The 63,833-nt window shown below is 36.5% G+C and overlaps 4 protein-coding genes and 1 pseudogene across 6 annotated transcripts; 1 reads left to right on the plus strand and 4 right to left on the minus strand.

Annotated features, from left to right (window-relative positions):
* The first annotated feature begins 7,400 nt into the window (after window positions 1-7,400).
* On the plus strand, window positions 7,401-8,682 carry LOC113362233 (polyadenylate-binding protein 3-like). Its single transcript, XM_026605177.1, has 2 exons — window positions 7,401-7,568; window positions 7,717-8,682. The coding sequence occupies exons 1-2, from the start codon at window positions 7,527-7,529 to the stop codon at window positions 8,392-8,394; spliced, it is 720 nt and encodes a 239-aa protein (XP_026460962.1). The 5' UTR covers window positions 7,401-7,526; the 3' UTR covers window positions 8,395-8,682.
* A 19,179-nt stretch (window positions 8,683-27,861) lies between these two features.
* LOC113358870 lies at window positions 27,862-31,659 on the minus strand. 2 transcript variants are annotated; one of them, XM_026602590.1, is made up of 8 exons: window positions 31,491-31,659; window positions 30,459-30,626; window positions 30,322-30,353; window positions 30,112-30,244; window positions 29,737-30,031; window positions 28,854-28,924; window positions 28,693-28,762; window positions 27,862-28,572 (listed from the first exon to the last, which is right to left on the minus strand). In XM_026602590.1, the coding sequence occupies exons 2-5, from the start codon at window positions 30,595-30,597 to the stop codon at window positions 29,769-29,771; spliced, it is 567 nt and encodes a 188-aa protein (XP_026458375.1). In that variant the 5' UTR covers window positions 30,598-30,626; window positions 31,491-31,659; the 3' UTR covers window positions 27,862-28,572; window positions 28,693-28,762; window positions 28,854-28,924; window positions 29,737-29,768. The 2 variants fall into 2 exon arrangements, with proteins under 2 accessions (XP_026458375.1, XP_026458374.1); XM_026602589.1 differs by having other exon boundaries at window positions 28,854-28,953.
* A 1,263-nt stretch (window positions 31,660-32,922) lies between these two features.
* On the minus strand, window positions 32,923-38,188 carry LOC113358871. 2 transcript variants are annotated; one of them, XM_026602593.1, is made up of 12 exons: window positions 37,694-38,188; window positions 37,073-37,157; window positions 36,598-36,981; window positions 35,346-35,444; window positions 35,137-35,237; window positions 34,967-35,038; window positions 34,723-34,813; window positions 34,433-34,513; window positions 34,228-34,287; window positions 33,985-34,107; window positions 33,864-33,902; window positions 32,923-33,694 (listed from the first exon to the last, which is right to left on the minus strand). In XM_026602593.1, the coding sequence occupies exons 3-12, from the start codon at window positions 36,931-36,933 to the stop codon at window positions 33,566-33,568; spliced, it is 1,131 nt and encodes a 376-aa protein (XP_026458378.1). In that variant the 5' UTR covers window positions 36,934-36,981; window positions 37,073-37,157; window positions 37,694-38,188; the 3' UTR covers window positions 32,923-33,565. The 2 variants fall into 2 exon arrangements, with proteins under 2 accessions (XP_026458378.1, XP_026458377.1); XM_026602592.1 differs by having other exon boundaries at window positions 36,598-37,157.
* Window positions 38,189-47,209: 9,021 nt separating this feature from the next.
* On the minus strand, window positions 47,210-48,779 carry LOC113360801 (annotated as a pseudogene).
* A 676-nt stretch (window positions 48,780-49,455) lies between these two features.
* On the minus strand, window positions 49,456-56,442 carry LOC113358872 (V-type proton ATPase catalytic subunit A). The gene is made up of 20 exons (XM_026602594.1): window positions 56,207-56,442; window positions 55,278-55,404; window positions 54,988-55,043; window positions 54,847-54,903; window positions 54,606-54,717; window positions 54,449-54,486; window positions 54,229-54,330; window positions 53,739-53,795; window positions 53,559-53,630; window positions 53,364-53,465; window positions 53,208-53,270; window positions 52,985-53,117; window positions 52,490-52,596; window positions 52,019-52,213; window positions 51,822-51,908; window positions 51,622-51,726; window positions 51,425-51,522; window positions 51,250-51,328; window positions 50,025-50,113; window positions 49,456-49,917 (listed from the first exon to the last, which is right to left on the minus strand). Exons 1-20 carry the CDS (start codon window positions 56,282-56,284, stop codon window positions 49,803-49,805), a joined length of 1,872 nt encoding a protein of 623 aa, XP_026458379.1. The 5' UTR covers window positions 56,285-56,442; the 3' UTR covers window positions 49,456-49,802.
* Between the last annotated feature and the right edge of the window lie 7,391 nt (window positions 56,443-63,833).

Consider the following 63,833-nt stretch of genomic DNA (forward strand, 5'->3'; position numbering starts at 1 on the left):
TCTTAAGCATGGCATATCAAAAATCCCTAGGACTAAGCATACTCCATAAAATGAAATCACAAGTAATTAATTTAAAATCTTAATTCAATTAAAATTAGTACAAAAAGTAAATAAAAGAATTAATGAAATTACCACATGAATGAAATTCGACCTCCTCCGTCGTCCTAGTGTTGGGTTTAGCTCATCATGATAAAAACACGCTCAAAGTATTTATTTATTACTCAAAGGGTGTTTACAAGGATGAAAATGGAGATGAAATAATAAAACAGTGAATGAACGACACGGAAGAAGTGCTATTGTTACTGTATCTCTAAGACCCACACCTACGACCCACGTATGCGAGTCGTTTCACTGTTGATAAACGACTGCTGGTGCTGGTCCGTTCTTCATGTTCTTCATCTTCATCACGAACAGCAGCAGCAGCAGCAGAGAGAATTCGTGATTCTTCCTCTGCAGCTTCCTCTCTTCTCCTCCCAACTCTCGACCACCTCTCTAGTAGACCCAAAGAGCCTATTTATACCCAACAACAGCTCCAAATCTCGCCAATAACTCCAATATAATTCTTCATTATGCGGGCAGTGAATAACAATATTTTCCGAATATTTTCTTACCAAACATGGAATTTCTTGCGTAAACTTCCTCCCTCCACGCTCCAAATCGATTCTTCACGACCCAAAGTGATGCTCGGACCATTCCACATCATCAGAACACGTCCATAACTCTCCATGACGCGTGATTATCATCCTCCAGTGCATGCTTGCCCTGTTTTGAACTAGAGAATCAAAACACGTATTCCAGCCAAATTTGATCGAAACCACCACCCAAACTTTGTTCCTTATGCAAAATCACATCTTTCTGCCAATTTTCAGCGATTGAATCGCACTCTAACCCATTCATTTTGACAATCAAAATTCTGCCAGTTGAAAACTTCATTTCCCTCCAAAAACACAAATTCAAATTGTTGAAGAAGGTGCCCTTATCCAGAGTGATGGGGTGCGAATATCAATTGGGGTGGAAATAGTAATTTTTCTGGGTTCCTCCGGGACATTTCTGGGACGCTTCCGGTGCATTTCTGGGGTGCCTACGGTACATTTCTCCGGGGTGTAAAACACTACTTTTTGAGTTCATTTCGCCGCAAGGTCTTATTTCTCTAAAATTTCCTACAAGAACACAAAATAACACAATAAGTACTTAATCGAGTCTAACAATACAGAAAATTGAGAACAAAATAGACACATAAATGCGTCTATCAATAGTCAATGAGTATGAAGCACCTCAACAAGGAACATCGCCAAACTGCCTTTTATATATATGTGATGCATTTTACCAAATGAGGGGGTTGGTTTTGGAGATGGTGAGCAAATGAAGTTGAAGATTCAGAAGAGGAAGGTCAAATCAACATGTAAATTGTTGACTGCATCTCCACAAGAAATCAGTTGGAAACTGACAGAAGCAAATCCTAAATGCTAAAGTAGTCTGACAGATACTTCAAATTAATTTGCATCACTACTTGTCCATATATAGTGTCTGATAATCCATTAACTCTGTGTACAAACGTAGTGTCTGATACTTAAAACATAATCTCTGTCATATGAGTTTTATGTTTTGTTTTTTATGACTGAAAAAATAATACGTAATGGAATATACTTAAAACATAATCTCTATCATCTGAGTTTTATTTTTATTTTTATGATTGAAAACCATCAGTACATGTACATATTTTGTTTTCAGTTTTACGTAGAGAACCCGGATAAACTCACAAGAGGACAAGAGAAATGTTATTTTCCAACCAATCCTCTCATAAAAGAAATATGTAATGAAAACCATCAGGACATGTATATATTTTGTTTTGAGTATGGTTTTTAGTATACGCCTGAAAACCATAATAATAATTCACATATTCAATTAAGATTTGTGAAAAATCAGTTTATCTGATATACATTCTTCAACTTCCTTACCTTATAACCAGCTTCCAACAGTATTTTTCGTAAGCTATACGTAAAGCATTAGCACCACCATAGAATATTTTTTTATATCCTCAAATATGTCCTCCCAACCATCTGGAAAAATCACATTTGGAACCTCTTTACCATCTTTCAAATAACTTTTTTCACTCACAACTAAGTCTGCATTGCTGTCAAAATCCATACGCCTAGAACTAGATCCGCCAGCTGAAATAACATCCACCTACAATTAAAAGAAAGGCGATCTCTTTGCAAAATGTAATGCATGACTTTGGAGCGATACATCGGTAAGAACTTGAAAAATCACTTCATTGTTGACCTAGTTAACAACAATAGTCGATGGAGCCAATCAGCTCCACGTATTACAAATAACAAACTTCAAATCTTCTAAATTAGAAGACTCTGTAACCAAATATCCAAAGTCGTATTGCTTGTGGTATATATGAGAGTAGGAAGACATATCTGAATTTTGAGCAACGACAGACATGTTGACCCTGTAAAAAATGATCCAAAAATTTACATATACTGAGTCCATATGTAGTGTGTTAAAAAATACTTACATATCAACTATCAAGTGTGCACTACATACGAATATGTTGTCTGATACATCCTTGAGAATGATACTACATATTGGTTTGTAAGTATTTTTAGTGTACTACATATTGCATATCAATACGTTATTGGCATGTACTGAGTGTCTTAATGGATATGCACTACGTATTGATAAGTATTAACATGTACCGAGTTTCTGAACGGATATGTATGGACATGTTGTATGCAGTACGTATTGTTATGTATTTCAATTAGGTTTATCTTGTATTGGTATTTAATGTAGGATAAACATAGTAATACATATTTGTATGTTGTATGTTCTCTTCTTGTATTGACAGTACTAGTCCTACTAGTTATGTATTCCAAAATGAAGATAAGTTTTTTATAACTATATATTACAGATGAAGATAATTCAGTTTACGACGATTTGCATTGCAAATTACTACGAAGTCCGTCTAAATAAACAACATATCTCAAATCTGAAATAAACCTACTTCGAATCTGAGATAAACCTAACTGGAAGATGTTTGGATGGTAAAAATACTTCTACCTCAAACACGAATTTAATGGTGATTTTGTTGAAGATCGATCTATTGTTTTATTCTCCAACTGAACAGTGTAGGTGGGGCTACCTGCAAAAAACTCTCTGATGCTTAAGTTAGCTTAGGTTTTTCACAGATAATTTTGTGGGGGAAGATTTCATACTGTAAGGACCCTCAAACTCGTTAACGCAATTAGACTAGTCAAGATACGTTTTAGCCGCTAATTACTCGATTAGTGTATCTCGTACGTTAATTATTAGAAAATAATCTAACAACGATCTAGATACAAAATCGTTACCATTGGATATATCTCGAAAATTTATGTGGAATGGACTACTCGAACGTGTCAATAGGATATCGTACGAAGAAGATATCATCGGATAAATTATGAAGGGCAAAACAGTAATTTCGCAACATAACTATGTGGCTGCACTTATTTCCAACAGGTGTCTTGTAATTTTGGGGTGGTCGTGTCAATACCTAGCCGAGAAGATAAGTTCGGTTTCTTTCTTTTCTTTCTTCATTTGTTTTTCTTTTTCTTCGCTCTACTCTTCACGCTCGTGATTCTATGAGAGGATTTGAGTGTTTTCGAGATCGGAAACTTAGGAGAAAGCTTTAAGAATTGATCGTTGGTGATGATGTTGTGGTTTTTTGAGTGCGGGATGAAGAGAATAGAGTTGTTGTTGTAAATCGAAGATGAAGTTTCTGAAGTTAGGGTTTGTGTCAAATTGGGAAGTGAATCGAGATGTTCATGGATGAACAAGAAAAGGGTTGTTGTTAAATCATTGAGGTAAATCTTCTGTAACAACGAATCGAAGAATTAGGTTTTGTGAAGAAAAGTCAGATAAGATGAAATTGAAGGTTTAGAGGATCATTTGGAGGTGGGTTTAACTCGAATTAAGAGTTAAGATTGTAGTATGACTTGAAGTTGGTAGTTAAGGTTTCTTGAAGAATTCAGGATAAATTTAAAAGAAGTGAAGATGGTTTTGAATTCGATTAAGCTCTGAAAGTAGTTAAAAGGTAATTTAATGATTTTGAATCAGGTTTTATTGTTTGATTCTAAATTTGTGTGACTCATATACCTCCAGTTGAAGGAATTAGATGTTCTTGATTTTAATTAAAGTTTTGATGAATTCAAGAGGATATATTGATGTTGAGTTGAAATAGTAACAAAGATATTTATGTGGATTGGATATCTCAGGATTGTTGGTATTGTTTAGTTTGGGTGTATTACAATTGAAGCTAATATGGCTATGATGATGAAGTTTAGGGGATATGAATGAAGTTGGATTCCTGAGGTAGGTGTAGCTGTTGCAGGGGATAATGCGTTATTTGAATTGCAGATACTGGTGGTGCTATAGGAATCAATGGTTCATTTAAAGTTGAATTAAGGGAGATGTATTGGACTATAATGAATTGTATGAATGGTGGCAGTTAATGTAAGTTGTCGATGATGTTGAAAGTTGTGGTGGCATTAGTTTGTGAGTTTCAAGATGGTTGTAAGTGTATCTATTGGAAAAAATTGCAGGTGGTTTAGTGGTGGAAGAACTGAGATGGAATCAATTATGCAATGTGTTAGTATGAATTGGAATGGAGTTAGTGTTGATGCTGCTATAGCGAAGTTTCTATGGTTGTGACTGAAATATGAAAGTATGCAATGCTAGTGATGTTGCAGGGAGTGGTTATGTTTGAGTTTGAGTTGTGATGCTGAAATGGATGTTGGTATGAGTAGTGTAGGGTTATAGTTGATAGTTCAGTAACAACTTAAAGCTGCAGTTGCAGGTAGGATGTATTATCTTTGTAACTCAATTTGAAGTTTATTTGAATAATTCTATTGATGTATTATTAGTTTGAAGTTTCACTTGAGTTAGAGTTATAGAGTTAAGAGTTTTTGGTGTTGCACCATGAGGTGCAGTTCAGCTTTTGGCCTTTGCAAAGGTTTTGGCCTTGAGTTAGTTTAGCTGACTCGGTTTCTGACTGAGTTGAATCAGTTTAACTCAGTTGACCTGACTTGACTCGGTGGATTTTGATTCGTTGACCGTTTAACCCTGGACTTGACCTTGGACGGACGTAGACTGTTAGTTGAACCCTTTGACCGTTAGATTAACCTGAATGGATTGGTCCTTAGGTTAATGGGCTGGTTTAATGGACTGGGACATAAGGTTATTCTTCCTAGTTTGATGGACTGGACTCATAAGGAGTCTGAATTAGTCTTTGGTTCCTTTTATGAAAGTGTGGATGTTTATAAGACTTAGCTATTGGATTATAAAACCTATATAATAGAATTATTAAACCTTATATATACTTCTACGATTCTTGTGTGAGCCATTTTAGCTAGATTCTTAGACTTCTTGTGTGATTAACAGTTAGCAACGATCGATTCAAAGGATGAAACGGTGGATCGTGGATCTCGAGATAGGCGAGGCTTGTCGTCAAAATAGGTGGGAATACTTTAACTCTTTTGTAACCATTGTTGTTGTTTCTTTTACAAAAGTTTATGTTTACAAACTCATGCATTACCCGTTTGTATATTCCATATATTGTTTAGTTTGCATTATGATTTTTCTGTTGATTCTTTGAAACTTTCCACGACTCGGAAAGAACTTGTATTGTTTTGTTGTCAATTCGAATTGTTATGGGAAATAAGAATTTCCACTTGTGGTATATAGGATTAGCTCCTTCGCATTTATACTGATTATATGTTTAATCAGTGTGGAATTGGCATCGATATTACTAACCGATGTGGAAGTGGGCATCAATTTTATAGATTGTTTGAAGAAGGAGTGTGTCCATATACCTGTTTGTTTATTCAGTGACTCGGTCACTTTTTAATGTTTTGAGTCTGTTATTAGTTAACTTCTGCTATGTTATTATGTTGTATATTCTATTTGTAAACCAAATGGTTATTGTATATGTATCATTTGAGAGGAGTTCTTGTATATATATATTTCAGAGGGGCTAGCTTTTGGGTTATAAGTTTATAGCAGATTTCTTAATATGATGTTTAAGTTTATGATTTAGATTATTAGTGTCTCTTTTCTTAGTTAATCTCTTGGATTAGTCAGCTGCTAGCTTAAGGGGCGCTACACATACCTTTTAGGATAGTGATCCCTCGTTTTTATATGTTGCGAATTAAAGTCTATCTCTAATGAAACGTCTTCCATGGCCTGCATGCATCTTAGCATAAATTATTTTTAATTTTCCTTGCATGCCTCCATGCATTAATTCACATTAAATTGCCCTATATGCCTTCTGGAATGTTCCACAATATTCCTTGTATGAATTGACCAACTATCATACAGGGAAGACCACCGGTCTTGGAGAAGATGACCTACTGCTGACCGTCGCTGGAGAAGACCACCGGTCTTGGAGAAGATGAACTGTTCAAGATGACCTCTTGGACGATAACAGTAACGGCCGACTAACGTCATTATAAATGAACGACCATGATTTGCTGGTGGCGAATGACGTTAATGATAATGGAATATTCCTTATTTAACGGAATATTGTGACGACGTTAGCGACGGTAACAGAATTCTGACAGCATCAACATCTACTGACGTCATGCTGACATCGTCGTAGTCCACTGACCTCCTGTTGATGTCATTCTTCGCCGACATCATCTGACATCATTTTTCACTGATGTCATTTCCTTCTGTTCTGTTGACTGAATTCCGTGTTGACGTGTCACGGTTATGTGGCAGTGGTGATGTGGAGCTTTCATGCTACTAGCCTTGGAGTTTTTTCACATGGGCTTGTACATAGAGTGCTTTGCTAGTAAGGCCTAGTTAGTCATACTAGGCTAACAAGAGGAAGCTATGAGGCCCAATAAACCATATTTAGCTAGTGAGGCCTAGTTAGACTTCTTTGGTTAACAAGAGGAGCCTATCAGGCCCAACCAAGCATACTTAGATAATAAGAGGAGTCCTATTAGTCCCAAGAAAGACCATTTTTGTTGGGAAGCAATCATGGTCTCCCACTTTATGGCCCATCTTCAATTAGGTTTCAAACAACTTGCACATGTGTTGGACGAGAGCATAAAATATATGGTCCAAAAACATGATTTTGGACCAGCGGTGAAGTATTTTTGTGTGCTGGACCACACATTGAGATAGGTTGTGGTGAACCGAAAAGATACACTCTAAACGTTGGGCTAAGCCTAAGCCTTCCCCGAGTGTTTGCGCGCAAAAGAAGATGCACTCTAAACACTGTCTAGAGATGATGCTTATGTCGGTTAACAGTTGGGCCTAGATCATAGACGGCCGAAGATGAAGCCCAACAAAGTGTGTATAAGTATACGTATACAGACATGGGAACCCTAAATAAAACCAAGAACGCCTTTCTCAATCCATCGGAAGAAAAAAAAAAAGGAAAACCCCGATCTCTCATCTCTCTGTTTTCGATTATTGTTTAGTCGTGTCGATATCCACCGGCAGTTTTCATCAAGGAAAACAACAAAAGATGTACCATGGAAAAGTGGTTGGTTCTGCTGCTGCAGATATGGATCTTGGTTCGTTTTCTTTCTCTTTCTCTCATATATTAATTAAATTATCTAATTTGTTCTTCTGTAGATCTGAAATTTTGCAGGATTTATTATTAGGGTTATAAATCTTAAATCTTAATTTTGTTATGGTTGATTAATAATCTAAAAACCACAGGTGACGAAACCAAGAACCTCAAGGGACATACCTGCGGCAATTGTGGGATTATTGGTGATCACTGGACAAAAGATTGTCGTTCTGGAATATATGGCAGGCAAAAAAAACTCTATCCGTTTTAGGAACCTCCCCACAGATACCCTCGACAAAGACTTGAAATGGCTGTGCCTTACTTATGGCCCAGTTGTTCGTGTTGCTGGTCCTGAAATTAAGGAGATGGGAGACCGAGCTGTGGTAGCATTTGAGAACAGGAAAGATGCACAAATGGCAATTGACAGTCTCAATGGTTCCACTTTCAAGGGTCGTGTTATCACAGTCGAGTGGTGTTCTGTACCAGGCCTCCAAAAAAATTCATGCAGGCATTGTTCCAAGACTGACTCGAATTTGATTGCTTATAAGACGATGGGCAAGTATGTCCAAAACGCTATCCGTGTTAGAAACTGCGCAGGAAAGACTGACAGGTCGGACATAGAGGGGCTATGTGGTACTATTGGGCCAGTCTTTTGTGTTTTTGAGCCTGGATTGTATTATGAGGGCAAGGGACATCTAGGTTTGCTGGTGTGCTTTGAGAACAAGGAAGATGCAGTGAAGGCAGTTGACACGCTCAACGGTTCCCTTTTTAAGGGTCGCATTCTCAAAGTTGAGTGGCCTTCTACGATATCTCAAGGGTTGGGATAGCTCAGTTGGTAGAGCAGAGGACTGAAAATCTTCGTGTCACCGGTTCAAATCTCGTTCCTGACATTGAGCATTAAGTTGTCTCTGTGTTTTGTAAACCAACTTAAGCCCTACTTATGCCCTTGCGCAGGGTATATCTGGGGTATATCTTTGAGTGCTATCTGTAAATAGTTTATTTATGATATCTGTTAACTATTTATGTTATCTGTTTAACTGGAAATGCACACTTGAGGGAAGTGTCGTATGAGCTTAGCTCATGCTGGATGATGTTTTCTTACAGTTTTTAACTTTAATGCATGTTTGCCTTGTTCGTTCATTTTTTTGCTTAGCGCATGGTTTTAAACCTTGAAACTGATTTAGTGAAGAGACCGCTAAAATGAAAGAAAAGGCATACGGTCTATGTTCGACAAATAAATAATCTCACAAAATGAATAATCGTTTGGTCTTTTCTTGGGCAAAGGAGCTAAATGCAGTAACGAATAAATAGTTTAGCTACATGATTAATGGTTCTCTTGAGTCTGCAGAAACAAAATGATTCTTGTCTCGACATTAAAAATCGGTCGTACTTGATGCGTAGCGCATAAGATTGGAAGGACTAATAGCATAGGCTGTGATGCTGTGTGTTCGTAAGTGTGATGCCCACACATGTGGTGAGTAAAGAGAATCCAGTGTATAGAGTTTATAAATATCTATGGTCACTAGGGGAGATCCTCAAAGAATTAGGGGCGACTATTTTATTCTCAACCCCTAGACAAGATCATGGGATATCTTAATTTTCGGAGATTACCTAATTGCCCTTATACAATCGGTAGCAAGTATATGGATATTAACTACCGATTGTTAACGTATAAAACCCGAAATGTAACTTGTGGTCGTGAGCAATCGGTAGATAGGCGAAGTTCATAAATAACTTCATAAACTACCGATTATTGTAGTTCCCAAATTCGAAAAACTAGAGATTTTGACAAAATCAAAATTTGGGACAACTTCACAATCGGAAATTAAGTTAAATTATTAACCTACCGATTATTGTAGTTCTAAAATTCGAAAGAATAGAGATTTTGGAAAGAAAAAAAAATTGGGACAACTTCAAAATCGGAAGTTAGGTGAAATTATTCACTAACTGATTGTTCTACTTCCCAAATTCGAAAAAATAGAGATTTTGGCAAAAACAAAATTTGAGACAACTTCATAGTCGGAAGTCAGGTGAAATTATTCACCTACCGACTGTTCTAGTTCCCAAATTCGAAAAAATAGAGATTTTGGCAAAAACAAAATTTGGGACAACTTCATAATCGGAAGTTCGGTGAACTTATTCACCTACCGATTATGGTTGTCGGCCATCTACCAGATAGTGTCGTTGGTACTTTAAACTACATAAGGATGATATCCTTTCACCCTATATGCAACACAAATACATTCAAACTCTCTCCAACATCATCATCTTCTACATAATGGCCCAACCATTCATTAATCCTACTGAGTTCACGATAGAAGAAGATTTATCTTTATGTAGGTGTTATGTTGAATTCTATCCTAGACGAAGAGATGAGCGTAGCAAGGAGGCGTAATGAGTATGAGTTATTTGGGGGGAGAATTCACGAAAAAAACTGCACCGACATCGGTAACCCAAAACCGTCACTCCGCTGATCTTTTCTGCCGAGTTGGTTCAGTACACAAATACGTCGAAGAATTCGTCCATTTAACTTATCTAGTAAATCAATATCGACTGAAGGGTGAAATCAATGATGAGGTTATAACACGATCTCTCGGGGAATGGCGGAGATGGAAAACATCAAGCTTCCGTTATGAAGCTCATTTCAGAATCCTTAAGGCGATGGAGAGATTTAACCCATCTAGGGCTCGTCCAAAACATCAATGGCGCTAATCACAAGTCATTGTAATAGAATTATGGAAGTTCAATCAATAGTTATGATTGTAAAATTAAAATTATTATGATTTGCAGGTTATTTCGTTACGATTTTCAAACTATTTATAACAATCGGAAGTTTTTATTCTTTATCTAAACCACCGATTATACTCCAACGGCTATTTCGTTCAAAATAAACTAGTTGTGCCTCTAAAATCACACACAATGGGTAAATAGTACACATTAATAATCCTCCGATTATAGGTGTTGAATGAAAGTGAGAACTCCGTTGACAAAACACAAAATTGGTTAAAAAGACCAAAATCAACAATTCCTGGGTGAAAATGACATTTAGATTTTGATACTGTTTAAATGGAAAAAAATGTAAAAATAGCCAGGATGTAAACAGTTTCATCCTGCCCATTTTCAAATACTTTTTCTTTTCTTTTTTTTTACATCAGGATGCATCCAGTTTCATCCTTGTTATTTTTGAAGTTTAAGTCAGGATGAATCCAGTTTCATCCTTGCTATTTTTTTGTGTCCATTGCATCCATACTAATTTTTACTCGTCCATTTGAACCATATTTTAAAAATATTTGGACAAATGACCCATTTTCCGTTGAAAAAAATGCAACTAATAGGTAAGACATAATAATATAGAACGTCTGATTATGCACAATCGGTAGTAGGAGTTCAATCCTTGACTACCGATTGTATGTAATCATTGTACGTGATTATAGTACACTCTTGTAAAAGTACGCTTCAATGGCCATATTTTCAAAAATAATGAGACTTTGGGATTCTCATCTATGTAAGGAGGGTAAACTTTTCTTATTTATGCACCAAACAACACACCTATAGCGTCGTGTGTTCTACAAATAGATTTTTCATCGTCTACTCTTGTGAATTTATTCTATATCTCAACTTACAAGCATGGCAAAGTTTGACGCAGCTGAAGATTTGGTCATTCTCAAAACATCTGTAGTACAACACAGAATGGGTTTTTGAGCTTGTACGGACTGATAACATTTTGAGAGACAAACACTAAATCTGACCATCCCAGTCTCATCCCAGCTGAAGACATCCAACGGATATAAAATTTATAACTTCTTACATTATGGATATGCATTGATGATACTCTTTCATAATTGGGAACATAGAAGAAAAATTAAATGCCAATATAAATAAATTGAGATCATTATTTATGTCTTTTCACTTACAAATATAGATCATTGTTTTAATAAATTAACCATCTTCCATCAAATTATTTGTTTCCCTTGTACGTGCACAAGATCATTAACAACTTAACAAATTGTGATGTAAGATTTGTTACCTCCTTTAGTTTTGGATACATGCATTGATAACCATCATCGATTAAACAAATTAATGTGCCAACAAAATATATATACAGTAAAAACTCCATATATTAATAATTTGGGACTTCACGAAATTATTAACATATGGAGTTTATTAATATAGAGAATCAAAAAAAAATATGTAAATAATCATGGATGGATGCCTTCCTTAATCATTTAAATGAGCAACAAGTCGTATATACACTTTAATCGAAGAAAGATGGAATTAGACAAGAAAAGGGAGATAATCCCAATGATGATAATTCAAATATACCTAATGTTTCATGCCAAGATGCTTTAAACATGCTCGACAAAAATGTGTTCATAGTAATAGGATCTTACGCATCCGTAAATCAAAAGATGCGATAAGGATCCAACAAGTTACATCCTTTTCTCAAATAACCATACATAAGTATTTTGTTTCATCTTAATAACATGAACTATAAGTTTCAAATAATTACGATTATATTAATATTTGAAGGTGAATTCCTTATGATGGGACTAGAAAAAACTATTAATATTAAAATGTGGAGGTTAATACTATTTATAACTGGCTCAAATTGGGGTTCTGATTTTTTTATTAATATATAGATTTTATTAATACATGGAGTATCAATATATGGAATTTTTACTGTACCAATTAAATACCACAACTTTGTAAAACCCATATTTTTACACTCATATTTATTAATTTTTTTTGACTCATATCTTTTTAAATCAAATTATATCCCCACCTTCATCAACCTACAAAGCACAAATAACACTAAAACATTTACGTCTATAACATGTAAAACCCTGATTTCTGCATTAAAATAAATTAACCGTCCTTCATCAACCTGCAAATAACAATCGAGATATAAAAACAAATACATACAATTGAGGTCTATCCAAATAATGAATCACCAAAACTTTTCACCTCAATCATAGGACTAACTTTAATTTTAGTGAAATAGAAAATACTATCTTAAAGCTTATAATTGACCTAGAACATGTAGACTTGCAAGCTTGCATTCTTTGGCTTCGTTACAAATAATACAACAATCTAGCTTGGAAGATTGCTTTCCTTTTCAAAGCCGCACTGACAATGAAACCTGAATCTTTTCATAAACCTCCATGACTTATTGGGTGGTCTCTTATATACTTCCTCTGCATCTACCAATTTTTTTCCTTAATCCTGATTGTCTTTTCCGCCATAACAACACAATTGAGCATCGTCATTTAAACCTTCAACTACTGACCCGTTACTATCACCAAATTCTTCTTTACTATCATGATTCACCTCCAGCTTCTAAACTCATATTTTGGTTGCAAATATCGAATGTAGAAATGCGCAAAGTGGTATTATATTTTCATTTGGAAGTGGTCAAACATCGATGAATATTCAGTATAATGGTTTGATTATAAAACACTATCAAAGACCACCAATATGGGGATCGACCAAAAAATATTATTATTTTAAATAAATATAATACCACAAACTATTCAACATAGTTTAAATAAATAAATTTTAGGGAAAAAAATAATAATTTATCTGACACTTTTATCAGAAACTATTATTTTAATCAATTACAAGTGTGACTGAATTTATCATTATTTGGATGATAAATATCTAATTTTCTCATAACTACAAATTCTCATGGGTCAAAACAAGTCTTATCATAGTTTATAGTATTTTTTAAATCATTATAACTAAAAATTATTCTATCTCATGTCGTCCCGTTATGGCACGGGTTATTTCTAGTTCTATAACGAAACAAGACGTGAGGATGTCATAGCCGGAAGGATTGCACCCGAAATATTTTTGGGGAGGGTATATAACCAATTTATGCGAGAGTATGGAAATCCAAAGAAAATATCACTCCAACAAGTTCATGATCGTTTCCGGCTTGTCCAAAAAGGAGTAAATAATTACATAACGATACAAAAGAGGATCTTTAACACTAGTCACTTAAGCTTATCGATCCAATAATTTTTAAGTATTTGTGTACTTCTTTTACATAACACCGGGTGGTTACACTATACGAACTTAGTATTCTTTTGTATTGGTTGTTTTATGTAGGAAACACTCGCAAAAATGGATAACAATTCATATATAATGGAAGTTATGAATTCTTGAAGTCCGTGGTCACAGTTTAGCGAAAAATAGTTATAATTGGAAGTTATTATATAATGTGTTCTACCGATTCTGAGAAAATTTTCCAATTATAATCTCAGAGTTTGGTTACAATCGGAAGTTAGTTTTGATGTATGTACCGATTCTGGGAAAATTTTCCAATTACAATCTCAGAGTTTGGTTATAATCGGAAGTTCTTATATAAACTAATCTACCGATTCTGGGAATATCTCAAAAAAGTGGAATTTATTTTGAAAAGTACAATCGGTAGTTATATCATATGATATAACTGCTGATTATAGCTTACATCTTTAGTTTTCTGCAACATATATCTTCGCACTTTCTTATAAAAAACATGTACAAAAAGGGTGGTTCAAAATACATCTTCCAAACATAATGATCATTCATCATCATCATCCGAAGGGATCATTTTGAGTAGCCTTACGGATTATTATTCATGACACTATCCCAACCCAACATGTTGGTCTCATATTGTTTCACCCAATCCTTACAATGATTCATTGGGAAGTAATCCGTACATTTACTCACCGGAGGCAATGCACAATCTTTCTTTACCTTTAAACCGATAAAATGCATCTCATTAACAAATGCCATAAAAAAAATTCTATCTTTAACCGATTCATCGCAAACCATCCTTGTAGGTGCACACGTCATACTATGTCCATGAAACGGAGAAACAAATAAATGCACCACGCAATTCAAAATGTCCGCTAGGAGATATTTGCATCTAGGTATTGTCATCCAATACTTGGATCCAATTGTTTTCAATCCCTTTAGGCACTTTACACGCGCACATAAGTCTTTGAACTCTTGTTCTTTGTTGTGTCTATCTCCGGCCCTCATCATATTCATATAGAAATCCTTGTCCTTTATTAGTTGCACCGCCATATTATTTCTTAAATATTGGCATTGGGTGACATTTTAGATAACCTCCTTGTCAAAGTGACCAATTTGTTCCGTAGCGACGTGAAACCCATAATTTTCATCCCCATTAACCTCGTAGGTGGACAAAACCAATAGAACAATGAGTGGATGGAGTTGTTCCAAATACTCTTCTATAATCGTATACGTTGATCGAATTGGTCTTCCATGGAGATCCCTAGGACAACAAAGAGTACCATACCTCTCTTCTATAGTCACCATCTCCATTTTTTGGGTTTGTTGCGAGTCGCTCATTTGATCAAAAACTCCTGAGCTAGTTTGGGACTCCACAAACACAACTTATTCCACAACCTCGCCTTTATTTACTTGAGACGGCTCCGTAAAGACCTTTTATTTCACGTTTTGAGTGGTTGGTACACCTTAATACTTTATTGGAAGACCTCTTTTCTTAGGTTCCGGCACACCGCTTTTCTTAGGTTCCGTCTCACCTTCAAGTTAGTCTTGGACATGCTCGTGCCTAGACCAATATCTTTTTGTTGACAAATGTTCCTTTAGTTCTTTTGTTTGGTTGGTCCTCGATACTTCGATATTCGGCCTACCCGCCGCCTTTTTTTAATAGGTTCATCAACCTCCTTTAAACAAGGGTGAAGGGCTTCCTCCAAATGGTGCATCAATATTTGATTTTTGGTTCCATTTGATGTAGCGCAACGCTCGGCTATTCGTGCGCACAATCCCAACTCCAAGAATGACGGACCTTCAACTCTCGGGGTGCTTGGAGTTAAATTTAATTCCTTCCAAAATGGATGAATGTCATTAATGTGAATCACTTTAACATACCTACCTAACATATGACGACACGGGATTCCAATACCTATCATATCCTTGCAAACACAATCCGTATTCTCGTCATCATAATCTTTATAAAGCTTCAATTGTTTCATCATGTGGTCTATTTCCCATTTTGAAACTTTGTGAACAACGCCCCTTAGAAGCATTCTTTCCTCTTTATGTTCCAAAGGGAATTTATGTGCACTAAATTGCATACAAGACCTAATCTTAGTGATATATCGATTGGTATATTCATGGATTCCTTCTTGGATCGACACAACTCCATTTTGACTACCGAGTAATATTTTCTTTAGTAGGCCATGAGGCCCCTCGGCGATGCTTGTCGCCTCGTTTTTGAAATTACGATATTCATATGTCCACGCAAACACAAACCTCTCCTTATGCGGTGTCAACCATTGTTTTGAATACGCAACAAGTTTTGGATAGTCCGTGCCCCATTCATCCTCAAATTTCTTCAAATTAACCTCATAAATTTCCTCGGTTATCGACCAACCATCTAGTCCCATGCTTTCATAAATAATTTCCACTTTATTCCTTCTTATTTCCACTTTTCTTCAAATAACCTCTTCTCTTCCACGGTTAATTTGATGAGACATTCATCCTCTTCCTTCGACCTCTTGGTACCTTTCCTTGGTTTTTTAGATTGGATATGAGGCTTTCAATTGGATAGGAGGTTGCATTGAATGTTCCATGTATATTGCAAGTTTTGGGCTTCCGGAAACACTACCGCTATTGCATTCATTAGAGATTGATCGTTATCCATTACAATAACCCTTGAAAAATCGTCGCCGTTATAAATGGATCTCAATGTCTCCAACATCCAAACAAAACTTATGTCATTCTCGTGATCCATTAAACCCCATGCAACCGTAAACGTGTTTTTGTCGGAAGTGTGGCAAGCAATGTTCAACAACGGAATGTTATACTTGTTTGTCTTATAAGTTGCAGTTATCAACAAAATTTGATTAAAGCATTGTGCCAATTGGATCATCAAAGGATGTGCCAAGAAAATACGTACCACTTTACCATCCTTCTTCCTTTCGCAATGTGTAATCGTGTAACTCCGCTAACCACTCTGATTGTTGCATAACCGTTCTACCATCCCATTATGTCCTTTTGATCGTAGATAGGGTCGCCTTGATCGTAGACAAAGAAGAAAGGTTGTCGGGGCCGTCCGCCTTTATCTTACTTAAGATTGCACTCGCTTATTGAATCCACATAGACTTCACCTTATCCATTTCATGCGGTTTTAACTTGGCAACCATTACATGTCCAACAAGAGTATCCGGATCATCGTGGTTGTGATAACCATTATCAACTTTAGACATTTTCAACTCTTTACCATCCCTACCATCAGGCTTATAAAAGACGATATTAAATGGGCATCCAATCTTATTTGTATGTGTTCGGTATTTCTTCCTCTCCGTCTTCCTTACATATTTATTATTCTTTCCCTCGTGACTCTTTTTCTCACCACCTTGCTCACATACCATTTCAAAACGACTATTCCTCACACAACCGTTTTGAACTACCACGCACATATTCTCTTTAGCCTTGTTGTTTAGCCATTCATTTTCCTCCTACTAACTTCCAAATGTCTAAATGTGCATATACACAACAAACATCATAAGCATGAGCATTTAACAGATATCATTTAAAGAAAAGAAAAGAGTAGTCATGAGAATACCAAAACGTTTGCATAGTGGTGAGAAGTATCAGGCCTCAAATAAAATTCATCATCCACCGCTAGAATAGCCTACAAACAACAACAACAACAAGTTAGGCCATTATAATCGGACGCACGGATAGAAATTTTCTACCGATTGTAACGAAATCGGAGGAAAAAATGAACCTTCTGATTAAATAATTTGAAAAAACAGTGACTTCTGTCTGAATTAACTTGAATAATCGGTAGATTTCGTATTTGTCACACGCCCGATTATAACAAAATTGGTAGACAAACTAATTTAAACTATCGATTATGATATCTGAAGAATTCCAAAATTTTCAGTATTGGAGGAATTTGACTTTGGGGCGACAATATAATCGGAGGTCTGAAATTTTTCATATTCTACCGATTGTAAAATATGAAACAAACCAATAATTGAACTTTTTAAAAAAAATTTGTATTTGGGGCGACTTTGACTAGTTATGTAAATTTGCAAAACACCCGATTATTCAAAATTGAAAATTTCAATTTTGGGTTTTTCTAAATCAGTAGAAATATAAGTTCCCTAATCTACCGATTGATGATATATTATTAAACAGGACTTAGTAATTGGTAGATATATAGCCATATTATCTACCGATTATGGGTAATTCATGGCATTCAATGCATGCAAAAATCGAATTTTTTCGTTTAAAACGCATACAAAGCGGGTTATGAGTTTCTTAACACAATACATGTGAGTTAGATGTATCGTTAGCTTCGATCTTGGGTGATTCTACGCTTTCTTCCATGAAAGTGTCGTCTAGGGTTTCATCTCCACAAAAGGTTGGATCATTCAAAAAATACCCCAAATCGTCTTCTTTAAGCGGTAGTGAAGCTTCAACATTATGTTCTTCACCTTCTTCTTCATACCCATCCATGTTTTTTGTTGATTTTAAGAAAAATCGTAAAATCCCACTTCTTCTTCTTTCTCTTTTTGTTCTCTATCTCTCTCTCCCGTTAAAAACTAAAACCAAATAATGGGAAAAAGTTCTTTAAAACCAGCTATATACGCATTAACTACCGATTATATACACCGAAACTACAGATTATTAAAAAATCTTCCGATTGTGCATGCCGACACTATTGATTATGATAATAGCTACCGGTTATAGGGTTCGTAGGAAAAAAAATAAACCAAATAAACTACCGATTGTAGTTTAATCTACCGATTATGGAGGGAATTTTTGTCATTACGAAAATTCGGAGATAAGAGATGGCTTGAATTTAGGTATGGGTGACCCTATTTTGTATTTTTGGTCACCCCTAGTGACGCCAGGTATAAATAGTCGAGTCATGTAAACAAATTATATTTATCTTCTTTTAATCAATACGATTACAAACCGTAAGCAATGTAGACATCAGATTTCTCTTTGTTACTATGGTATCAGACTCATAAATTAGTTTCTGAGGGTACCGATCCTAGCCTGTGTTTCTTCACCATCACCACCATTAACTCATCTTCAACAATCTCCATTAACATTAACTCATCATCTTCTGCCGCTTCTACTGTATGAAGAAAACTGAAGGCTGATTTCATGAATTCATCTCAGATTTGGGTTTAATTTGACTCAATGGTGCGTTTTTATCTACATCTACATCAAACAATTGGTAATTTTTTTCATCCACTTCCATTAATGGTGTTTCTTGTAGGAATTAGGTTTTCGATTTGGTATGATACATATGCTACATCGCATGTATTTTATATCTAAAATTCAGTTTTAGGGTTTGAGCTCTTGGCTTTTTCGATTTCCTGTTTGGTTTTTCGATTGAAATCTCTTACCTTATCAACTAAAATTGAGTCTCTGATGTTAATATCCAATTTCATGTTTAGATTACTTTATATTTGATCTCAAGTGTTCAGTTTCTACATCGCTTGTTCAATTACATCCATTTTCATCTTCAACAGCCTTATACATCATAATTAGCACAAGTTTTGTATCTAATTTCTTAATCAAGATATGTTGTTCTTGATTCCTGATGCCATGAGAGTCTGAGCGTGTTCTATCTCACTACACCATGGTCTAGTTAAGGTAAAAACTTAAATTGGATTCAGCAGAAGATTGAGAAGTTGTTGGTCTCAATTCTTACTTCAAGGCAGTCCTCACTGAGGTGTTAAAGTATCTTGCGGTTCTAATGGACTTCGAATTGGATTAGGTGAGTTACATTAAGTACAGATTGGAGTTCTCTTTGTTGAGCTTGTATACACTCTGTATGGTGTTCAGCTTGCATATGTGTTCAATTTGCAACTTGTTGTTCTTCTACTTTTCAAGCTCTTTAAATAATACAGTTAAATTTCATCTTCAACAGTGATGTTTACTCCTCTAATAAGTGATTCATGGTGCTTACCTGATTTTTTTTATCTTTTACTTTCATGTTTGTTATTTTAAATGAATAAGACAAGGTCTTGCTGAGATTATGCTATGACTACATCAATGAAATAATTTGAAAGATTGAATAACTAACAATCTTATTTGATAAGTAGAAGTACTTCATATTCCAAGTTTTCTATTTTACCTAGCCAAGCTACTTTCAAGTTACCTTTGCGCTTCTTTTATACTTCTTTTTGCTGGCAATGGTACCTGATTGCATAACTTGTACATCCATTTCTTGTTAATTCTCAATTTTCTCACCAGGTTGTTGTTAGTACTTCACCACACCTTCCTTACTGATTATGTGAGTTCTTTGTGGACTTATTTTTGGGTTCTCTGCTCTATTGTGGAGATATAGACTTATTGTCTGCAGTGTTTGAAGTACACATATGGTATGCAAGTTCTAGTATGTAGCAATCTGGGTGGTACAATATTATTATATGTAGCTGGTACAAGATTAATGTGATTACAGGTATTATGACCTAAAATGTTGAATCTGTGCTGCCTACTTCTATTGTGTCTATTGCTACAAAGTTTAGCTGCAATCAGGTTATTCTTGAATTTCTGCTCCAAGTACGTCTACTGCCATTCTCTTACATCATCCACTACTTCGGATACATCTCCAGCAGCTATTATTTGTCTACAACTTTGATATTGGTGTTTGGAAATTCATACATACAATATTTGTTGCAGATTTTGGTTGTTGTTATATTGCTTATGTGACGGGAACTAGTCCATTGCAGTCAGCCTTGGTTTGCAGTTTCACTTTTGTCTATATGTGTTTCCACTGCAATAACTCATCATGGTTTTATTACACTGCAAGGTATATTTTTCAGTCACTACTATATTGAAACTTGGTGTTTTATCCCACATCGACACTTGCACCCATAATTACTTCTCCCATGTCACTATTATTCTTTTTTTTATGACTATCAACGACACCTACTCCCTGTTACGCACCAACAACTGTGACTATATCTACTTATTATTGTTAGTGACTATTTGGTGTTGCATATGAGCTACAAATTCAGTTTTTTTTCCCTTGGAGAGATTATTTGCTGATGTTATAATTGTTAATGCTCTTCCACAAGTTATCATATGATGCGATGTTGTGTGTTTATAAATGTCAAGTTCAAGGTGTTTTCTACCACCTTGAACTTGAGGGAGGGTAATAGCATAGGCTGTGATGTTTTATGTTTGTAAGTGTGTTGTGCACACGTGTGTGATGAGTAAAGATAATTGAGTGCAGAGAGTTTATAAATAGTCGAGTCATGTAAACAAATATCTATATTCTTTTAATCAATACGATTACAAACTGTAAGCAATGTAGACATCATATTTCTCTGTGTTACTAAGAACTACCTCATAGCATTTATGTCTTTTCGTTGTAGGTGATTTTCCTTCATTTGTTTTTAATTTCATTTTTAGTTCTACCATCTACCATATGAGTCTATTATATTTTAGTTTCTCCCACCGTTGCTAAATATGGGATATCGGTGATATCTTTTTGTAATCAAACATATGTAAGTATACCAACTGCATTTGCCCTTATTTGCTGCTAAGAAAAAATCAAAATGGTATTTGTGACGGTGGATCAAAACTCTTGGGTACTTGTTTATTTATTGTACTTCATGTTCTCGTAAATCATTTTCATGCAAACAAAATACTAACAAAGAAAAAGAGTTAGAAAAACTTATCGAATTGGTTGATCGAGGTACTATGAACAAGAGTGTTATCTGTCATGATCCCTCTAGTTTACATCCTTGTTTCCTGATATTTATATTCATAATATTTCAGAACAATTAGAGGCATACAGTGGTTATTGTTTTTATACTCCTGTTGTTCGTTCATATTTTTACTTTGCGCGTGGTTTTAAACCTTGAAATCGATTTAGGGAAGAGAGTGACAAAAAGGCATACAATCTAAGTTTTTTCTTTGGGCATGGTTCTAAACCTTGAAACTGATTTTAGTGAAGTGAATAAATGGATTTTTGAATAATTTTATCGGTGTTGAACGGATGAAAGGCTCAGAGAGTGAACATCTCAGTTAGTACCACGTGTATGGTTTGAATGCGTCAGATCTGAACGGAAAAGTCGTGTTTCGAAGAGTTGAAAAACAGTCTCACATAACATTGTTATAACTAATATGCCATTTCAAATAGAACAACAGATACTTATCATTATGTACCCATAATATACATGATTAGGATTAGTACTAATTTAGTTTAAAGGAATACAAATCATGTTTTTTTGTTAAACCAACATAGACACTAACAACATCAACTAAGGGAATCAAGTGTGTAGATTCCTATTGGGATTCAGAGGCGTAAGGAACGCGATTGTACCTTGATCAACGTGATATTAGTTATGGCTCAACTACAATCCAGTTCGAAGTTAATACTGTAGTAGGCTAGTGTCGGTAGCGGCTTAATACAATATGGTGTTCAAATCTGGACTACGTCCCGGGGTTTTCTGCATTTGAGGTTTCCTCGTTAACAAAATTTATGGTGTCTGTGTTATTTCTTTTCCGCATTATATTTGTCTATATAATTGAAATATCACATGTTGTGCGTAGATCAATCAATTGGTAAATCCAACCTTTGGTTGTTGATTGAAATTGATTGACACTTGAACATTGGTCTTTGGTACCGTTCATGTTATTTCTCATATTAATTCGGCTCAAATATTTTTATCTGTTCGATTGCATATTGGTTTGATAAATAGAGATATAACTCTTGGATACTTTTATGTGATTTAGTATAACTATCTAGTTGACTCTCTTGCTATTTTACTGGAATTGTACTGAAGTTGCCCAAAAACTTCCTTTATATTCTAATAATGTAGAAAGAAGTCAATCATATAGACAAATAAAAGCGCATGGGTTGAAAAAAAATTACAACGTTATGCTAGGAGAATTGAATAGTTGATTTTCTCCCTGACCATTATAAGGAGCTCGAACGTCTGTTTGTATTTTTGACACTAAGCCAATGTCTGTTTCCAAATGCTAGCTCAGTGGTGTTATTGATTTTCTCGAAGCATTAGAAGATTTCGAGTTAGCAACAACATGTGATTGGGGGTCTCAAATTTTATCATAGCTTTACATATCCCTCGGTAATTGCTCGATATGTGTGAAAGATAGTTTGAATGCTTTTTGGGGAGTGTTTGAGGTAAGAACCAATATTTTTCACACTATTTATTTGTTATTTTTGACATGAAAAAATTACTAACCAATAATATTATTATTCTCAGTAATGGTGGTATACATATTTTCATTTTTTGGAACCTTCTCTTAAGAATCACACCGATGTTTTTCTGGTCATACTGAAGTACGATTCCAAGAATTGGAAAACAGAACAGGTTGAAGATGGTAAACATACTGTCGTTGTTCATAGGATTCGATAGTTGTGTAGAATAAGCCTTAACCTTGTCACCCATCTGAATGAAGCAATACCTAAGTTCGAAAAAGAACAAGCTCAGAGATAGGTACAGCTAAACCTTATAAGGATCGTGTTACACAGCCCTATTTCTGAAAAGGATGTTTGCTACTATGGTGAAAGACTAGTTGCAGAGAAGAACAATGATAGCCGTCAACCCATATCCAAGTGAAGAGGTTTCTAAAGAAGACTTCTTGAAATTGATAAGGGAAGGTCATAACTGGAAAAAAACTGATGAATTGATCCAGGAGCGGATAGACAGAACTGACGACCTATATTGGTTTAACACTATTTGCAATCCCAATATTTCTATGCAACCATAAAGTTTGGATCGGATGGCTTTCCCAGCTTTAGGTAGGATGCCACTTGGCGATGAATTTCTTCCTTCCCAACCTCCACCAGAGACGGGCTATACGCATTTTCATATCTTTCTCAAGCGGGTTTATCGTCGACTATGCCACCATTTTCTTGGGATGTACAGACTGTATCCACCACATCCGGAGAGATTGTTACTTATCTAGCTTACAATGCACTTGACCGGACTTATCCATACTGGGGGAGTCAATGATACACCTGGACGGTATCAAAACGATTATCATGCTCTAATACATGGATTTCAGAGATTCCACTTGGGTGAGATGCAAAAACTGAGAGAAAGCATGATGTTTGACATGGTCAAGCATTTTCCGGTCATGATGGTACATGTATTATTAGAGGAACAAGTCCCAGTGTTAGAGGAATGAGTTCCAGTGTTATAAGAATAAGTCCCAGTGGTACAGGAATGACTCATTTGAGTCCCAGTGGTAGAGCCATGAGTCTCAGTCGATCAAGTCAGCGAAGTCGTGAAAATGAAAGAAGTTTGAAACTTCTTTCTATGCAGGAGGTACCAGAAAGTTCTACTCCAAATGGAGTATTAGATACTCAAGTAGTACGTGAATATGATGAAAACCTTGGATTGGATACAACTCATGCACATCTGTTTAGGAAAATTCCAACTGATATAATGACTCCTAGTGGTGGGGTGAACGTGGAAGCAATTGGGAAATCGACTCTGTATACCCCAATTTCCTCAACCTCATCGGCATTCCAACAACCGTTTCAGCAAGCTTCTTCGACATATCAACAACATGCATTTTAAGATTCGTATCATGATCCCCTGCGCCCTGAACCCATGATTTATCAAGGTTATGGTTCTTTTTATGAGACTCAACTGCCAAGTGAGTCTCAAACCGGTACGCAAACTGATATGTCGAACAACACTCTTGATCCAGAAAACGCGGGCAACTGGGTCTTTGGTCAAGAAGGAAATCGCCAAGGAAATGAATAGTGTATGAGTAGTTTATGGACGTAATTTAGTTTAAATATTTCAAATGTAATCTTTTTATTTTAATTAATGGGAACTGTGTTTTAGATTAATAATCAAATAGAAACTAGTTTTACATTTCATTAAAAGCTAACCTTAATTGCATAACACAATACTTAAAAGTTGAATCCCCGCACGTGAACCTTATAGAGTTCATAACGTTCGTCGTGAATAAACCATCTTCTGTTGCCTTCGGCAATTTTGGTATAATCTCTAAGTTTTAGTTCTTCAGTTGACAACCTAGGATTATCCCCTTTTATCAACCACATAATTTGCTGATACTTTCTCACATCGTTATTGATGAAACAATAACGATTTTGAAAACACTCATTCGTTCTTCCTGAATTTACGTGACTGAACAAAACACAGTGTCACATAAGTTAAAAGTCTATAAATTGAAATCTCTATCACTTGCTACTAAAACCCAACATTGAATTAGAGAAACATCTTCTTCTCAAGTGAAATTCACTTCGGTTATGCGAGAACTAGGTATGTTTGAGATGGTGTGAGTTGAAATGGGTATTTATAGGGGAGGAACAGTAACCGTTGGATGGGGAACTGATGAGCGATGTTCAAGTCCGCAACGTAATGACTAGCGCTGGCACTGGACTGACCAGCAGGAGATAATTAGACCATCTAGCGATTGAAAATTTATCGCTCGTTGGAAAATCGGTCGTGTATGCCTACATGTTACAGTTGACATATAGCCATATATGTTTGACACTTTGGCATACCCATAATGGGTACATATATTGAAAAACCTGATGTTTGCAATCTGGGTAGGAATACGTCTAAGAATGAGCAAATCACACATACACGATCAATTCCAGACCCACGGACAATCGGAATAGATTAGCTTCAATTAGATATTGATGAGTTAACATCATATCAACTAGGGTTGTACATGGGACGGGACGGTACGGGTTTTTTCCTAGCTCAATACCTGTACCTCCCTATGGCCGGTACCTGTACCTTGTACTTGTACCTGTACCCGTGTAGTACGGGACGGGACGGGACTTGTACCTGTTTAACTCGGTACGGGACCGGTTTTTTAGTTGTACCATATGTTAAAAAAATCCATTTTTTCCTAATAAGCTAGAAATTGAATGCATTGCAAGAATTTGAATTCACATTTTACCTCAAAAACATTGGAAAGCTTGCGAAGAAATAAATTGCGTAAGACAAGCATCCCACTTTGTACATTGACGCCCGCTCGAAAAACTCATAGTACAGGAACTGCACATATTTTGAAAAAGAAACACTAAAATTAGTTAGCTGGAGACAACGAAGGCATTGCAAAGCTACATTAACGAAATACTAATATTCACAAGAAACAAAGTAACAACGGTAAAAGGATACTTAAGCAACCACGTACACTGGCGATGGCTACAGTCTCGAGATATGCTATGAAATAAGAAAGAGCCAGAATCCAAACAGGCTCAGTAACCCGTCGAATTGAGTCTGGTAGGTCAGTAATAGAATGTCGTAGTCGGCGAAGCGTCATAATTGACACCACATGGTAAAACAGGAAGCAAACGTGAGTGAGGAGGAAAATTGTGTGTGTTACCTGAGACATGATCTTGAATACCAATCAATAAAAAAAAGTTTAATTAACCAGAAGACATGCATATATACTAAACCAAAGTTCATGCAGAAGGATCATAATTTGTAGCCTGCGTTGTTCATCTTCCACGAAGGAAAGGTATATGAAGCTCCCAAAACAGTCCAAAAGTAGTGTTGCACGTAAAAGAAGTATGAATAAAAATCCTCGGTACTACGGGACGGGACGGGAATAGCCTAGAATCGTTACTTGTACCTACTCTAGGCACGGTACCAGTTTTTGGTACTTGTACCTGTCCCATCTGACCGCGGTTCCGGGACGGTACCGGTACGGTTCCATGGGACGGGACGGGACGGTTCCTGTGCAGCCCTAATATCAACTATTTTCAATTTATACTTGAACCATTACATACATACACTTACAAGTAACCCCCCCCCCCCTAATATCAACTGTGTTTTAGATTAATAATCAAATAGAAACTAGTTTTACATTTCATTAAAAGCTAACCTTAATTGCATAACACAATACTTAAAAGTTGAATCCCCGCACGTGAACCTTATAGAGTTCATAACGTTCGTCGTGAATAAACCATCTTCTGTTGCCTTCGGCAATTTTGGTATAATCTCTAAGTTTTAGTTAGCTGGAGACAACGAAGGCATTGCAAAGCTACATTAACGAAATACTAATATTCACAAGAAACAAAGTAACAACGGTAAAAGGATACTTAAACAACCACGTACACTGGCGATGGCTACAGTCTTGAGATATGCTATGAAATAAGAAAGAGCCAGAATCCAAACAGGCTCAGTAACCCGTCGAATTGAGTCTGGTAGGTCAGCAATAGAATGTCATAGTCGGCGAAGCGTCATAATTAACACCACATGGTAAAACAGGAAGCAAACGTGAGTGAAGAGGAAAGTTGTATGCGTTACCTGAGACATGATCTTGAATATCAATCAGTAAAAAAAAGTTTAATTAACCAGAAGACATGCATATATACTACACCAAAGTTCATGCAGAAGGATCATAATTTGTAGCCTGCGTTGTTCATCTTCCACGAAGGAAAGGTATATGAAGCTCCCAAAACAGTCCAAAAGTAGTGTTGCACGTAAAAGAAGTATGAATAAAAATCCTCGGTACTAGGGGACGGGACGAGAATAGCCTAGAAACGTTACTTGTACCTACTCTAGGCACGGTACCAGTTTTTGGTACTTGTACCTGTCCCATCTGACCGCGGTTCCGGGACGGTACGGTTCCATGCGACGGGACGGTTCCTGTGCGGCCCTAATATCAACTATTTTCAATTTATACTTGAACCTTTACATACATACACTTACAAGTAACCCCCCCACCCCCCACCCCCACACCCACACACACACATCTTATTGGCACAAGAAGAAAATTTACGGCTACCGATCCAGAAATTACAATGGGATAATCTTTTCTACATATTCTTCTTCAGTCTTCCTCCTGCACAATTTCTAATTATTTCCCTTCAAATTCATTGTCAAACACCACCTTATAAACCTGATGGTTACCGGTGAAATTAGTGTTTCAAGGTCAGCCTCTCTGAGGCACAACTGAACTACTCGTGTAATTCCAGTCCACAGATGGATCATTTTTTTTATTTTTTTTTTGAAGCATCACAGATGGATCAGGAACACCCCATTAAGGATTGAAGAGTCAATTTACTGGTTGAAGTCTAAAGATGAACGTCAAACAAGAACGAGATTAGGACAGTTAGCAATGCAACATGTGTATTATATTTAACCAAGGCTACAAAAATTTTCACATTTCCGGGATCAGAAGCTTAAGTGGCTTGGGGGGGGAGTCAAAATTGCTCAAATAATAAAATTGCAAATCGCTTCTGATGTAAATCTGGAAATACACGAGAACATCTAGTTAAAGTCTTGCATACCAGAATTAAACTAAGGTACGAATGTACTATAAACATATTTTTAATTCGTATGTGCAAAAGAAAAAGACAGAAAATCACTGATGTCGCCACCTCCACAAAATTTTAAGGCCCTAAGAGCAACTGCAATGGTGCGATCAAAACCATAGACCCAAAAAAAAAAACGATCAAATTTAAGTTTAGTCCGTGGTGTTACACTAGGGTGGAAGAGTAAATTTGGTCACTTAAAAAAAAGTATACACTAGGATCGAATTATATGCCCGCCCCATCACCAGGACCACATTATATGCACGCCCCATCAGCCATCAGGCGAACTTTATATGCCCGCCTCACTCCGGATCACATTATATGCCCGCCCATCACCGAGATCACATTATATGCCCGCCCCATCAACAAGATCACATTATATACACACCCGGTGACAAACGAACATTATACGTCCGCTCGACTATATATAGTTTTGGTCTTGGTCCCCGACCAAATATAGTCTGGAATTTGGTCTTGGTCCGGATTTTAGTCTTTACTCCGTCCCGCTGTGTCTCGTCTCTGGACCATAATTATAGGTTTGATCGTCCACTGTGGTTGCTCTAAGAGAATAATTGCCTTCATACCATAAACATATTTTCAATTCGTATATGTGCAAAAGAAAAGGACAGAAAATCACTGATACCGCCACTGCAACAGCTGTCGCCACCTCCACAAAATTTTAAGGCCAATAATCGCCTTCATGTCATATAGTCTGGAATTAGAGAAAACAAAAAATGACCAGATTACCTTATTAACACTGGAATCGGAAATATATAACTCAAGGAATTTCCTTGTTCTCTTTTAAAAAAAGAAGAAAAAAAAGGGGACTAACCTGCTGTGCAAGCTTCAAACATCTCCGGAGCTAAAAGCTCCTTTAACCTTTCTTCCTCCCAATATATCCACTGAAGAAGTTGAACACATTTTATATTTATATAAATAATTTTTTTTAACAGAAGTAAATTACAAAAAAGAGATACAGCTTATTTATCTTACCGAGAAACCCCTTTGCGGGAACCTCCATATTTCCGATTGTAAACCCGCTCGTTCCAAGCGAAATATGATAACAGCGTACAATCATTATCTTAGTATGTTACTGCATATGCGTACAATAAAACAGTACACAGCGGATTCAATTACCAAGAGTTAAGAAAAAATCTACAGATTCAGAGAATTCAAGAGTTAAGATACTTTTATCACCACAACACAAGAACGGTTAATATGTACACTCCATCAAGATCACAATTATACAGTTAAGATACTTCAAAAATATTGGACAAGAATACAGGACTCATGTTACTCTTTTGACTAGGAAATCATAAACTAAAATTGTCCAGGATATGACAACACAATCAAAAGGATTCCTAACAAAATCAGAGAAGACACGAGTTGTTCTTACAAGTGCCGACTTATAAAAATATATATGTGAACAAGAATACCATAACTAAGGGTTAAAATACTACATTCACATATGGGTGTAGTCCTAAACTGTACTACATTCAAAAGGCATCACATACACCATGTTGAACGAAAAAAAAGAGCATGTAACCACTGGTCAATAAGAACAAAGACCTAATCATCTGTTATAACCTAAAAACCTCACATACATTACATGAATCAAACTAGCTGAATAATGAATAATTGGTTTTTATAAACAGTTCTTGGACAGACAGTTTAGGACCTCACATACATTATAACCTAAGAACCTCACATACATTACATGAATAATTGTGGATTTACCATTTCCCACAGAAAAACATGATTGTTACGCGTGTAGGTTAAATAAATTAAGTCATTCTTTTCAGCCTTACACAAGTAAATAGGTTCATCTCAAAATATGTAAAAAGTTAATTAAATAAAGTGCAAGGTTAAATATTACCAGTCAAGTCTCCACCGACATAGCGCTCTCTCTTACAAACTTCGTAAAGGGCCATAAGAGCCAATGCCTGGAATCCGATCCGGGTTCTGAACCAAATATGAATGGAGAGAACTAGCGAGATCAAGTACATTCACTGGCAAACCGACATATACCATGGAGAGTGCTGTGTTCCTTAAAGTAGCTAACACGTTTTCATTCCCAGCTTGTATTCCAGCATGAAAGAGAGTAAAATGAGGCTCAATATCGTACTTAATGGTGGTTTTCTCAAAGACTGGACTGTTGAAAACTCCATCAGCTGAAAACAACCGAAACAATTGTAAAAAAGAAACAAGTTGTAGATAAGCAAAAACTATACATGTAATTTTCATTACTCACCAACAGTTTCCTTGACAATTTGAACATCTAGCATATCGGTAATGTCCTGTTGGTAAGACCTGCCATCACAGCCTGCTACAGCTGTTTTATTATCGCGCAAGATGCCAACCAGTAATGTACCACCACCAAAACCCTGAATCGGAACAACAATTGCAATCAACATCTCCTCAATGGTTAAACCTAATGCTTCAAATATCTTTCGAATAATACCTCAAGAACAAAAAGCTCTTCAGGACCATCATCTGACCCAGCAAATTCAATACATACAACCCAAAATAATTAGTTTTGAATGCTGCAATCATAACAAAATAAGAACGTTAAAGTTTATTAAGTTTTGAATGTTGTACCCTGGTCATTAACTTTTAAACCAGCATCACTTGAGCTTAGATTCTTATTTTCAGCTACAACAGGATCTTCTATTTCTGAAGCTTGAAGAACACTTGCTGCTTCTACTTGCAAATGTGATGCCACCAGAACTTGGTGCATTGTTTGAGGAACCAGCGCATGCTCTCTGACTGTGTGACATTATTGCCGTAATTTGAACAAAACAAATAACAGTTGAATCAGAATCTTGCACAAGAGAAACATTAATAACAACTTCATAAGATCAAATAACAACTTCATAAGATGATTCCATGAAAATTAAGACAACAGTAAAAGTCAGAGTAAATCAGTGTGAACTTCACATTCATTCCATCAAAATGAAAAACATTAATTTCGATTTCCTAATGTTCACATACTTTCAAGACTTGTAGACCGGAAAAGTAAATGCACCACGTCTACCTTCTAGACAATTAATAATTCCCCAAGGTCCAAATAGGCTCCGTATAGGGTGAGAACACAGAAATGTACACGACTAAATGGACAGTAGTGTCTGTACCTGTATCTGAATTAGACAAATAAAGTATAAACTGGTCATGCTTTTTCAGTTGATGATCGATTAAGGTTTTCACACATTCCAGGCTTCCAGCAAACAATAATCGGATTTATAATTATAGAAATGCACACAAACATAGACAACTTGAAAATACAGGCTCAGTATGTCATGCATTAGAGGGACCGTACTGCAGGTAAATGGCTAAGCCAAATCCACAGATCAACAGACCTTTTGGCTAAGAATGGCTAAGAACCCGGTATCAATTATAACATTCCATGTAACAACATCTCATACAGAACTTTCATCAAACATCATTCGAGCACTTACAAAAAAAAACAGAGTTGGCATACATTTGAATCTAGTTCTAATTCATCTATTTGTTTGCAGTTGTTTCTCAAGAGAGAATGGGTTTGAACCATTGTAGAAAATCAACCAAAAAAAACAAATCAAGTAACAGAAAAAAAAAAAAAAAAAAAACTTTAATTACAAACCCTAACTGTACCTGAGAAGTTTTTCAATCAAACCCTAAGGAACCGAGAGATATGGAAGGTTTGTGGTAGTAAGGTTGAGACGAGTTTAGGTTTTGAAGGTAAACTTCTGATTCATATGTAGAGTAACTGATAGATGGCGTTTTTAGTTTTCTCTGAAGAGAGAGGCGAAGCAATGTGAAGAATGAGATGAAGAGAGAGGAAGAGCGTAATCAACTAATCATATATCCAGTTTTACATCTCTGAAATAAGATGATCTTCATCTTGACCGTCCATAATAGGTATTCAGCGTTCTTGGGCTCTCGTATATCCAGAAAGAATATAAAAGCCCACGGACCGCTGAATCTACTGTACAACCCATGTATGACAAGATGAATTTTTTTTTTTTTGGCTTATAAACAACGGACCCCAAAAAGGCTAATGGTCACCTTCCACGATTGGAAGTAGCCGGAAAAATAAACATGCCTTTAAACTAGAAGAAAAGTATTCAATATCCTTAAAAATTGCAATCGTCCTAGAATCGCCATAAAACACGCCAGCTGAAAATTGATTGATGAGATTCTAAGCATCACTTTCAATGATGAAATGAGTAAGCTTCAGCTACACCGCTTTCTTCAAGTCTGCCCAAACAGCTTTGGCTTCAGCTTCTTCAACAGACTTTACTCCAAAAACAATGAAAGCACAAAAAGCCCTCATCACATGTCATGCACAATTATTTTCAGAGATAGGATCATAAGATCCATCAGCATTGCATTTAATCCAACCAGTAGGCGGGGGCAACCACTTGTCACAATAACCAAAAGCGACCATATTGTAAATGATGACACAAGGTTTTCTAGTTAAATGCATAACTCTGGCTCGGATTAAAATTACGTAATGGTTTTCCTTGATATTTTGGAAAAAGAGATCATTTCTGCTCTGTCAATAGAGACCATAGAATAGCAACAAAGAGACGATGATATCTGTCAGGAAGTTATGAAATAAGATCGAGAATGTAAGACAGTTCTAGCTGGCAAAGCATTTCTAGCAACTTTCCAAGTAAAAACTTGAGCTCTATAAGGAACATTGATTTTCCCATCTGGTAATCGAGAAAGCGTAGATCTTGCGGCTTCTAGGTTAGCCAGTCCTTCGATATCAGTTGGGGATCTTGGAATGCACTTCCAAAGAGCACTACAAGGGAAAGGTCTAAGGATTCGAAGTACCAAGTAAGCAGATTTAGAGGTAAATCTGTCATTTTTGAAATCTCCCAATCCCTCCTATCAGGAGTTCAAAGCTGGCTCAAAAAAATTGTGATAATCTTCTCAACAGAAGCATCATCAAAGTGGGTGTTTAATCTAGTAACATCCCAAGATCTAATAACAAAATTAATAAAATACAAACGTTTTACATCAAGTTCTGGAGGGACCAAAGGTTTAGGAGAGGCAGATCCCAAATGAAAGAACCCACTTATCACACCAAGGATCATGAATTGACCATTAATGAATGGACCATCTCCAACACAGACAAGATGAGCTTAGATACATACAAAGAAAAAAACATTACAGAGAGAAAAGAAACAAAATGTGGGACTTAAAATTGAAACTTTGACATTTTTCTTGCTTTACAAAAATCATAAATCACAAAATGGACTTGGATTAACAAAAAGAAAAATCAAAATTTTCTGTTCCAAAATCAGAGAATCACATTAATTGCAAAAGGAAAAAAGGGCAAAAGAGATGAACAGATATCTATAGTCCCTTTATAAGAGGAAGCAGCAACACAGATTAGCTAAGAAAATTGGGGAGGTGAAGTGCTGATATATCCTTCCTCACAAGTTGTTGTAGTCAAGAAGAATCACTAGTTTTGCTCTGCAATGAGAAAAAATCACCTTTTTTTTATCTACTCTGAGAACCAACAACAACCTGGTCTCTTCAGTAAGGGCAAACTTTTTTTTTTTTTTGCAGAGCCAAAAATCTATCAAATCTGGCTATCAGGTAGTGTTCTAATATTTTCTACAAAGAAGCCGAGGTGGTGAAGTGAGAGGGTCGAATGCTGTTCGGCCAACCAAAGAATTAATAATCAACGGTAGGATGATGACACTACCAGAAACTCAAATTGTTGTGTAGTTGGAGAAAATATGCAACAGATTTTCCAGGGTTTCCGGGTAGAATTTCCTAGCAAATAAATAACACGGCCGCTTCATCCCATTCCACAAGCAATCTTTCTCCATCACTAACTTCTGCAAGAAATAAAGTAAAAATGAATTAGCACAAGTTCTGACATTCGGCATGAGCAATGGAATACTTTCACTGAACACAAGGGGTAAAGAAAATCAAAACCACAAGCTACAAAACACACTAAAGAAAGAATTTGGATCAATGAGATGATATTGGATTAGATATACGTACCCTTTCATCACTAGTAACATGAAAACTCTGATCAATAGACTGTTTCAAAAAGGACAAAAGAGCATTAGAGACAGATTCAACATGTTCGCCAGACTAAATACAATCTTTAAGCAGCTCGTACCGTAATGTTCTTCAGGAGCTCATAGGTAGCATCCTGAGCTCGATAAGCTTTCGGATGCCACTTCCCTTCAGACCAATCGACGTGTGTCACTGACCAATTCGCTATGCCTCCAGGATCCATCATCTAAAAAACACCCAAACAAAAAGGAAAAGGAAGAAAAAAAATCATTTTTGCACGAAATCTTACACTTACGATTTTATCAAGAAAACAGTAGGTTTTAGGTTAAGATTATTATGCACTAACATAGAAGAATGTCGGCAAGTAATGCTCGTCAGAGTAGCAATTCTTCCCCTCCATACCTGGCTGTAAGAAATCAGCATATAGTAACCATCAGTAGAGCAAATAAAAAAAATTATAGCACTCTGTTAATATCAGTTGTTGCTGTTGTAAATCAACAATGCCAGAGGAGAAGAATTTATTCAACGTCTTTCATAAGTAAATAAATCACCTTGCAGTAAAGCTTGAACTTGGTGTAGTAAAGACTATCTGCTAAGACTATCATGGCATGCTGCCGCTTCATTGTGAACCACTGCAATAAATTTATGATTAAATACTACTACAACAGAACTGTGAGGATATATATTTCATGTACAATATGTTTCCTGTATTAGAAGCTAGTATGTGGCATGATAATATGATCTTTCCCAAAGCATTAATTTGATAACCAACGAATTTTTGCTGAATGCATATTTGAGAACCTCTTCACATCGATAAGTTACTAATAATTTGGTCAATTACCTGAGCACCTTTCATGAAGTCCTTATAGTCAACTTCAGGTAACATATGCTCTGAATACCTGCCGGATCCATGAGGTCCGGGATCTTCAAAGCTGAAGATGGAAAAACACAAAAATAGAACTCTCATTAGTACAAATATCAGAAGAGGGAAAAAAAGGTTAAGACCTACTTTCAACCTCAGTAGTATATGCTCAAGAAGTCTATTGGATTGTAAAAAATCTAATAAATTTCTAAAGCTAGCTTACCGATCAATAAAGCTAACATTTGTATCCATCAAATAGTTATAGACATAATCGAAATTATGAAGTGGAACACAACTGCAAAGCAGGAAGAAGAAGTATTAGAAACATTATATTGACAGAACAGAAGGGCTTATGAAATCAAGATGCCCGTAAGTGATTTAAAAGACAATCACCTGTCTGAGAGAAGTACAAAATGCTGATTATCAGGGTCTTGGAAAGCCAATCCCAGAAGTCTCTTCTCCGCATCAACCATAGAAATTTTCCCCCATACCACCTGCAAATGATTTTATTTTATAATGACTGAGAATTCAGGATTTATTCCATAGCATGAATGAGCGCTGACAGAACCTAAATGCACTTAATAGCAGTGTGTTTCAAGTACCTTCTCACTGTGAATGTCTCTGTTGACGAAGTAACGGCTCAAATGTACCGGTCTTTCCCTAGATGCATGTACATAGACAGAGAATCTGCCTTCGTGCCCCTACCAAAATAGACAATACCGAATTTTGAGCTGAACTTGTAAACCAAACAACACCAATTATTAAACAACTAATGCTCGGTGAACTCAATAAAATTCATAAGATAGAGATAAAGCGAGATTCACAGTGTGCAACAATTATAAAGGTATAATGGTCATATGTGAGAAACATATTAAGCCTGCTCTCTCAAGCAACTTAAGTTTTCTTTTTATCTACATAAATAAGATAGCTACCCCAATCAACTGCAAATTTGGCTGCTCAATTGTCAAAACTACTACAAGTTGCCAGCTATGTGTGTCATATATCTGTTAGTTTATCGCTAGGTCCATAGTCTCATCTTGATCACTCCAATTTAGCAACAAGCTATGCTAGGGGATCTGAAGCAACCCCTTCCTTCCTCTTGGGAACTATCTGCACCATTCCGTCATCCAAAACCACCCTTGGGATTAGCAGTCATATTTTCTCGAATATCAAGGTAGTGCTCAATGAATTTACTCCTTTTGTCAACTTAAAGAGTGTAGGGGACCAAAAAATTATTAGATAATTTAATAGCTGAATGCGGTGTTTCTCATTCTGAGACATCATGGTTGTTGCTATAGATTAACGCTCAATCAGCCGATGGCGATTTTGGGAATTGTAATGTGTACATTTAAGTCAGCATGTTGCATAAACTATACTATGTGGATATCATCAAATGTCAGACCTAGCGTTCAAGTCGGCAAGTATAGTAGAATCCATAGGATGCTATGCCTTACTGGCTGCTGATTGAGTAAGCAATCAACTGCATTACTTAATTCTCCTTCACTATTGTTCAACTGTAAGTGTTCTTTCAACAGTTAAACACATCTAGCAAAAAGGAGTCCGAATGTCCCATAATGATACTACTTTGTTTACTGGGATCTACTAATTTGTTTATTTTTCTTTTTTGGTTTAAGATATCTGACCAAATTGAAATCATAATTCCTGGAACAGAAGCTATATTCAAGTAAATACTTCTACTGCGCCCTAAAGATCAAATCATAAAACCAAAGACCAATAACTACTTATTCAAATCTAGTGTGGCGCAAAATTTTCCTATCTCTAGCAGGATCTAGTAAGTCATGCACAGAACAAGTGTTTGGATCCAGATATGGGGGACGGAAAGAAGAGACTTACATCGAAGAACTTATCCCATAGCTTTTCAAAAGGTAATGTGCCGGGAGTCAAGAACATGAAGGCGATTTTAGGTGACTTTGTTTGAATAGGAGGTGTCAGCAAGATATCTCTAATGACACCACGAGCTGCGATCTCAGCATCACTGTATTCCCTGGTAGGAGTAGGTGGTAGCCACTCGGAGATAGATTTACAGCCGACTCCAGAGAATACATAACAAGATGAATACACTCTTGGTGGATAGATATAAGCACCAATTAGCAAGACGCTAATCAAAGAAATCAATGCAAGGATCCAAACTGGCCCCTTTATAGGCGGTCTGTGGCGCGGCGCTGGCATAATGTGTTGTAGATTCGAAATGCCTAAACGCTGCCACGCCTGTGATGTCTTCATATATTGTTTATAACAATGTCATCAGAGTAGTATATAGTATTATGTTTTCCTTTGTCTACGATTTTGTGCCCATACAAAAACTTACAATATGACAAGTCAGATGCAATCACCAATCCTCTTATCAACTAGGCTTCTTCAGCAACGACACCCCCCTGAATACCGCCCCCACTCTGTTAAAAAATCCACATTCAAAATGCCACAGTCAGTAACCAGATACAAGAAAACACAGATGGATCTTGAGAGTATTTATTTAATAATAAAAAAATACTGCACTTGAAAGATCTAATGCAAAACACCATGATTACCCAGATTCAAAGTATCAATTCCTCATAATTGCAACCATTAAACCAAATCAAACTCACAAATTCAAATTAAAATCAATCCAAATGCGAAATCAAATTGGAACTTTATTATCCGCATTTTCCTCATCATGTCCAATCAAATTGGAATCCTCCCTAATCCAAATTCCAAAATACATTCCTCATCATATTGTTTCATCCAGCTAAGATTGATACAAATTCTGAATTTGTCATTAAAACCCCAATAAAAAATCAAATAACTCAGAGATTTTACTGTAACAATGACGAAATCGATCAAACAAAAGCAAAACAACACCAAAAACCATAAACTAAACTATTATTTCATTATACAAATATATGTATGTATAGTGAAATTAAACAAAAAAAAAAAGGAAAGAAGTAGTAACCTGGAAAGATGGAGGAGCTAAAGAGAAAAAAAGATCTATGTTCCGTCTTCAAACAAACAAACAGTTGAATGAATCTCGGAGAGATCCAATCCAGAGATTGGTTGGGGAATTAAGGTTATGATTGATTGACTGATTTGATTTGATTTGATTATTAAAAAAAAGAGTATAAGGGAGTAGAGATTTGGGGTAGTCGAGATCTAGGGCAAAACTAAAACTAACAACAGACAACTCCGAGAAAAGAGAAGAGAAAGACAAAGATGATGATTAAATCTATAAAAACAGAAAGAGAATGGTGGAGCACAAAAGCAAGGGGTTTTTACGATTTCCTTTCTTCTTCTTCTTCTTCTTTGGGAGGAGGATAATAATAATAATCTATTACTCAGAGACTTGAACTCAACTTTCTCTCACTGGTTTGTGTTTTCTGTAAAAATGGAAGAGGAGGAGTCGAAGAGTTTTGTTGCTGCTTTTTCTGAAGCTGCAAAGAACATTTCAGCCGGCGACTATTATTATTTTGTTTTTTTTTATTATTATTATCTTTCTTTATTACCGTATAATTATACGTATTTTTCTTTTTAATTTCTCTGCATGGTCACTACATGGCTAGGAACCTACCAAGGCACCCTTTCTTTTTTGCCTCTTTTGGCTATATTTTTGGAACCCATACTTACTTTGAGATTTGATTCTAGCAGTTGTTTGGGTGTGGGAAGATTGGATTCCACCAAGTCTCATTAGGGGAAAACATTGAAAAAGAATAATAAAGTAGGGTTTAGCTAAAATTAAAAAGGTAGGGTTTTAGTCTACTTTTAAGAAAGGTTTGTAAAAGGATTACTGGATTATATTGTGTGTGTTTTTTCCTAATTAATTTGAATTATCTCCTCTAGAGATTCAAACTCCTATCGTTAATTTTTTTTTCATTCACTTTCCAGTTATAAATGTGTTACGTGTGGAAATTTTGAATTGATATTTCTCGAACCATCCAAAAAAACACCATTTTGCGAAGATTTTAGACATTTGGATGATCAACAATGCAACAATCTGATAATCGGAGGTATTCCTTTGCTGAAAACAACCTACATCGGTGTTCGACAACACTATAAGAAAAACAGAACTGAAATTTTGTTTTCCATATGTATATATTTATATACTAATATATGTTACCTCATTGAATGATGAGTCCAAATTTGTGCACCTCTTTAGAATCGGGATATGCACATTTTGGACGCTCCTATTGGAGTTTCTTTTTGTTAGAAAACCGGTTTTGGTACTCCAATTCATTAAAAGATTAAAACTCTAAAAATTTAACAAATAATAATTTTCTCTTTTTTTCTTTATTTCTGAGTTTGTTTTCATCATGTGTTGTTGAGATTATATGAATAATATATATATATATCCAGTAACAAAAAAGAATAACAAGATTATATATGAGGAGATCAAAGATTGTGATGAAGGACACATAAACCATGTTATTTCATCTCTCTCGTTGTTCAGTTTGTTTATGTTTTCACCGCAAACGCAAATCAATTTTTCTTCTTAAGATCACAGATCCACAATCGGGGAGGAAAAAAAATATATAACAGAATTGTTCGTATAAGGAAACAAAATTGAATAAAAGTTGAGTACGCCTCTTTATATCTACCATGACAGGACTCCCTTAAAAGAGTCAGAAATTCTTGAAACAAACAACAAAAATATATGAATTGACATGATGAACATCCTCTTTTCTACTTCTAACTTAGAGAAAGAAACTCTCAGAACATATACCATTCTTTACCTTACTTTTTCCTTGATCCAATTAATAATATTCTTGTGGAAATCTAATTCTACCACTAACATTGGAAATCCAGAGATTTTATAAATAATCTTTTTTATGGGAGAACATGCAAGAAATATTAGGAATGGATGAGTATCTTATCATTTGGTTTTTGATTCGAGAGTGTGATATCGTACAATTATCCCAATCAAAAGGTTGTTGAGAGTGTGATATCGTACGTATTTATACCCAAATGCCTTGCAATGTGAGGGAGATATGAATTAAGGAGAACATTATTTAACTATTCAGAGACTTACTTCTTTAGTTTCTTATGATTTGGTTTTTGCTTCTGATGTTTAGTTCCTTTTGTAAAACAGTTTTTATTAATGGATTACTAAACCTATGGTTTTAAGGAAGAAAATTATTGAGTTTGGATCAACATTTAAGTTATGTTTCTTCAGGTTTACCTGCTGATACCAACATGAGATTATGGTATTTTGCAGAGAAGATAAGAATACTTAAGACCAAGCGGCGTGCAATGTTTCTTTTCTTTTTTATAATTTCCAAAAATAAAAATAAGAAAAATAAATAAGTGACGTAAAACTTTGGAAGCAATTTTGTCAACCAATAAGGTAAAGTGAAATATGGTGAAGTTACTAACATTAACACTACATGTAGAAACTGAAGATGATGAACAATCTATTGTTTTGCACCGGAGAAATCACTAGAACGGATCGTAAACGAGGGAGATGAAGATCCATAGTTCTCCATTAAGCAGAAAATGCAGACGAATACAAAAAATGAATGTTGAACAGTTAATATTTGGGCCATATCCGACCATTGTTTTATACTATTAGTTTCTCGTGTTTAAAAATAGTTTTAATCCCACCAAGCGCATTCTAAGCATATGTCACCTAAGTGAGAGATGGATGCTAAAATTAACGACAAAGGGTTTCGTTTATTTAGGATTTATGTGGGAAGTAATTCAAGTTACCATTCTTCATGGGTTAGGAAAACAATTGTCAAGTAAAAATTTCATTTTTATGGCATATTTGGGTCCAATTCGGCACCCCTTCAAGGTAATTGAATGAATTATAATGGGACAACTGGGGAATCTTATTAAAGTAATCCGATTTAAAATATCACTGGAGCAATCTATCGTACTTCACAACTATGTTAAAGTTTCCCATGTTGACCATTTTTATCCCTATACAAGAAAATATATTAAAACCCTTAAATTATTATTTTCCATTTCGCTCATGTTCTTCCCCAATTGAAGAATCCTAAATTCGTAATACCCGAGTTTGACATCCAGAAATCCTAGAAATTAAAATAAAAGCATTAGTTTAAATTGGAAGAATCTCAAACCAACAATTGCAATATAAATCAAGAAGAAACGAATTATGTCCTTATTCTAACACATGCTACAGTGTGCATACAACAATAATCCTTGATTTCAATATAATCATTGACTTTTCTGTGTGGTATTCATTCTCGTTCGGCTCTTGGAAATACATTTAGCAGTGGTTGGAAAAACTCGCAAAACTCGACGACTTCACCTACTTCATTACCCCTAACCGTTCGCGTACCTCTATTGAAACATAATGGTTTTATGTTCCTTCATCGATTGGAAGTCATTTTTTCTCTTCTTGATAAATTTTTTTCTTGTTCTTGATTTTATCCCTTGAAGTTTCTTCGATCTCTTCAAAACATACCTAAAACTCTTGTTCAGTCGTAAGAAAACCTTAATCATCCAGGATAAAAACAAAATTCATCTCACGTACAAGCCTAGCCAAATGTTTACTTCTTTTTTTTGTTTCAAGAACAAACCCTAACCGAAAATTGAAAATCGAAAAATTAATGAATCCTAAGAGTTGAAATCCTAACACTTTAATTATTAACTTTTGTGTTATACCCTATATTTTTAATTTTACATCACCGAACCCTTGTTTTTATCATTAATAGAGATATCTAGTGATACCTTGAACTTTTAGACTATAAAAAACTCATTTGAAATCCTATTTAGATTAAGTACGACTTCAATTCCTGAAATCAAACCTTAAAATAACAATTGGAATTATACAAATCAAACCAAGAAAACCACTAAATTCAAAAAATCAAACATATAATCAAATCCTGTAGAAGTCACCGTAGTATAACGGTAAATTTGTTGGCTGGTGATAATAGCTAGCGACTTGAGTTTGAAACTCATTAGCATTGATGGGATAAAAAAATATTTCTTTCCTAATCCAACTACATGGGATTGTTGCAGGTAATAGGTTCTTCTTGTAAATGAGGTTTTTTGTTCTTATTTTATTAATTTTAAAAAGAGAATAATTCTAATTCAAAACCTAACAGTGAATGCGATAAGATCCTCTATACCGTAACAGAGAATGAGATATCTTCTTTCAAGAAATTCGCCATTATCAACATTAATGTCCTTTGTTGCGGCATCATACACTAGTAAAATTCTTCGCCTTCTCTGTCTTCATATAAATGCTAATAACACCCATGACTGAAACAAAATAAAGAATTAATGATAATATAATAAGGATTGCTCTTTAAAGAGATTAAAAAAGAAGTACCGTTTTATACTCTGATTTTTTTATTAGGTACGTAATTAGATTCATGTTTTCTTAGGATGAGCTGACCAGTAACCGTAATATTGACTATGAAATTTGGGCCTAGAAAAAGTTATTAATGTCACAGACACTTTCACAAAGTTGAAAAAACAGATACAGATTACTCTAATGGTATTTCGAATGCGGATACTTTTATAAAATATTCTACTATAAAATACACGTATAACAAGTGGATGTCTTAAATTGCTTCTTTCCGTGATCGGGGTCTTTTAATAGTTTCTCTTGAGCATTTCCAACAAAGGTCGATGTGTTAAATTGTTTCTAAATATAAATATGATACGTATGATAAATATTAAAAAAAATTAAGTTACTTTTATAGCAAACTACTAATATTTGAAATATTTATATGAATCCGGGAATTTTATCAAGTAAAAAAAAGGTCTGAAGAACTGTGTTAATTAGAATTTTGCTTGATTTATATTTTTTAAATTATTCTTAATTAAGTCCTTGTTTTTTATTTAGTGAATTTTGGTTTCAGAAAAACTATGTTTAGTAAATATTGATATGTGGCATCTAGTTATGGATGATGTTAAGACTTTTAACCTTTTATCAGTGATGCTAACATCTACTCGCTCAACCAATGTTTTAAAACTCAGGTCAGCCCGGTTGGTCCGACTGCAAAACCCGTAACCAGTCATAAAAATGGATTAGATTGATATTTATCCTCTAGTTACAAAACCGGCTGCTATTGATATTATTTATTATTGTATATAAAATTCCCAATTGTTACACATAATGTGGTCAGATTTTGTTACCTATTAATTTAACCATCAAACCAATTGTCTCATTGATTGAACTAGTAGCTTTTCCAGTTCGATCCCAGGTCAGGTTCCCAGAGCGTTGGTTCCATTGTTATGCATTTGTTTTGTTTATTTATCTTCGGGTCTGAAAATACGGGGTACCAAAATACACCACCAACTTTTTCTTAGGCAACCTGTATGGATTAAATTCAAATAAAGTTTTGAGAGTTATAACTTAATGACCTCAATCAAAAATTATATGAAGAGCCTATATCTCTTTCTCTCACAATCAGAATGTAAACAGAGACAAGTCTGTGAACCTGATTATTATGTGAGTGTACTTGAACGATTCCAAAGATCAATATCGAAGATCAATCAAGTCGTATCCAACAGTTGCGATGGACTTATCTACTTGAATTGATTTTACGTACAACCTATGATATTTCAATTATAAAGATAAACAATATAATGTGGAAAAAGAAATAGCACAGACACCAGATATTTTGTTAACAAGTAAACCGCAAATGTGGAATTGGATTATGTGAATGCTCACATAAACCGATTATATAGCCTTTGATTTCTTAATTGTTAAGCCCATAATCAGTTCATTAAATGTCCACATAAACCAATTCTTTTAGTGGAGTGTTAGGAATTAGTCTATGTGTGTGAATCGTGCTTACCGATCTTACAATCAGTTTCTGTAGTGAGGAATATGTATAGGTTCTGGGTATTCAGCAGTGAGTGATATGCATTGATTATGGGTATCCTTCGTGAATTAAAATATCAACCCAGAATCGGTCTATGAGTGCATCAACATCCACCGATTCTTGGTTGATGTTATCCCCAAAAAAATAAAGAAAAAATATCCCATTTTGATAATGAATCAATATTTATTAATTTCTAAATTAACAAAATTAAATACCAATTAATCAAAAATAAATCAGTTATTAAAAATAATTGGATAGAATGTTTTCCATTTTACTTGAAATGTCTTTGTTTATATCTTCTACTAGTGATAAGCTTCGCATAATTTTCATTGACCCCAACCTAACCAAGTTTAACACCATAAAGGTGCACCACTAGGACATGTGACTATGCGAGGCCGGACACATGGTCAAATCACTAATTATTAAGCCAATTGAAAGCAAATTTCAAATTAACCTTTATTAAGGGAGAGTGCGCACAAATGGATTTGCTATCTCTATCGGTAAAGCCTTTTAATTTCCAATCTTATCCCTGCAGTTCCAAAAACATTGGCGCACTTTCCATCCAAGTGATACTTGACACATGTTTTCTAAAATTATGTTGCTAAATTTATTTTTAACTTTTTACTCATAAAAATTGAAAATTAACTTTTTCAAGCTTTATATAGACACCTCCTTTCAAGAATATCTTCATAGTATTGAAATGTTCTTTTTCCTTTCAAGTACACTAAGCCGTCCAACAGAAAAGTACGCACTCAACTGGATTTAAATGAAATAACCTAAGGATTCGACTCGATATATTGTTTGTTGAGCCAAATATGACTCAACTGACTCAAAAATATGCGGAATCAATGACTTATTTGTACATGTTGTGGGCATTTGATCACCGATTCGAATTCCGATTTATGAATTAAGTTTGAATCATATAGCGAGTCAGATCCGGCTAAAACTGAAAACCAGACGATGTGACATCTAACTCACGTCAAGTTAGGGGCCCAATCATCGGATCTTGATTAACCATAGGTCATTTAGTAAAAACTGTCAACCGTTTTTGATAGTCAATTTGATACTCATAATCATTGAGATGTACCTTGTTCTTAATTTGAACGGCTCGGATCTTGAAACTGACTGCAGCTTTGGGGGTTACTTCTGTCAAGTTGGAATACAAATACGAAAATACCCATTGTCTCCATCTCTAGGACATTTATTACACAGGAGTGTACGTGTCAGAAAGTTCTTTTGCCAAAATGATGGGAGCGCATAGCACAGGTATATGATCCAGGAAAGAATTTCAGAAAAGTAAATGCCCCTGAATCCCAATGTAAAAAAGTTACCAGAGTATAATTTTACTCCAATGTAAAAATTCGGGAGTATAATCCAAAGTTATTTTAAGAAAACAAGAGTCCTCCAACTTACAGTGACATAGTTAACCAAGAACATATCCCCTTTATTTTATTTTGCCATCATAAAATGGCTAGATATGTGGACCTCAACTACGAGAGTTAATTCTGATTAAATTAGTCTGGCACAACACATCACGTAAAATCATCGTATTGATTATTCTGGAACAACACAACACACAAACCTATCATGTTGTGTAGTGTTATGCCTAGTCCCTGTTATGCTCAAATCTTAAAGGTACGTCACAGCACACTTTACACTTCTATGGCTCTGTATCCATATATATACATCTCCTTTTAAAAATATAACACCACATGCATGTCCATATATGGTGGAGGGTGTAACCATTTCTTGCGAATCTAAAATTCTCATGTTTGTTTACGGATCCAATGGGGAGAAAAACAACAACTTGGAGACATAAGAAACTTAACATATGACGTATATAATTAGCAGAACGTAGGCTCTTGCACATGTATTTGATATTAGTATTGCAGTTAACAGTCTTGTTAATGTCAATATATATATGAATATAGATGAGAGCTGTCAAATTATCCAGGTTCATTTTCTCACCCACACTCCCCATATGGACAATAATTGCGTGGGTTCTTGAATAGAATTAGCAAAGAAAAATGAAAATTCATGGAAATGAGAGATTGATCGTCTTCTTGTGTAGTTTAATTTTATTTAAAGAAAATATTCCAACTCGGGTGAGGTTTTTACTAGTTGTATTCCTTCTTATAATGTTTTAGTATCAACCTTTATTTTTTTTATTTTTCTTGTTAAAATTTTAGAGCCCGAGAGTTTTCTTGCTTGCAACTAACTAGCTTGCAAGCCGGGAAACTTTTTTACCATCGGAAGAGGCACCTATGCTAGCTTATTTGCTGCTCGGACTGCTGGCTTATAAGTAGCTTGAATGATGGTGCAATTCATTCCCAAGTTAATTTAAACTATTAACATTAACAAACACTGTTAACTGACTACACCAACAAAATCAGCAAAAATCTGCATCGGCAACAAAATAACGGCATGAAAAACAGTTTTACATGTTTTGAAGTATTTTTGTAGGACCTTGATATGATTATTGAAATCCGTGTAATCTGAGTTTAATTTCTTTTTACTCCAAAATAAAGGTTCGAGTCTAGAAAGACTTTTGAACCAGAGTTTAAGTAATAACAAAAATAAACACAGTTAAATCGCCAAACAACAATAGCAGATACTAGTAGTAAGTAGTAGGAACAGACATGAAATTCATTTGGCTGTGATTAAACAGCTCTAATTTTGTATTTGTTGCATTGATTGGTCATGTATTTCCAAAGTTGACAAATTGAAGTCACATGTAGTAACCTCTGATCAAATCTTAATAATGCATTTGAATAATCCATAAAAGAAAAGTCTTAATGATGTCAAAAGGTTGACTTGTCAAAGAGCATTATATGTGGATAAGCTTTTTCTGCTTCTTATACTACTAGCAACTAGCAAGCAAGACTTGAACAAGTAAAATATTCAAACTCATTCAAAATTTGAACTAAATCTGCGTTGTGCTTAATAGTTGTTTAGATACGTTCTTACCCACGTCTGTTTGCTCTTTCTTTGGATGAGCCTACACTGCCCACCTCTCTTGAATCAGCATATACACAAAGATGCACGGACTTGGTTTGTATGACCAAGTCTAGTGGTCATCTTAAGATATGGAATTCCATAATATTTCGAAAAAAAAGGCAACTGCATTTATCACAAAATGGTGAGCTTTGGAATCCATCTGAAATGAGTAGTGACTAGCTACTACCCCATGAGGGATAAGTGGACATAGCACACAGGTCCCTCTAGCAGATGGAAAAGTGGACATGGAAATTATGAAGGACCTTGTTTAGCAAAAACAATTTTTTTTTTTTTTTATTATTGTTAGTTTTCCATATTATAATCACGATACGTACTTTACAAAAATGAGGACCAAAGGAGTGAGACCACTTGGACCAGTATAACTTAAAACATTCTTTGGAGTACATCCATACGCCATCCTCTCAACCAATCTACTCTAGAATCAGAAGTAGTTTTCAGTCACTCCGGACGGCCGGGAGGTTAAAATTAGATTCAAATGCTTACTTTTATTTTGATTGGCAAATATTATCAACAAGTATGCTTAAAGAGTACAGTCATCCAAAAGACAGAACAAACCCTAAGTGTATATTGAAGGCATGGGAGATTTTAAGGATGACTAACATGCAGTAAGTAACTTAAATATGGTATCTAATCTAATGAAGGGTGAAACTGTTCACCACCTAAAGAGATTCTATGACGAAGTTCACCACCACCTCAACTAACTCACCCTGATGGTTGTCGAAAACGTGATCAGCACCTTCCACAATGTGCAGTTTGTGGTTATGTATGATTTTGGGAAACTCGAAAGCATCTTCCACAGGTACAAGGTCATCCTCAGAACCATGAATAGTGAAGACCCTGTATATTATACGTAAATCCAGCAGAGATTAAATTGTAGTCAAAGCATAACTGAAGCTCCAAAACCGTTTTAATTAGACATGTATTAGACATGCTAGAAAGACAAACCTGCAGTCCTTGGCAATTGAAAGGCATACTGCACGCAAATCAATAGCGAGGCGTTCCAGTAAACTCTCTCTTGTTAGGCGGAACTTGATTTTTCCTACATGCATGTCCACAAAAACTCCATCAAACGTGACAGTTACTAACTTACTATTATGTTAAACCCAAAGAGTCTTTGTTAGGACACTATAGATGAAAGTGAGTTCATTCAAGAATTCAGACGGTTAATGGACACCAAATTCGCGATGCACCAAATGATATCCTAAGTTACAGTAGTGCAGCACTTGTGTGCTAGCTATATAAAGAACTCAAATGAAACGCTATAAGAGAGAGAAAGTAAAATCACCTTCTTTGTCCTTGACATCTATAAATCCGTTTTCCTTGATTCTTTCCATAAAAATCTTTACCCAAGTGTTGTTCAGTTACTTTCTTCATGTCGTAGCATCCAGAAACATTTATAACAATAGGTACATCATGATATTTGGATGCATATATGAGCACCGTATTTCCTCCTGAGAGGAAACTTTTTCAGGAATACAGTAAATAAAAGCAATCGGCGATCTAACATAAGAAAATGAAGAATGCAAATCGTAAATAAAATAAACAGTATATATACCTTTACTATGGCCAAGGATTCCACCTATAACCCGTTTCATCCATGAGAAATATCGGACTACAGAATGCAAATCATCAGCCTCTTTATTGCAGTTTCCGAACTGAGATGTACCTTCACTTTCGCTTTAGGAATTAGACAACAATGTGAAATAAAATTAGCTAAATTCAATGTACTAAAGTACATAAATACAAACAATCACAAACAAGAAAAAATTTCTTCGGGTTGCGGTTGAAGCCCCATGCATAGAAGTGGGACTTAAAACAAGTATAAGGTTCATGAGCCATTAAATCAAAGCGAAATACGCTAATTCGCTTTGATTTTTCAGGCATAAGATTATAACTTGGGTTGACCCTGTTTCGTGTAAGACACCAACAAGATTTTCACCACACTTGTTTTTTATGATAATTCTTTGTGGTTCAATCACTGAGCATACATGAAAACAAGAAACCATATATTGGAAATAAATTAAAAAGGCCCTTTAATTTCTTTTGATTCAATCACACATTCCACTAGTTGGTGATGCTATAGACTGCATATAGATTATAGAAGAAAAAAAACATTTATTGCATGGTTACTAATTTAATTAACTGTATTAAAGTTTTTTTTAAGGAATTTTCTGAGTCCCTGGAGTGAAAAATGATACCTGAGTTTTGGGGCTTCATCGATAGAGCCATTGTAATTTGGTCCGGTGGATTTCAGGGAGTGAAGTAGAGAAAGAGTTCGGAGCAGGCGGGGGTGTTTGATTTAGATAGTTGATTTGGTAATTATGAATAAGTTAATATTACTTTCCTTTAACATAACTAAAAACCCACCATCCATACTATATAAACCACATATTCAAAAACTTTAACCATACCCTCTCTTTCTTAGTATATCATATTCAAGTTTCAACACCAAACTATATGTGTAATAACTACAAAATAGGGTTGCGAGATGTGCTAGCTGGCCAAGGCCTTGACCAAATACCATACTCACCAAGTCCACTACTTCTATCTCTAACTCCACTCACTGGTTTCCATTGTCAGTCCATTGTCACACTCACCAAGTGCACTATTTCTATCTCTAACTGCACTCGCTTCAGATAAGTGTTTATCCTGGCCAACTCTGATCTAATTTAACCGTTTGAGAAATAACAACACTGGTAAAATTTGCAAAGCCAGCAAAAAATTACAACTGTAGAAAGCTGCTAGAAGTTATTCTCAAGAAACAGAACACCTCAGGATATACAAAAGTAAGATGCTCAATCGAGATAATGTTGTTCACCCTGATTACCAATTAGGATCAATAATAAAACAAATAATCTACTGTGAATCTTGATATACTAACAAACAGACAAGTGCTAAACCAACAAGAAGAAAAAACTGAATCCAGATCTTATTACTATTAATACAATAAAATAAGTTATACCTGGTTTTGTATCTTTTCTCTTATTTGACAAAGAACTTGAGGAAGGAAGATATATAATCAAAACAATCGAAATAAACAAATGAGATAAATAAATGTTCAAACTAAAACAACAGCCTAACTAAGCACCACAAAGTCTTCACGACATGAAGAACCCGCCAGCACAAGGGTTTGCTCGAAAAATACAATAGATAGATCGATAGACAGAGTGAAACTAAGATGATACTTAGAACCCGTTGAGAGAATAAATAGTCGTTATGACTGGGGATTTTACAAATATTTCTCTCCCAAGTCTATCGAGTTTCATCTTCTAGGTTTCTGAAACCGCTGGTCAGATCCTCGTGAAGTTTAGTGAATTTTGCCACCAAAGCAGCCTCTCCTTCAGCTGGATCCTCGAATTTCTGAGACCTGTTACGTAAAAGGTAACCATATTTTAAATAACATTATTATCAGGAAAGAAACAAACCACCTAATAATTTTTTCATATTTTAATACAGGACTGTTGTTTCACTTACACCAAACGGTAGAAGAGATCACCCAACCGCTGCTTGATAACACTGTATGTTATCTTGTGGCCGTCCATTCCAGCTCCTCGCTCTACAGCCTGCAAATTAACCCCAATATATGTGTTAGGAGGGCAAGATAGAAGTACCATATTTTATGGAAGAGAGGTAGGCACACCAATAAATGCCTAAGCCACTAAGGTTATAGTTCAACTTGGGCCTTCGTTCACACAGATCCTCAAAGACATAATGTTCCCAAGTCCTGACTTTAGGAGAATAAGAATCATTTCTACATGAAAGGCATCCCTTACAGGACTAAACTTTGAGTATCTAGCATTGACACAATAGCTAGCAAGACACCCTTTTTATGCAGGTTACTACTTGACAACCGACACCCAATACCCCGGGAAAAAATTTGCTCGCGCGCTGCTCGAGCATTTTTTGATCTAGTAGCATCACAACCAACCATTGGGAAATATGAATGGTATCAAATAAGTCCAAATAATTTAGACAAGTTTTTTAAATATCAAGTGTTTTAAAAAAGTATCATAACAATCATCCATATGTCCAATGATTGGTTGTGACGCTGCTAGATCAAAAATGCTTGAACAGTGCGTGAGCATTTTTTTTCCAAAAACCCCTGATAAGTTATGAACTCGAACTGATTCACCGGGGTAACCAAATCACCCCTAATAAGTTGTGACCTCAAGCTGGCTCACAACATTAACCAAATACTACCCCTGATTTCATCTCTGACACACAATTCAGTTTAATGCCTCTGCGACATAGGATGCAATCTCCAAAGTTTAGTCCATTTTTCCCCACCCACATGGTATCAATTCATTGGTTATCAAATTAACCCCTTAGGGGAAATCCTGGCGGGACCCTTTTAACCTTTGATAGCCAATAAAATTGTGCCAGGTGGACTAAAGAAACGCGGAACTGCTACACATCCCATTGGTTGAATCCCGCGGGTCATACCGACAGACACAGTGGGGTGGGCCAACCCGGTGGTTTAGCAGGGGTGGGTTTAGTGTGGGTGCCACCCACTGTGTGTGTCGGTAGGAACCTCGAGATTCAACCCGCGGGATATAAATCATTTTCCAAAGGAAAGGTTGGATAAGATCTTTGGGCCTGTCATTTCTCATATTAAGTGAGATTTCAGATTATAACGAAAGTAATCGAAAATTTAATCTACCTGGGAGATCTGGGTAAGTACTAGATATCGGAAAGTTACCTGGTTGGCCAAATTGTAGAAATGGATAATGTTGCGCATCATCCAAACGGACTTGTAGAAGGGACAAAATTTATCGTATCTGCAAAGCATATGCAAAGGGAGTCAGGAAAGACAGAAGCTATGATTCAAATGAATGGCCAAAGTTGAACAGAGGTGTTATAAGATTAGTACTTACGGGGTAAATGCATTCTGGGCAAGGTAGTCCTCTCTTAGAAGCTTGGCAGTTTCCAAGATGATCTTGTCAGTTTCTGCCAAAGCATCTTTACCGACAAGCTACAGTAACAAAACATTGGTGTAAGGTCATCATTAATGGATAATTAGTATGGGTGGGATGAAGATTTGACCTAGACGATAACTAAAATTGCAACATACCTGGACAATTTCATTCAGATCATCTTCTCTCTGGAGCACCTCACGAGCTTTTGTCCTGATGTCGATAAAGTCTGAATCAAACTTATCATAGAAAGATTCCAAGGCCTGTAGATGCAAGAGATAGTAGGTTTAGAAATAATGTAATTTAGCGAAGAGGAAATCGTTATATAGTAGGATTGAAGGATAATAGGATATGATACCGTTGAATACTTCGAGTAGGAAATAAGCCAGTTCACAGAAGGGAAATGCTTTCTCTGAGCAAGTTTCTTGTCAAGACCCCAAAAGACCTACAAAACACAATTATTACCAAGAAGTCATGGAGATGATATAGGAACTGACCAACTTTTTCTGACTACACAAGATAATCATTACCAAGAACGTTGGGTTTCACTCTTACCTGGACAATACTGAGGGTTGCAGAAGTAACAGGATCAGAGAAATCTCCTCCAGGAGGAGAAACAGCACCAACAATGGTGACACTACCGGTACGGTCTGGGCCACCAAGACATTTCACTTTACCAGCACGCTCGTAGAAAGAGGCTAAACGTGCTGCCAGATATGCAGGATAACCACTGTCAGCAGGCATCTCAGCCTGCATAAAACAAATTGTTCAACAGTAAGTACACTGTTTAATGCTCTAGGGCACCATGTAAATTTGAACCAAAATAAAATCGGATATTAGCAGTTACGAGAACCAATATCACATTGAACGAACAGAAAACAAAAAACACGGAAGCAGAGTTTTGGATATCAAATTCAAAAGCATGTAAACTGAAGTACGATAATTATAGGATAGACGAAGAACCAAAATAATAGGATTAGCAATATGTTGCAAGTTGTGACACATATTAACAATAGATGTAATTACCAGACGTCCTGAAATTTCTCGCAAAGCCTCTGCCCATCGAGATGTAGAATCAGCCATCATACTAACATTGTAACCCATATCTCTGAAGTATTCAGCAATTGTGATTCCTGGAATGGCCATAATTTAAGAATAATTTGTTAATATAGAAGCAAAATACTTGCACATTTATGACAAATGTCATTTGTAGCTATGATCAGAACAGAAAATACAAATAGAAACATTACAAAGGTTGCAATTCAGCTACCACACTATCTTTGAGACTGATTGCAGAGTTTGCACTTCGTGCAATTTAAGAGAGCACAATGTGAAAAGTGCTCTATTTATGCACTTCTTGTTAAACTACACAAGCTCTATAAGTTCTTTACTCAAAACAATTAACAAATCAAGACAAAAATAATGCAGACGAAGTTTGAGATGGATCGGGTAAAGAAGTTCACATACTTCATGCATCATCTGACGATGGGAAAAACTTAATGAGCAGAGCCAAGAAATTACCTGTATAGATAGAGGCCTCTCGAGCAGCCACAGGCATGTTAGATGTGTTAGCTACAAGAGTAGTACGTTTCATGACAGACTCTTCACGGCCATCAGGCAATGTCATGGTCAATTGAGGGAAATCCATAAGAACCTGCATTATTCAATAACAAAAATATTACATCAGAACTGAAAGTCAAAAATAGCAAACCTGAGATTTTTTTAAACTACAGAGTTTACAAACCTCAGCCATCTCATTTCCTCTTTCTCCACAACCAACGTAAACCACGGTGTCAGAGTTAGAGTACTGCATATAGATAGAGTCAGAGTTATAACAATGAATCGCATAAGACCTTCCAACATCTACAGAACCTAAATCGAGTGTAAACAACATATCCACCTTAGAAAGAGCTTGACTAATGACTGTCTTTCCACAACCAAAAGCTCCAGGAATGGCACAAGTACCTCCAAGAACTGAGGGGAAAAGAGCATCAAGAACACGCTACATATAGAACAAAGGAATTTGTTAGAAACAACCAAATCGGTCAAGATATAATTCATTGAGCTGGACTCTGCAAAAGATGATGCAAGTCACCTGCCCAGTTAGAAGAGGTGTATCAGCGGCAAGTTTTGATGCAACAGGTCTTGGAGTACGGACAGGCCACGTCTGCATAACAAGGAAGAACAAAATAATATCGTAAGTCCTGAAGCCACAGTAAATGTATCAGCTGAAAACGTAATTCAAAAATAACTCCAGAGTTTCAAAGATATTAACCTGAAGCATGGTAAATGATTTTTTAACACCTTGAAACTCAAGCTCTAGCACAGTATCCTGCATATATTTGAAAAGAGTCAAGAGTGAAGTGGTGAAAAAGAATCCTTATCCAATTTATAAAGATTACAGCAAATTAAATAAAATAATAATTTCCAATTTGTGTAACTACAGTAAACAAGCGATTGGAAAAGAGAGCCAGTTATAACATCTTTGTCTTTGTCTGGTCAATAACAAGAAAGCTAAAGGATCGCAAAATTACTATTGGAGCACAATATATATTACAGCTAACTACTGAAGGATGTCTTTTACCCTACGAGTGCAAGGATTTATGATTTCGCGTCGCCCCCCTCATGTTGATGCAACACTACCGCCAAACTCTAGAAAGGAAAGCATGATTTCCTAAATGCAGTTTTTGACCACCAAACTCCAAATATGACACCACTGCTGTGCTTGCCAGAGTAAAGAAGAAAGAAAAGGCAAAGATACATACACTCAGTGAGTATTGACCAGCTGGGGCAACGTAGGTGATCTTTCCCATAGCATCAGGTGGAAGTGCAATGTGATGTTGCATCAAACTGTTCTCAAAGACGGTCTGCATCACATATTACCGTCCAATGGTTTAGACACATAAATATTAGACGATGGAAAATCATAGAGTACTATGACATGTGCCATCTTTGTACAGAGTAATTACAGACTGTAAAACTTACAGCATACAAGTCTCCACCAGTTAAATTATCTCCCTCGCCTGTAAACAGAATCAATAGAGTCTATGTGATTAGAAGACAAACTAGTGACACATCTCAGATGATGAACACTTGACATATGCTCATTAAGAAACTCGTCATAAAATTTAAGAAAAATTACCTAATTTCTTAGGTTGGAACTCCCACAATATATCCTTGTCAAGAGCAGGGACAGCAACACCACGGGGGATGTAGACATCACCAGATAGTCTGGCAATGGTTTTCAATGGTCTCTGTTATTAACCAAGAAAGAAATTAAATATCAGTGAACCTCCTTGTGATATCTTGTAATACTTTTAAAGTACATTTGAAAGATAAAAAACTTAAATGATGCATCATGTTGCTCGATGCTTTAAACGAACCTGAATTCCGTCAAAAATGTTTCCTAAAATTCCAGGTCCCAACTCCACTGAAAGAGGCTGCAATAAAATTCAAAATTTATAAGTCGAATACAACGTACACTCAATCTCCTTATACAGGTAAAATCAAGTATCCAAAAGTACCTTGTGGGTTCGTAAAACAGGGTCATTCACTGTCAAACCAGCTGTTTCTTCGTATACTGAAATATACAAAAGACAAAAAAGAGTTATTAGTAACGAAATTGCCCCACCCGAAGAACAACTCGAAAAAGTAAGGGAAGTTAACTACATAAAAATCAGTCGGTCAAAAAACCAAAAATGGTTATTAAGGGAGGAAAAGGATTTGAGAGTACTTATGGAAGATAACGGAAGGATGTGAAAGAAAATAATGACATGATGAAACATTCAACGCAGCTCATTATATTTGTATATACCTTGAATGGTAGCAGAATCTCCTTCTAATCGAATAATTTCCCCAATAAGACTGTCATGACCAACACGTACAAGTTCGTACATAGCAGCTCCTGCCATTCCATCGGCAACCACGACTGGACCTGATACCTGTTCAACAATAAATAAGCTAAAGTTTACAACAATCCAGATAATAAAATGTTCTCTGTTCAATGTCAAGAATCAGCACAGCATGAAAATTTAGTTTGCAAGTCCAGCTATTTGTCAAACATAACCAAATCTGCTCATTTTAAAACACCATAGAGCTACATTCAACACAGTGAGAACTTGTATCTAGATATTCATCAGAATTTTCAAAACTATCAACAACTGACCACAAGATCTCAAATTCACTAATGTAGAGACTTAGTCTTCAGCTTGGATCATACTTCCGTAGCTTCTGATCTATCTAAACTGAGGTCTACCAGCACGATTTAAGCCAATGAAGAGTCATATCTTATAAGCCAACAAAACTGCATCTTACTTACAGAAATTCAGCTTTCTGATTACGTCATTAGAAAAGGATAGTTCGAAGATCAGAAAAGTAATACACCTTTCTCTGTTGGATTTAGCTTTTTATTTTTTATATTTTTGATTCAAACAAGTCAAGATGCTAAATCAGCAAACAGAATCCCTTAATTCTTGTAATTGAAAAAAAAGAATGAAAAATGGATCGGTCATCATCTGTCACTAAAAACTAAAAAATCATATCAAATTTCGGTCAATCAAGTTTAATAAACAAAATCCAAGTTTCTGAATCTCTTAAGAACATCTAATCGCAGTTATCGATCAAATTTACTCAAAAAAAACCTGACCAAATTCAACTTCAATTCAATACTGACTTCAGAAAAACCTAACTCAACTGATAATCGAATTCGGAGATTAATTCAAGGATAATAGTTGAATTATATACCTTACGAACGTATCCGTATTCGCTTTCTTTCTCTTCATCTTCGAATGTTGTTAATCTAGCTCCATATACAGATGGCATTTTCGATCAAACTAGATCAGATCCAACTATTTCGATATTGAATTTAGATCTGATGTGAAAATCTAGGGTTTGAAATTGGGAATTTGGCACCTCGACAAGGAGCGAAGAACCAAAACAGAGAGATGAGGGAGAGATCTTAATCAGAGACGGACCATATAATTCAGATTTTTATTCACAGTTTTCTTATTATGAGTAAATGATTTGGTACAACACAGTGGTATCAACCAATGATGGTAAAGCAAGATGCCGTACGACGCGTGTACAAAGGAACTAAACTGTTTTAAAAACATATCGGTGCAGATACCAAGATTAGTCGGAATACTTGTCGGGTGTTTCACGGAATGGTCGCTCTCTCCTAATTTGTGTCATGAATTCATCACACCAGTAAGGTGTTTTACAGAATAGTCACTCTTCCTTGGTTTATCTTATAAAATAATCACACCTTAATTAGTGTTAATAAAAGAATTGTTTTTCCTCCGAGTTAACTGTTTTGAAAAAAAAGGTCTTTTTCTGGTTCTAATCCTTTCACAATTGTTGAAGGTGATCGTTATGAAATGGTGACAGTGGTATAGTTGCATCTTTTCTGATGACTATACCCATGTAAATCTAAAGGTTATAAACTACTCAAACATTTAAGATTCAAGATGAACAAGATGTAAAGAACATGAAAAGTAAAGATTGACACAAGCATATAACGTGGTTCGGCCTTGAAGACCTACGTCCACGGGAAAGAAGATGTTTTCTTTATTGATTATAAGGTCTTACCCTTGAAAGAACTACAAATGTCACTTAGACTTCTTATTCTCTCTCTTTCTAGATCTCTCTCGGGAATTCTCTGTAGAAAGACCATCTAAAATGTTATATAAGTTGTCCATCTCCTTCTACATGGACTGGTATTTATAGACAGAATAAGACTCGTGAAGGTCTGGCCTCGCCGAGTATATGGAGTCTGTCGTCTATCTCCTCAGGGACTCGAACGAGCTTCTATACTATCCCTCGTGATGGTATGTTGGGTTCCTCTCCAAGTTATCTCGCCCTGTACACCATCGTGCTGCTCTTCTCAGGTAACCTCGTGTAGCATCATTCTCGGACTATAGTATAGGTCACACGAGCTCTCTGGGTGTTGTAGACTCGCTCACGCTTCTTCTGATCCTTCATTAAATGCGGTCCTCCTTTTTAGACTTGACCGTATGAGTTGATTAGACCACTCCTTACACGCGTCATTCATGTAACGTAGTAGCAGGTGTCTCGATTCAGACAAAACTACTTTATGGATTATGATCTGATGCTTCTCCCTTATCGTCTCATCATGAGATCATCTCTTGAGATGATGACACGTGGCGATCGGGTATTTTACCCTCATATTTTTCTCCTTTTCTTTGCAACTTGCCAAGGGCATGTTGGGAAGAAAACTTTGTGACCGTCTCGTCTTTTTTGCCACGTGAGTACTTTTAATGCGTACTTGTCTGGGGCGTCTAGACTTTTTGGGGGAGGGGATGTCTTCTCTTTAATGGTCGTCCTTCGAGATTTCCGTCGTCTTGTTTATCGCGCCTTGACTACCTTGGGTTTGAAAATAAAAGTTGTCTTTTTGGGAATTTATATCCCTATAAAAATCCACTTGTGGTAGAGAAATGAGTTTCATTCTCTTTTTCCCTTCTGTGGAACTTTAGAGCCTTTTTTGCAAAAGCTCTAAATGTTCAGTGAGCATTTTCCTCCTTGTCCTCCATGGAAACAAGGTACTTATTCATGTTTTTTCTAACATGACGGTATATCCTCTCATTTATCTGCTACGTCGGTTTTTCTTGCTCCGGTTTCTAGATCATCACTGACGTCTTCTCAGAAAGACATGTCTTTTCCCGCATCGTCTTTAGCTTATTGAAGGCTTAAGGGGGATGGTTTGTCTGTTAGTGCATTGAACTCCTTAATGGAAGATTTCGTATTTGTCACAGTTCTTTTTTTTGCGGGCAAGCCTTGAAACACTTCATATAGAGTGTTTCTTCTAACGATTGGCCTTGGAAACACTTTGCGTCATATGTTTTTTTACCCGTTTTGGCTTAGAAACATTTTCTGCTGCTGTGTGAGTTAATAAATATTTTGTGCTTTCGTCTGAGCTGCTGGGGATGCTGAGATATAAAATATTATTTTAATGTTTAAACGTATATATGTATACCTTGCCCCTGTTTTATGCCTTAGCATTCGTTTGGTTGTTACTGTGCAGCGAGGGAAAGCCGTTGGTGTTCATAGTTCTTGAAAAGTCATGGGATTGCTCCATCTCGTGATGGCCTTACCGATCCGAGGTTGGAGTGGTGGATTCCCCAATTGGGTGATGTGATGCTCCTGTCAGAGGTTGCCCTGGCTCGGATGGACACTGCTTTGGCGAGGCATAGTTGTAATGTTCCTTTGTTTGTGTTTCTGTGCTTCCTAACCCCTTTGGGTTAGATGTCCTCGTGTTTCGTCCGAGGTAAGAATGTATGTAATTAACACATTTTATTGAGATGGATGATATCTTTTCTTTGGTAAACTATCTCGTCTGATGTGTTTAATTTTCCGGCTCTGGGGGATTTTTATACGTTTTCTTGGTCCAATCATGGGTGACAAAGCCAGGGAGTGATCATTTCCTTAGTTGGATAGGTCATCTCTTACAATGTTGGACATCTAGATATAGCATAATCCTTTTCACGCCGTGTACCGCTGTGGGCTTGAGTTTTTTAGTGGTGGCCAGTTTAGGCTACATCTGCCCCTTGGTTAAGTGCCCTGATATTTGAGTCACCGTGTTTTGAAGGACGATATCTCGGTCAAGTGATTCTTGCCTTAGCCAAAGGTAAGTACCTTGATTCTGGATATCTCCTGTTATGGCAGGACATCGTCCGATTTCCTGATCGTGATGGCATTACCTTAGATCGTGTGTCCGTCTTAGGTAGCTTAGGTATTTTACCCGCATCATTCGTTGTAGAATGGAAGGTGTGGCTAGCACCGTTCCATAGTCTTGATGGGATTTTATTATAATGAAAGTATGATGTGATTATTCTATATGCAAATATAAAGCAAAAAATCAAAAAAGGAAAAAGATAAAAATAAGCAAAAATAAAAATCAAGGCAAATAAAGGAGTGTGCACAGAAAGGGTAGTTTTATTAATCTCAAAAGAGGGTTTATAAACCCTTAGTACATTTGAGGAAGGTTTCATGACCTTTTACCAGTAGGAATTGTGCCCTATTCTCCTATTTTTGTTGTTCAACCATGAGACTTGTTAAGCATTGTGTGCTTTTAGGTATCTGATGTTCCATGGGCGTTCAAATTCTTTTCCATTGGATTTGATCAATATGTATGCTCCATCGCCTGCCTTGGGTATGACTATTAGTGGGCCTTCCCATGTGGGTGCAAATTTGCCCGATTCGCGCTGATATGGCGAAATCTCACGCCAGACTTTGTCGCCTGGGTAAATTGCCTCTGGTGAACACGTTTGTTGTATTCCCGGGCTAACCTCCGGTGATAGTTTTCTATTCGTTGGAGAGTTATTTCTCTGTTCTCCTCCAGGTCGTCTAACTTAGAGAGTATCATATCCGAGGTTAGGTTTTTCTCCCGTGACTCAGTCTTGGTTGTGGGGATCATTGCTTCGGTTGGGATGATCGCTTCTGTGCCATACGTGAGAGTGAAGGGAGTCATCCTTGTTGCTTCTCTCTGAGTTGTTCGGTATGCCCAAAGAACGTTATGTAACTGCTCGCACCAACTGGCACCGTATACATCTAGCTTCTTCTTGAGCATGTCAGCAATGGTTTTATTAGTTGCCTCTGCCTGGCCATTTCTCTCGGGGTAGATGGGCGTGGATTTATTTTTCCATATCTTGAAACAGTTGAAAAGGATATCAATATTTTTCCCTCGGAGTTGGGCCCCATTTTCTGATACGATGGTGGCTGGGATACCGAAACGACATATGATATGTTCGTAAAGAAACTTAAAGACATCATGGTCTCGGGTGTGTCTCAGGGCTGAGGCTTCTACCCACTTTGTAAAGTAGTCTGTGGAAACGATTAAGTATTTTCGTTGTCCTATTCCATCTCGTAGGGGTCCAACGATGTCGACTCCCCATTTGGCGAATGGCCAAGGGCTTAGGACAGACTTTAGATCCATTGATGGTGTGTGCCTTCTTTTGCCAAATTTTTGGCATTATATGCAAGACTTTGCCATTTTCTTGGAGTCCTCGTTCATGCGAAGCCAAAAGTAACCTTGCAATCTTGATTTGTGGGCTAATGATAGTCCCCCACTATGGTTCCCTGCGTAACCATAGTGTATTTCCCTTAGTATGTTTTGACCTTCAGCAAAAGAAAGGCACCTGAACAATGGTCCCAAGTATGATTGTTTGTATAAAACACCGTCTCTGAGATGATAATTCCCTTATTGTGATATCACTTTGTGTGCGAGTTGTTGATCAATTGGGAGGTCACCATTGGCTAAATATTTTATGATTGGTGTTCTCTAATCGTCCTTGGGTAGAGCCTTTGCTTCACTGGCTGAGTCTACGCTAAGTATTTCCATGTCTCCATCTAGGGGCATGGAGGGGAGCACTACCTTTTCTATTCGAACATTTGTAGCCTCCGGCTCTACTGTCATGGAGGCTATGAAAGCCAGGGAGTATGCATGCCTATTGTTCATGTTCAAATGTCGGAACGTGATATTGGGTATTTGTGCGATGTAGTGTTTGGCAAGTTGGAGATATCGTTGCAAGCATGGGTCAGCAGCCTGGTATCATCCGTCGATTTTCCGAACAATAAGCTGTGAGTCGCTCGTAAGCCTAACCTCAGTGATTCTGATGAGTGCCAAATATTGTATATATTTATCCCTTTTTGTTGGCATTTAACTCATCTTTTGTGCAGTAATTCTACATTTTATCCCATATTCTGTATTTTCATTGTTTTCAAGAATAAATATTTTTCTTACTTAATTTTGCATTTTTAGGTAATAAATAAAGTCTGGATGACTTGCGGAGCGAAAAGAGCTGAAGAGTGGTGAAAAGCCGGAAGAAATTACGCAAGGAAGCCGCAAAGAATGGTGCGCACAAGACCAAAAAGCTAGGAATGGGCTCAAGAAGGAAGAATTGTTCTTAAAGAAGATATGGGCTTGGCATACCCAAGGCCCAAAACCCTCACCCAAACCCATTTTCTATATCCAAGCCCGTCTCGGATTTCAGCCGTCAGATCGAAGCATTTCAGCATCCTACGGTCGCTCCTATGCCTGTGCATCAAATCCCGATGATTCCGCTAAACACTACAACACCTAACCTAATCTCGCACCGTAGACTTCGTTGTATTTTACATCCTACGGTCGCTACAAGCTGCTTCTTCCTTATCCGTCCGATCCACCTACCATCTCCATATCCAGCGGCTTCAGCTCGTGGTACACACATCTTGATACACCCGCCTAACACACTAATACTCGAACCCTATGACCTAGCCAAACAGCTCCCTACCCTAACCCATATCGACCTCCACCTTCGTCTTCCTCTCCCCCTCTCTGCAACAGAAACACCCATTCCACCACCATCACCTCCACCTGCTACTTCCATCATCCATCACTCATGTCACCACCATCACCTCCACCATCTCCATCATTACCCGACACGACCCATCCCCCTAATTCGAAGCGCTTTAACCTCTCTCACCAACTGACCTAGGTGAGGGTTGATAAAACACCTCAAATTAGGGAGCAATTGTAGCAATTGGGAGCAGGAGAAGAACCGAGAGAGGCAGAGAAGACATGGGGCGACGTCAATTCAAAGTTTTGGTGAGTAAATTTCGGAAATTGAAAACCCTAATTTCAATTCTAGGGTTTCGGAAAAATTGGGTATTTGGTGATATAAATAGGGGGTGATGTAGAGGGTTAGAGGGGGATGATCTCTGGACTAGCCAGAAAAACATTTGTTCTGTTTTATGTCACAATTTCAATTTCAGTTACTGCATGACAGTTGATAGTGAATGTTATATGATGTTTTGATCTTTATCTTCAATGTTGAGAATGTTGTTTCATTTATCATATATTATGAATGTTATTGTTGTTATCATGTGTAGTATGAGCTAATTAGAAACAAGCTAAGGCTTTGATGAAGCCTTGGTGCACTGTCAAATGGTAAATTGCTAGGATAGGATGCCATATGCTTGTTTTTCTTGTGCATTGGGAAGAAAGCAGTGCTATGATTGCTTGTGATTGATTGTGCTGTCAAAAGACAGTCAATACTAGGGGTATTTCTGTTAGCAAGCTGTTTTTCTTTCCTTTCTATTGTATGCATAGGACTCAACTCAACCTAGGAATATGCTATTTGATTAGGACACAAGGTGGAATCTAAGCCTTAGCTTAGCCACAATTCCTTTCTTCAGTCATTTACAATTCCTGCTCTGCTTTTATTCACTGCTTAGTTACATTCCTTTACTGTTTTGCTTAGTTCTTGCATTTTGAAGCCTATTGTGCACTGAAGTCAGTGCACAAACTCACCTCTGCCCTTGGCTTCCAAGCCTTGGTTCTTAGCTGTTTTCTTTGTTGCTTTGCTTTACCTTGCTGCTTTGGTTCTTTACTTCTGCCACTTTGTATGCCATATTACTTTGTCTTGCTCACTGTCTCCATTGTTAGCTTAGGTTTCTCTTATAGTGCTCCCACTCCCTGTGGACTTTCCCCTGCTTTCCTTCTATTCTATAAACTTGGCCTTGTATACTTGCAAGTTTCTGTGTGTTTTCCATTGGCACACCAATTTTTTGGCGCCGCTGCCGGGGAGTGGTGTGGCCACTGCTGAGTTCCATTAGCATCTCTGCCTTGCAATCATTGCAGGCCTGCTTCACTATCATTGCAACCCTCTGCTTGCAATCATTGCAGCAGATCATTGCATACTTGCCTGCAATCATTGCACTGCAATGATTGCACTGTGATCATTGCAGGGTTGGCCTGACTATCTTTGCACTCTGTGATCATTGCAGGTACCACCTTGGCTGTGCTGCTGCTGCTGGTGCCTTCTCTGCCAAGCTGTGCTGTGCTGTTGCTGCCAAGCCAAAGCCTGCTGCTGCCAAAGCCTACTGCCAACTGAAGCTGTCAATTGGGCTCGCCTATTTCTGTTTCTGCCGGGCTTGTGCACGCTCTGCTGCTGGGCTCTGTTCCAACCTTTGTTGTTGGGCTTGAACCAACTGAGCTGGGCTTAGTAACCTCAATTTCGCTGGGCTTGCAACTTCTGCTCCTGGGCTTGCCCTTTTCTGCTGGGCTTCGCTGCAGATTCTGCTGGGCCTGTGTTGCTGAGTCACTTCAATTGCTGCTGGGCTTGAACGTGAGCTGCTTAGGACGATCCTAAAGCCCAACTGGGCTGTGCAACTAAAAGGGGACCAAAAGCCTATTTTTGGGCTTCCCTCCAAAAATCAAGTAAGCCTAACCCATGAGTTAACCCACTTGGGCCTCATTTAAATTCAAATTCGGGCTTGTAATAATTAATTTAATTATTTATTTGGGATTGTAATAATTTTTATTTATTTTCTTTTTCTTTTTTTTTTATTTGGGACTGTAATTATTTTTTTTTTT

The sequence above is a fragment of the Papaver somniferum genome, chromosome 3 (assembly GCF_003573695.1).
Source record: "Papaver somniferum cultivar HN1 chromosome 3, ASM357369v1, whole genome shotgun sequence".
NCBI lineage: Eukaryota > Viridiplantae > Streptophyta > Magnoliopsida > Ranunculales > Papaveraceae > Papaver > Papaver somniferum.

Coding starts and splice junctions, on each gene's coding strand:
- LOC113362233 (XM_026605177.1), top strand. CDS start 7,527: ATGGAAAAGTGGTTGGTTCTGCTGCTGCAGATATGGATCTTG. Junction 7,569..7,716: donor TGCTGCAGATATGGATCTTG/GTTCGTTTTCTT, acceptor TAAAAACCACAG/GTGACGAAACCAAGAACCTC.
- LOC113358870 (XM_026602590.1), bottom strand. CDS start 30,597: ATGCACCAAGTTCTGGTGGCATCACATTTGCAAGTAGAAGCAGCAAGT. Junction 30,354..30,458: donor TTTAAAAGTTAATGACCAGG/GTACAACATTCA, acceptor TTGCTGGGTCAG/ATGATGGTCCTGAAGAGCTT. Junction 30,245..30,321: donor AAGAGCTTTTTGTTCTTGAG/GTATTATTCGAA, acceptor GTTCCGATTCAG/GGTTTTGGTGGTGGTACATT.
- LOC113358871 (XM_026602592.1), bottom strand. CDS start 36,987: ATGAAGACATCACAGGCGTGGCAGCGTTTAGGCATTTCGAATCTACAA. Junction 35,238..35,345: donor GAGACATTCACAGTGAGAAG/GTACTTGAAACA, acceptor AATCATTTGCAG/GTGGTATGGGGGAAAATTTC. Junction 33,695..33,863: donor ATGTTACTAGTGATGAAAGG/GTACGTATATCT, acceptor TATTTCTTGCAG/AAGTTAGTGATGGAGAAAGA.
- LOC113358872 (XM_026602594.1), bottom strand. CDS start 56,284: ATGCCATCTGTATATGGAGCTAGATTAACAACATTCGAAGATGAAGAG. Junction 55,044..55,277: donor AGATTCTGCTACCATTCAAG/GTATATACAAAT, acceptor TGTATATTTCAG/TATACGAAGAAACAGCTGGT. Junction 54,331..54,448: donor CTGGTGGAGACTTGTATGCT/GTAAGTTTTACA, acceptor TATGTGATGCAG/ACCGTCTTTGAGAACAGTTT.